The following is a 72,089-nucleotide window of genomic DNA, read 5'->3' on the forward strand; positions in this document are numbered from 1 at the left end:
GTGGCAGTAGTGATGGGCAACAGGTCCCCTATGGGTGGGGGTGGCAGTAGTGATGGGCAACATAAGCCCTATGAGTGGGGGTGGCAGGAGTGATGGGCAACATAGCCCCTATGGGTGCGGGTGACAGTAGTGATGGGCAACATAAGCCCTATGGATGGGGGTGGCAGGAGTGATGGGCAATATAAGCCCTATGAGTGGGGGTGGCAGTAGTGATGGACAACATAAGCCCTATGGGTGGGGGTGGCAGTGGTGCTGGGCAACATAGTCTCTATGGGTGAGGGTGGCAGTAGTGATGGGCAACATAGTTCCTATGAGTGGGGGTGGTAGTAGTGATGGGCAACATAAGCCCTATGGGTGGGGGTGGCAGTACTGATGGGCAACATAGTCCCTATGAGTGGGGGTGGCAGTAGTGATGGGCAACACGTCCCCTATGGGTGGAGGTGGCAGTAGTGATGGGCAACATAGTCCCTATGGGTGGGGGTGGCAGTAGTGATGAGCAACAGGTCCCCTATGGGTGGGGGTGGCAGGAATGATGGCAACAGGTCCCCTATGGGTGGGGGTGGCAGTAGTGATGGGCAACAGGTCCCCTATGAGTGGGGGTGGCAGGAGCGATTGGCAACATAGTCCCTATGGGTGGGGGTGGAAGAAGTGATGGGCAACCGGTCCCCTATGAGTTGGGGTGGCAGGAGTGCTGAGCAACAGGTCCCCTATGGGTGGGGGTGGCAGTAGTGATGGACAAGATAGTCCCTATGGGAGGGGGTGGCAGTAGTGATGGGCAACAGGTCCCCTATGGGTGGGGGTGGCAGTAGTGATGAGCAACATAAGCCCTATGAGTGGGGGTGGCAGGAGTGATGGGCAACATAGTCCCTATGGGTGCGGGTGGCAGAAGTGATGGGCAACATAAGCCCTATGGGTGGGGGTGGCAGTAGTGCTGGGCAACATAAGCCCTATGGGTGGGGGTGGCAGTAGTGCTGGGCAACATAGTCCTTATGGGTGGGGGTGGCAGTAGTGATAGGCAACATAGTCCCTATGAGTGGGGGTGGCAGTAGTGATGGGCAACATAAGCCCTTTGGGTGGGGGTGGCAGTAGTGATGGGCAACATGGTCCTTATGGGTGGGGGTGGCAGTAGTGATGGGCAACATAGTCCCTATGAGTGAGGGTGGCAGTAGTGATGGGCAACATAGTCCCTATGAGTGAGGGTGGCAGTAGTGATGGACAACATAAGCTCTATGGATGGGGTTGGCAGTAGTGATGGGCAACATAGTCCCTATAAGTGGGGGTGGCAGTAGTGATGGGCAACATAAGCCCTATGGGTGGGGATGGCAGTATTGATAGGCAACATAGTCTCTATCAGTGGGGGTGGCAGTAGTGATGGGCAACATAGTCCCTATGAGTGGGGGTGGCAGTTGTGATGGGCAACAGGTCACCTATGGGTTGGGGTTGCAGGAGAGATGGGCCACATAAGCCCTATGAGTGGGGGTGGCAGGAGTGATGGGCAACATAGTCTCTATGGGTGGGGGTGGCAGTAGTGATGGACAACATAAGCCCTATTGGTGGGGTGGCAGTTGTGCTGGGCAACACAGTCTCTATGGGTGGGGGGGAAGTAGTGATGGGCAACATAGTTCCTATGAGTGGGGGTGGCAGTAGTGATGGGCAACAAAAGCCCTATGGGTGGGGGTGGCAGTAGTGATGGGCAACATAGTCCCTATGAGTGGGGGTGGCAGTAGTGATGGGCAACACGTCCCCTATGGGTGGAGGTGGCAGTAGTGATGGGCAACATAGCCCCTATGGGTGGCGGTGGCAGTAGTGATGGGCAACAGGTCCCCTATGAGTGGGGGTGGCAGGAGTGATTGGCAACATAAGCCCTATGAGTGGGGGTGGAAGAAGTGATGGGCAACCGGTCCCCTATGAGTGGGGATGGCAGGAGTGCTGAGCAACAGGTCCCCTATGGGTGGGGGTGGCAGTAGTGATGGGCAACATAGTCCCTATGGGTGGGGGTGGCAGTAGTGATGGCCAACAGGTCCCCTATGGGTGGGGGTGGCAGTAGTGATGGGCAACATAAGCCCTATGAGTGGGGGTGGCAGGAGTGATTGGCAACATAGCCCCTATGGGTGCGGGTGACAGTAGTGATGGGCAACATAAGCCCTATGGGTGGGGGTGGCAGTAGTGCTGGACAACAGTCTCTATGGGTGGGTTGGCAGTAGTGATGGGCAACATTGTCCTTATGAGTGGGGGTGGCAGCAGTGATGGGCAACATAAACCCAATGGGTGGGGGTGGCAGTAGTGATGGGCAACATAGTCCTTATGGGTGGGGTTGGCAGTAGTGATGGGCAACATAAGCCCTATGGGTGGGGGTTTCAGTAGTGATGGGCAACATAGTCCCTATAAGTGGGGGTGGCAGTAGTGATGGGCAACATAAGCCCTATGGGTGGGGGTGGCAGTAGTGTTGGGCAACATAGTCCTTATGAGTGGGGGTGGCAGTAGTGATGGACAACAGGTCCCCTACGGGTGGGGGTGGCAAGAGTGATGGGCAACATAAGCCCTATGAGTGGGGGTGACAGGAGTGATGGGCAACATAGTCCTTTGGGGGGTGGCAGTAGTGATGGGAAACATAGCCTCTATGGGTGGGGGTGGCAGTAGTGATGGACAACATAAGCCCTATGGTTTGGGGTGGCAGTGGTGCTGGGCATCATAGTCTCTATGGGTGGGGGTGGCAGTAGTGATGGAAAACATAGTTCCTATTGGTGGGGGTGGCAGTAGTGATGGGCAACATATTCCCTATGAGTGGGGGTGGCAGTAGTGATGGGCAACACGTCCCTAATGGGTGGAGGGGGCAGTAGTGATGGGCAACATAGTCCCTATGGGTGGGGGTGGCTGTAGTGATGAGCAACAGGTCCCCTATGGGTGGGGGTGGCAGGAGTGATGGGCAACAGGTCCCCTATGGGTGGGGGTGGCAGTAGTGATGGGCAACAGGTCCCCTATGAGTGGGGGTGGCAGCAGCGATTGGCAACAGAAGCCATATGAGTGGGGGTGGAAGAAGTGATAGGCAACCGGTCCCCTATGAGTGGTGGTGGCAGGAGTGCTGAGCAACAGGTCCCCTATGGGTGAGGGTGGCAGTAGTGATGGACAACATAGTCCCTATGGGTGGGGGTCGCAGTAGTGATGGGCAACAGGTCCCCTATGGGTGGGGTATGGCAGTAGTGATGGGCAACATAAGCCCTATGAGTGGGGGTGGCGGGAGTGATGGTCAACATAGTCCCTATGGGTGCGGGTGGCAGTAGTGTTGGGCAACATAAGCCCTATGGGTGGGGTGGCAGTAGTGCTGGGCAACATTGTCCCTATGGGTGGGGTTGGCAGTAGTGATGGGCAACATAGTCCCTATGAGTGGGGGTGGCAGTAGTGATGGGCAACATAAGCCCTATGGGTGGGGGTGGCAGTAGTGATGGGCAACATAGTCCTTATGAGTGGGGGTGGCAGTAGTGATGGGCAACAGGTCCCCTATGGGTGGGGATGGCAGGAGTGATGGGCAACATAAGTCCTATGAGTGGGGGTGGCAGGAGTGATGGGCCACATAGTCCCTTGGGGGGTGGCAGTAGTGATGGGCAACATAGTCTCTATGGGTGGGAGTGGCAGTTGCTGTGTCCTGCCACCACATTCAAGGGCTTCATACTCCCTGTATTATGTCGGGAGCCAGGACGGAAAATGCAGGATGTGTGCAGGATTCAAAGGGAAAACTCTTAAAACATCTCCCTGACTTCAAAGACACAACTGGGAATACACTTTGGACCTTAGCCACCACCACTTGAGTTCACCTCTTGACCTGTGGATACTCTGCCGGGAAGAAGGAATGTAGGGCAGCTGAAGGACTGCCACTCTGCCGCACTGTTGCCTTGCTTGACTATTGCCTTTCTGTGCTGCTGTCTTGTTGTGCTAACCTGCTGCCCTTTTGCCTGGGTGTGAAGGACTGGACCTGCATATCTTGAATACAGAAAACCAGAGTGACTCTAAGGGCTTGTTGACTGCCCTCCTGACCTGAGCCTAAGGCACAGAAGGCTCCAACAACTTTGACCCAGTACCTAGACTTTGCCAGCTGGGAGTTTACCCTGCCAATTGGTGCCACCCCAATACTGGACCCTTGGAAGTGGCCCTAAAGTGCTCTGCCAGTCTCTGTGTATCCAGTGGAACCAATGCATCGCCATTACTGCATGGATCGGAACCGCCAAAAAGACCCTCATTGCATCGCAGCCCATTGCCACTGTGTGAATCATCCTTGGCACAGACCCCACATCTATCGTCAACGTCCGCCGCGGGATGATGATGAAAAACTCCACATTGCAGGTTTGCAAACCTTCAGAACTGCTGCATCACCCGGATGCACGATGCACCCTCAATGCCCGATCTCATATTGCAAGCTCTTGTTTACCGGATCCTCAACGACACATAGGACCCCGCATTGCAACCTCGTTGCCTCTAGGAACTAGTTCATCATTTTGGCTGTGTGAAGTATCTTTGACTCGGTGCTCGCAATGCTCCACAAACCAGGATTTAAGCTACATTGTTCAGCAGGCCTAACTGGGTCTCTGTAGCTGGCCCACGCTCCATCACCATCAGCCTGAACTTGTGACTTTGTCCCACTCTGGTGTAACTAAATATCCACAGTCGGCGCTTTACAGCTTTTGCCCCTACTTTCACTAAACATCTTAAAGATTGAATATCTCTGGTTCTACTAATTAGATTGTTTTTGTTTTGGTCTTATTTTATTCATTAAAAACTACGCTACATTTCTAGATCTGCTGTGGGATTCTTTTATGGTGTGTTTTCATCTTTTACTGTGTTGCTGTTTGAAGTGTTCCACAAATACTTTATGCATTACCTCTGATTTAAGCCTGACTGCTCTGTGACAAGCTACCTGAGCGTTGAGCACAGGCTAATTTGGGGTTAGCTTGTAACTACTCTCTGAGAAGCATTGTGGTTGCTGCTTGAGAAGGGTTTCATCTTCCTCAACCAGTAACACAATTTCTTACACCAACCCAGGGGGATTATCAAGAAAATAACGCTGCCCAGCCCTTTTTTATTTGCTGATCCCATAGTACTCTTGCACGACATGAAGATCTATCCTGTATCCTGGGGTAGTATGGTAGGACCCAAGAAACACTAAAAAAAAAAAAATTATCTCCAGGGGAGTCCATCTGGGAACCACTCACAAGGGCTAGGTGGTCAGGGTATCCCTTTCCTACCCCTTTATATGTTTTTTTACGTTTTACTTTTCAAGATGTGGAAATGGAGTCCCCAATTCCTAAAACAGCCATGCAACATCTCTGTTGATGTTCAAGCCAGTCAATCAGTTTGTAATCCTCTGATCTCCCAGTTTCACTGGGGTCCCAGGATGCTAGATATCTATATTTTTTTACCACACATGTCTCAAAAACAGATTGACATCAAATTACAATAAGTACTCTTTCTGGGTAAAGATATAGCTTTCTGCCAAATTTAGTGTGATTATGTTCAACCATTTTGGCTGTATTGCTGTCTTAAATCTCTTTGGGAAATTGCATGGGGAAATCACATTTTGGGACCCTGTCAGTTGATTACCAAGTGTTCTACTGCAGCCTCAGACATTGTTCTAATGAACAACTAGAGCAATGACATTCTTTATTTATGACAGAAGTGTGGCAGATCGGAAGCCATCTTAATGGATTCAAAGCTGTAAAACGTAAAACATTTCCTTTAGATGTGAACAGAATGTGGAGTTTGTTTGTCATAAAAATTATGATTTGTGCTCTAGCAAGCCAAAATGAGAACTTGTTTTCTATGAGTTCATAAAAATTATTTCAAATCCGCTTTAGTAAAGGATTCTGACATGCAGACTCAAACACGTACTTTGAACACCAGCAGCAGTCTGTTGGTAATCACCTGCAGCTTCCAGCAGTGTTCAATTAAACAACTAGAGTGCTAGCATTCTGTACTTATGACAAAATTGTGGCATACCCAAAGGGATTCAAAAGGGATTCAAAAGATGTAAAACCTAAACCATTTCCTTTATAAATGAATAAAATAGCTTTTTTGTCATAGACATTGTGGTTAGTGTTCTAGAAAGCTAAACTGAGGACATATTGTCTATGAGTTCTCAAATGTGTTTCTCATCCATGCCTGTAAAACATTCTGAGATGAGGACTGTAACATGCACTTTCAACAACTGCAGCAGTGTGTCAATTGGCTCCCAAGTGTGTAACTGCAACTTCTCACAGTTATCCAATAAATAACTAGAGTGATAACATTTGTATTTATAACACAATGTGACACACCTGAAACCATCTTTCTGGAATTAACGCTGTAAAAATAAAGCATTCCCTTTAAATATGTACAAAGATTATGCAAAGTGCTTTAGAGAGTTAAAATGAAGGGTAAGCTGGTAGTAGTGGCAGCAAAATGGATTGCAGAGGGCACGAGAGAAGTAGGAGGGGCATGCATATGGACAATGGACAACTATAAAGTCACTTTAACTGCTGTTTTGTCAGTGAATTTCTGAGGTTTTTTTTAATATACAGATATCATTACCAGGCCTAGTTAAAATGTCACCTTAACCTTTGGTTTTTTCCAGTAAATTTCTGAGGTATTTTTCAACATAAGTAACAATATAAAGATATTTTATTTTAAGTAAGTAAGGTAGTGTAGACTTTGTCAATGTGTCAGAATACGAAAATACAAAAGACTGGCCTATTGGATTTAGCAAGGGGTCTGCAAATCAATCTCTATAAAGTAGACCTATGTGCTTTGTCAAAATGTCACCATAATAATTCATCAATAACCACACTCCAAAGTAATCTTTATTAATACCCATTTAACCAAACACAATAACTGTTGTCACAAAGTTATTTGAAATAAAGCATGTTTTTCAAAATTACCATAGAGAGTGTTTGAGTCTTTCTTTAACACCCTTCCAGCTGTAGAACCATCCACAAGGAGTTCTCACACTCCAGCTGAAGAGCATACAGTTCTAGCTTTGAGTGCTTAAAAAATAATGGTGATCTCTTCTAGTGTCATGCATTGAATGACACAGGCGCCTTACAATGTTTTTTTTAAACTTTCCTGGTGGGCTGCTGTGCTACTTCCATCTCCCCACAAAACTTTTGTAAACTGTTGGTGGTGCTCCTGCCATTCCTTGGGGCACCACAAGAACTAGAATATATAAAAATAAAGACCATTAAGGGCATTATGTGGTGCTCCCAGGGCGGGACAGAGCAGTGAATATACAATGAGTGGCCTCACCCCTTCAAAAGTGAAGGGGTGAGGCCTATGCAATTTTTTTCTTTGTGGCCAACCCCTTGTTTTATTTTTCAGGAGTTTTGCAAATCTGCTGATCCACCTCAATTCTCCAGGGATCACAGTGGGTGTTGCCGCAGATCTACAGAATCAATTTCTTTTTTATTTTGACTCCAAAGGGGTCCCCCTAGGACTACTTCAAAATGGCCCAGGAATTAAGGTACCCCTACCTCTGTCCCCTTCCCCATGATGCAAGTATACATAAACCTTGAACCTTAATTTCTCAAAAACTACTCAGCAGATTTACACCAAATCACAAAAACACGCGTTCAGAATCAAGATCTAGCTTTCTGTCAAATTTGGTGTAATTCCATTCAGCTATTGTTGCGGTATTGAAGTTCAATTTTCCTTTTGTAAACTGTATGGAGAAAACACCTTTATTTCTGTACTCCCTTGATGGATTACCCTGAAATTTTTCTGAAACAATTTGAGGTTGATGAGACTTTAAAAAAAGGTTTTGTGAAGCTTCCTCAAGCAGTGCCAAACCCAAATATCAATTTCTGATGGGAAAGTGGACCTAACTATAACTACCAAGTGGTGACTTCCATTGAGCTATATACATATGATTACAGGGGTGGTCATCACTGTGTACTTATAATTAGGACCGGGCTTGCATAAGAAATCGTTTTTTTGGTTTGTAATAACGTTGGCTCCATTTGTCAAATCTCCGCAATTTTGCCATAAAATAGGGTGAGCCAACTCACCTCTTTTTGAAAAGTATCCGAGTGGTGTGTCCAGCATGTGCCGAGAAAAAGTGAACATTCCAAAACACATTTTTGCTATGCAATTTCCCATAGGATATTGAAATCAGATAGTCGTTATCCACTAACAACCCATTATAAAGAAAAACATCCTGGTAATACCAATTTCTGGTTTCATGGTATTGAACACGTGACTGCAAGAACCAGGGGTGGCAATCACGAGCTTATGGTCAGGCAAAGAGAAGCCAAATGGATTTGCCGTCTTCGAACTACTACAATGGGCCATAATACTGATAATGAATTGCACTATTTTTTAGAGTGATCAATATCCATTTCCTTCTCTTTACTGTGATTGGCTACCTTACATGTATCCGTTACAGGGATGATATCCATATCTTCCCTGTTTACCGTTTTAATTTTCTCAACATGAAGTGATATGCTTCCCCTACCCTCTCCCCAATGGTCGTGAAAATCATCATGACATCGAACTCTTCTTATTTAAATATCCCTTTATACTTGATCATTTATATATGTATCTCATTTTTTATTCCTAGGCATTTTCTATTTTCATTTTTACTATGGTCACAACTACACTTAGCCATTCTAAGATGGCCGTGGCCGCATCATTGTATAAGCTACCTATATTTTGGCAGCATCGTATCTATTGGTCTTTTTATAGACCATGTGACTCATTGACCTTGGCCCGATATTTATGCCAGGTCTTACATTAGAGCGCGTCGCTTTCTTTTTACTATGGTCGGTTATCAGGCTGTCTTAATGAGTAGTTGCTAACGGTAACCTATTCTTGGTTACAGTTATATCTTCGGCAAAATATATATTTACCGACCATCTTAAGATGGCCGCGACGTTATCGGGCTTAGGCTACCTCTATTTTGGCAGCATTTCACTCATTGGTCTGTTTTTACCCACGTGACTCGTTGTTTGTAGTCGAACACGATTCTTGGGTTTAAAAGAAGAGCGCGTTCTTTCACACTCGTTACTGCCGGTTATCATGCCGTTTTGAACTACCAGTTGCCACAGGTAACATGTTATTTCATTATATGTTTAGTTAACGTCTCAGTATTTATTGGCCGCCTTTACGACGACTCGCGTATTTTTACTTTTCTTCTCTTTTGATGGTTTTAAACGTTATGTTTCGTTATTCGCTTTTCAATATTCCCTCCGAATTTTTACTTGATGGATTATTGCTTATTAGTTTGTTATACTTGAGAACATCCATCTGCTTTTTGTTATTTAATGCCTCAGAAACATATCGCTTTATAATTCTAGGAGTATCCAATGTCTCAGGAACATATCGCTTTATATCTTTACGAGTATTTATTGGTCTTTTTCCTTGTTACGAAGTATTATGGCAGATGTAATATGCCCGTTATTCTCGGGCTACTCATGTGAGAATTATTTAGGCTTGCTACTAAGCACTATGGCTGACGTTTTGTGTCCATCAACTTTCAGTTACTCATGTGATAGTTAGGAACTGAATATTAATGTTAATTAATATATTTCTTAGTATTAAGTTTAGAGCTAGGTTAATGATAACCTGGCATTTCTTGATGTACACGCTATGTTCTATTATGCCTCCTGTTTACTATGCTCTTCCTTTTAAGCCATTATATATAGGCCATTGGTTTCTTAATTTAGATGTATCACCTGCATGTTCGTCAACTTTAGAAACTAATGCGTCAGTCGAGGAAATATTATTATTATGAATGATTATCTTAGGGCCTTTGATAAATACTTGTAGTTAGTTTACGCCACTCGTTGTAGACGCTCTTTTCATATACAACTTGTCAGTCTAGTATATAGAATTACTGTCTTGTGTAGACACATTTTTCGATATGTCAGACTTGGGAGTGCCCATTTTGATGAATTTAACTAACTTATGTTATTATGGTTGGCATATTGTGCTTGCCAATAAGTACAGATACATTTCTCTATACGCTCAATGTGGTTGGTGTATATTTTCTTTTCTCTTTTTCTAGATTCGCTTTCTCACCCGATATAAGTGGGTTATTCTTATCTATTTCGACTACATCTTCCCAGACTGAAAATTTACTATATTAATTGCGGACCTAGGACGTAATAGGTGAGAATATGGGCCTCTTATCAGTGATCCTATGTTTTTCTTTTAGAAAATACTACTCTTCACCAAACTATTTAGTGTCTTATAGTTTATATTTGTTTTCTGGTTTTAGATATTTGGCCTCCCACACTATGGAGAATTATTAGGTCAACATATACAACTTGTATGGGATTTGTCTATCTGGAAACAGTTGGCTTATATATTTTTTGCTCTGCATTCGATACCAACCTTGGATTTAAATCCTCCATTGAGGTGAGAACCCTTTGACATAACCTAATGAATCTTGGGCAAATTTAAGAGTTATTTCCTCTCCCCCCCCCCCTCCCCCCTTTTTTTATCTGTTGTCCACTGCTGGTGATATGGAATCTAATAATTGCTTTTAGAATACTTCATGTTGTTTTGAGTTTTGTCCCACATGGTATTTAGAGCATGTTATATTACTTAATATTGTTTGAATCGGTCACATTGCTTACATATGAGCACATATCAACTTTCTTTAATTAATTGTTTATGTCTTTGTTTCTATGCAAATATGATTGTAAATTGGTTTGATTTATTGTTTGCTTGTCGTTTGTTATATGTTTGTCTTATATGCTTTGTTTTAAGAAGTTACACATACTATTCGATTCTACAGATATAAGATACAAAATTGTTTTTTGTGCTGTGTTTTTTGGTTGGGCCATCTATATGTATGATATTTATGTTATTTTTGTGGTATTTATTCATATTTGTATTGTGAATTGTTATGTTACGTTAAATTTATGTCGTCTTTTATGTAATTTTATATTATTGCAGCCCTGACGAAGTTCCCACTGGCAGTTTAATGGGAACGAAACGCGTTGGCTGTGTGCCAGTTTCTGAACAGCATTATTGAATAAAAGGACTTTTACCTAATTGACTCCGAATTGAGTGCACCTTCCAATTTTCCTTTCCTTAATTTCCCATAGGATGTTTGAACAGCGTTACAGCCAGAGGCTCCCGTGAGCCTCGCAAAGTGAAGGATCTGTTTGGCTGGTTGCAACATTGAGATAAATGCTGCCATTACACGACTTTGGGACTCTGAACTCCTGTGTAGCTACAAATACATACATTTTGAACGTTAATTTCTCAAATACTACTAATCGTATTTACATCAAATAAATAAAGCACACTTTCTGAGTAAAGATCTAACTTTCTCCTACATTTGGTGTAATTATATCAGTCATTTTTGCTGTAGCGCTGCTCAAAAATCCCTATAGCAATTGTGCCCTAACACAGTGTTGTTATCAATCATGTCATTTCAGATGTCATTAGGGATTGTATTAATGCAACCATTGAACTTATCATGAGTGATGTGATATGTGCAGAGATAATTGCTGTCATTACAAGTCTTTGGGACTCGGTTCCCATGTCCTGCAATAATAAAAAAAAAGGTAAAAGGGGGCAGGGTAGAGGTGCCCTGATTGCCTGCACTTTGTGGGTGGGTTCCCTGGTCAAATTAAAAAATATTTTTATTGTGGTACCTTGATTCTACAGGAATCCCACAGAGCAAGCATAGGCCTCTACACTCCGACTGAAGTCCCATGGGACTCAGCGCAGCTCCCTTGCTCCCGCAAGAGTCCTACGATATTGGGGAAACAGTTGAAAATAAAAAAGGGGGGATTGGTGTCTTTTTGGGTTGCGGGAGGCTGGCCAGCAGTGGCGGGGTTGGGTGAAGGGCCTGCAGCCCACCTCACACACGGACAGAGGGTGTTAGCATCTCACGGGGTTGGCTGTCCATGCAGGCTTGGGCAGAAAAGGCTCTCTAGCCAACCTGTTACCACACGCGGCTAAAGGCTGTGCACAACAGATGTTTGGCATAGTTACGTATGTTAAGAACATTTTACTTTATATTAAAAAGATCTCTAGACATTCACAGAAAAAAAGGTTAAATTGGTGTTAGGGTTAAGTAAAGTAGTAACATCTTAGAATGTCACTGAAAAAAAAAGATTAAAGGGACGTCATATTTTGGTAAAAATGGTATTTAAACAAAAAAATGCAGGAACTCACCAGTTATAGTTTACCCAAGAAACTATAATTCATGCCATCACCATGCACTGCTTATGGCTTCACCTATTGCAACACTCATGGCATGTTTCTATGACATAATTGATAACATTAGTGATGCAACTGAAATGACATGATTGATGACACTGTGTATGATGGGGGCATGAGTTATAGCTTCTTAAGTTAAATATAAGTGGTGAATTTGATTTTGTTTAAAATTTAAACTGATATTTGCACCTCCCCTTATAGTTACTTTACCATTTTTTTCAATGTTTATATATTTATTTGAATCTATTTTAATGGAACTGATTTCACTATATGGAACATAACTAATAGATTTGTTAGTATCCAAAATTTGGGAGGGCAATTTGATAACCAATGCACACCCAAAGAACCTACATCAAAAGCGTCCTATCTTTGGCTCTCGTCCATCTTCAGGCCAATGGCTCTAGGCTGCCATTGTAGAAAAGAGCTGTAACAAATTCCATTTCAAATTTAATCACCAACTTTCAATAACTTAATGTTCAGTGAGTAATGAGATGTTTTGAATAGTTTTAAAGCTTTATTTCCCATTAAGTGATTAGTATTGTTTTTGTCGTTTTGTTTAATTCAGATTAGTCAGTTTACAGACATATTGGTAAAAAAGTTTAATTAGAATCAACATATTATTGACAGCATGTTCCATAAAGGAAATAGTCCTTATTTTAGTCTAAGAGTCCTAACCTAAATAAAAACCCCAAAAAGTTCTTTAGTTAGCTAAAGAAGGAACTCAAAGTAAAGAGTAGTTCAGGAAATTCAGCTGAGTTCCCTAACAAGTTGCAGCAGTGACTGTTGATTAACCAAGGAGAATTAATCACAGCAGTGGCTATGGTCCACTGTAAGCAAAAGTCTCCCCGCAAAAGATCAGGATACTGGGATATCACTGTTAGCAGTAGCACACAGCAATTTGGGCACGAATTAGGGAAAAATAATGCATAAAACATTGAGGGTAAGGTGAATTGGAAAAGGAAGAATGTCATTAATTCTCTCTAATTAGAAACACATATATATACAAAAACATAAACTTTTGCAACATTTAGCATGGTTTGTACAATGGAAATGGGTCTTCCGATGGTCTGTCGTCTCTTCCCATTTCCCACGGTAAGCATTCAGGCAAGTGAGCAGTTATCTAAAAGTTTCTAATATGTTTTGCACTAGATACATGAGAGAAGTTTCTCATAAAAGTCTTTTCAGGCCTATTCTGTTATCTTTTGTCAGTATCCCCATCTGTGGACAAAGGGCTAGTCCAAGGCAATGAAACATTTCTATCAGTAAGTCTTTATAAGACGAGGCGAATCAATATCTTCAGAAAGTTGAAAATTGCTAATACTCTATTTATGATAACATATATATGAATACTCTATTTAGTAAAATGAGGAAATCATATGATATGAGGAAACAAAGAAATACATTTCTCTTGGAGCAGTACATTTTAAAGTGATGAAAGATTTTACAGTTAAAAGATTAAACCAGCAGTTTCTAATGGGTATTTATTTTTAATGTCAAGCAACAATTTTTTTTAGGCCTAGTCGTAGGAGTACATTAGGCATGAGAGCCTACTACTTATTTCATTTGCACCTTTATTTTTTTTTCACGTTCAAAAACATGTTATCCTGTGGTTAAAGCTACATGATTTATTAATCACATTTTTTAAGAATAATTTTCTCTGTTTCTTGTTTTCTCTTCCACAGATAAATTAAGTCAAACATATTTTCTGATGTCAGGCACATTTTCTTCATTGTTGACCAAGGCACATTTTATGTAAAATTTAGATTTTAACAATCTGGCCCTTCTGCTGATTTTTAAATCATCACTCAATAAGGTTTCCCATGCAAATTTGTTTCAGGATGCCCTTTCATCATCAGTTGAATCCTGTCATTTTCTTTGTATCCTCCTAAATTTTAGAGATTTCATATAGCCGTCATTCATAATACCATGCATCCCCATATATCTTTCATATCATTGATTCTGGAGATTTGTCTGTCTTCTGCGTAAGAAATATTTACAACTTAGGGGCCAATTCCAATTTCGGCCTGAAGGGCTCCGAACGATGGTTGGAGCCCTTCCGACCGAATTGGAACGTGTCGGCCGGATGCCTTTCCGACTGAGCCATTCCAATGGGCTCGGTCGAAAAGGAATCCAACTCGGATTTCCGGATGGCTGATGACAGGCTCGGAGAGCCCGTCCACCATCCGATAATTCCTCAGTACTCCCCTGGCCGCCTCTTTACAACCGAGGGATTACGATGGCAGTTTTTCACTGCCTTTTCGTGCCAGTCTTTCCGGCATGAAAAGGCAGTCGGAAACTGTCTTTGGGGGCCCCCAGTAGGACCCCCATGGGTGCGAGGCTGCTGAATGGCGGCCTGTGGTCACCTATGGTGCCCCTCTGTGGATCCCTGCACCCGGTGGCAGGCACTTTGGGGTGCTAGCCACAGGGTGCAGGGATGAACTGCACCCCTGCTTGTCACAATGCAAGTATGCATTCCGCTTGGAATGCATGCTCCCATTGTGAAGTATACGATTCTGACATCGGAATCGGCCCCTTAGTAATAGAGCATAAAGAAATATTAGACAAAGTCTCACTATTACTTGTGGCATTAATATAGCTTTAAATACACCTTTCTCAGCTGGTGAAAAACTATTTCCAATTGTGCTTAATCCTTTCCTATAGTTTTCATACAAACTTGGTGTTTCCAATCCATGTAATTCGGGTTCTAAACCTGTAATGTTCTTTGAATAACTTTCTATTTCTTTGCTTTCGTCTGGTATGTATGAACAGTAGTGACTCCTCCCATCTCCGCAAGTAGCATGTCTAAAGCAAGATGGCCTTGCTAAACCAAGTACCTTGTAGGAACTAACTCTGTGTTAATCACAAGCAAGGATTCAGATGTGCTGTTCGCCATTTGGCAACTACTGTGGCTAAGTTCCTAATCTTTTCATCATTTACAATGACACCTACAGGTGATATTATTACTCCAAATATATTTCCTAATAATAAAATTCCAGTTTCTACACTACGTTTCTGTCAATGTGCTGGTTTTAAACTTAATACATCTAAGCTTGTAACATAATACATCTTCAGCATTAATATGCCTAAATAGCAAATTCCCTCCCAATCAGCTGGCAACAAGAAGCACACGTTTTGTCCAGAATTGTAGTAAATCCCTGGAATTGCATTTTCATCTCCTTGCATTATCTGCCAAGATACCTCTGCCAATTTGAAAGTGATTTCACAGCTACATACATGTCTTGCCCTTTTGGTGTTCCCTTTTAATATACACAGCCTGTCCCTTTGTGTCTGCTGAGTTTGGGGTAAACAATCTTCTTTCTAAATTAATTTTCTTCTTTCTTCCATGCATCCTCTAAAACATTTCTCTTTTTTCTGTAGTTTATGTCATGTTAATGTACCTTTCTTCTAAAGCCATTATGCATGCCTTTTCTACAGGTCGCATTAGATACTGTAATCTTTTATTTGAGCTTTTACACTATTTATAGGTGTATGTGGAAAGAAATAACACAAAGCTGTGTCCATCTCTTTTGCTTGTGGCTGCAAATTCATGCTTTCTATCAAAGGCAGTCTAGAAAGTACTAAATCATGATCAGAATAAAAGTATTTAAAATGTCCTTGTCTATAAACTAGTGATAGTAAAATACTACAGGAAGCGGCATAATACAAGGTATGTGTTGGTATGTAACCTCGTCAGAAACAGAAGTGGGTAAATGTGCACAGACATAGCAGTCCTGTGCATCCATAGCATTAGTGTATTCTTGAACTTAGATAGAATAAACGTTAGTAGAATATGTTTCCTTTTTATAGCTTGCAAAGGCATAACTAAGAGAATTTTAATCTAAGGTCAGGGGCAGTGTATTAGTAAAGTTCTTTGCTTTAGGGTCTGTCTTGCGTGTTAAACCCTATTAGTTCTATAGTGATCATTATTATTGTTATAACAAAAAACGATCCTATAATACACTTACACTTATTTCTAATACAACACATTTCTTTATGAGTCGTAAACAAAGCTTAATTCAGTGTTTTTAATGAGTGGCTTTTCTGATACTGTTAGTGTGCATATTTTCAGTTCTTTTCTCTTTGCTTTGCAGTTCCGATTTCCATGTTCTTCTAAAATGTTATCTCTAACTCTTCTGTAGATTATTCTCGGGCCTAGGTTAGTTTTCTGTAAACCAAATAACTAAAAAAATAAACCTATCAAATTTCATTCAGATTCTTCTTATTGTTGTTTTTGTAGCTTCTTTTGCTTCAACCTATTCAAATTTGTTTGCAATTTGTTTTGGCTTTCCTGGTGGATCTAATAATTCAGGATTCACGTTGTGCAAGTCCTCAGGGGTAACAATCAGAGTAGTGTTCACATAATAGGATCATTTAGTTGCAGAGAATCTGCAACAAGGTACTAGTGCTCTTTTGTATCTCCTTAATTCTTGTTGATCTGGGCCTATACTACTTTCACTGTCTGTTTGGTTCTTGTTTTCATAACTCGTTGGCCATTCTGCTTGTTGATTGGTTTTCTTTACTCTGGAACTTGCTCCTTCTTCTTGGTCATTTCGGTCTCCTCGTTCTATTCCTTTAATGCTTTCAACTTGGGCTTCAAACTCTGCTTCAATTCAGTTATAGATCTCAATACCACTTTGTGTCACTTCAGGCACTTGGACTTGTCTTCTCACTTGCTGATCGTCGCCCCGTTCTTCTTCTTGCGTCTTGACTGGCACTGTTGCTGCTGGTCTGGGTGGTCTCTCTTCTGGCAGTGCAACCACCAAAGCTCTTCTTTCAGGATTGAAGACCAATGGCACTTCTGGATTGTTCAATCGTTTGGTGTGTGAGGCATGAATCCAGTTTGCAATTCCAGTACATTTAACAGCAGGGTTCACAGTCAAGATCACTTGGAAGGAACCTTTCCATCTGGGTTTAAGACAAGTCTTCCAGACGTGTTTCTTGATGGTGGCCCAATCTCCGGGACTGTAATGGCACTTTTCTTGGTGGAAGTCTGGTGTGGCTGCTAATACCTGATGAGAGACAGAAGAAACCACGTCAGCCAATTCTTTGCAATAATCCAAGAATATGTAATCTGTAATTTTCACAAGAGCATTTGCAGGTATAGCTGGTAATCACATTGCCCTGCCCATCAAAATCTTATGAGGTGATAGTCCTGTCTGGGTTACAACGAATGCTCCTCAACACCAAAGGTAAAGCATCTGGCCACTATAGGGAAGTCGAAGCACACACTTGTGCCAATTTGAACTTGATGACACCATTCATTCAGTCCACAATACCGGATGCTTCTGGTCTGTGAATGCAATGTAATCTTTGCTCAATCCGTAAGGCTGTACAAATCATCTGCATCCCTTCATTGTTGAAATGAGTTCCTCTATTTGAGTCAAGAGAAATCTGCATACCATACCTTGGGATACATTCTCGTAACAACTTGGCTCCAGGCAGACTATCATTTCTTCCCGCTGGGTAGGCTTCCACCCATCTAGAGAAAATACAAACTATTACCAGGATACATCTCACCACGTTTTGTACAGGCATCTCTGTAAAATCTATCTGCATCCTGTTGAAAGGATCACTTGATCCCCCTACGTGTATTCAGATGACATTTGTTGTTTTCCTTGTGTTCAGTTGCTGACATACTACACACCTGTGACAGATCCCTTCTGCAAACATTTTCAACCTGGGGTTGCATCAACTCTGTCTGAATAGTGTCACCATAGCATCTCTTCCCAAATGTGTGTACACGTGATATTATTGTGCCATTGGTAACAACAAGCTATCAGGCAACACTGGCCTATCGTCAGCTGACATCCAAGTGTCATTGGTATCTTTCTCACATCCACCTCTTAACCATCCATTCTGCTCTGCCTCTGACACATTTTTCTGTACTATTTTCAGTTCATCCCAGATGTCAGAGACTTCCATCAACATGGCAAAATAACTCTCTTCCTCAGATTCAAATGTGAAATCTCCATTAAAAGTACAAGCCAACAGTGCGCAATACCTTGCTACTGAGTAAGCATATTGGTTGCCCATGGCAACGTATCGCTTACATTTTGGCGACCTGGACATTGAACTACTGCAATTTCTTCTGGTGCCTGCAATGCCTCCAATAAGTTCTTGACATGGATTCCATTTCGTATTATGATTTGTATCTTTGCATGAAGTCTACAACTGATGGACTATACCCGAGGAAACGGTTTACTCAGGGTGTTACTAAACTTTTGTGGTGTGCCGCATTGCCTTCTTAGTTGATTCAAATCTTTGGAATTTTGTATTCGCAGAGATTATTAATACTCTCAGTGGATGAGTATTTGGCTATATGTCAGCACCCAATACGATTGTTTGGAATAATTAATTTCGTTACTGTTTGGTGGTATTACTATGATGTACTCTACGATGTGCAGGTCCTCATAGCATATCCACTAAGCCTTGTATATGTATGTCCATTTCGTAATATGGTTCCTGAGGAAGTAAGAAAACCACGCTGTGGCCATAGATGCCCAAAATCATGAACCACTCTGAACCCATATTGGCTGTGAGTAAATCTGGTAACTCTCCTTTTCACAGTTAAACTGCAGGCTCTGGTAAGAGCAATTATTTCAGAAACTTGTGCAGAAAATACTGTTTGAAGCCATGATGCTCCTATAACCTCATTTTTGCTGCACACGGCATATGTTTCTCTCAGCGTGCTATCGGTTTCTCTTAGGCATGAACCATTCACAAACAATACAATTCACAAACAATACATGATCAGATTCAATTAGTGGTTCATCCCTGATGTCAGGATCAGGTTTGGTTTATAGTTCTGTGACATTTAGGCAATCATGGTTATATTCATCAAAGGGTTAAAAGTTGTACAACGTTTTAATTTGGTATTTTCTGCAGACAAAATACTCTACTCATAACGGGTCAATCTGTTATGAGTCATGTGATGGGTTTTAGTTTGCATCATCAAAAGCTCCACAGAGTGTGGAACCATAACAGTGAAAGAGTATCCCATAACTATGTACTCTCTCATGTCCAATCTAATACTTACCACGGCTACCGCTTTTAGGCAACTGGGAATTCCTTCTGCTACAGGATCAAATGTAGTAGAAAAATAAGCTATAGGCTTTCAAGCTCTTCCATGCATTGGTGTTAAAACTGAGTGAGCACTCCCATCTCTCTCACTGCAAAATAAAGTGATTTTTTTAATTATAATCAGGCATTCCTAGTGCTGGGGCAGGACACAATTTTTCTTTTCGTTCCAGGAATGCATTAGTACATTTGTTGCCCCATGGAATTGGATCTGACACATCTCTGTGCGACAACTTCAGTAGAGGTTTTGAACATTAAGGAAAAGTTTGGTATCCACTGCCTACAGTAGCCAATCACTCCTAAAAACATTCTGACTTCTTTTTGAGATTAAGGCAGATTTGTTTGTAAGTTGGCTTCCACCTTTCTGGTGACACCTTCCCAGCTCCCTTCACAATAATACGTCCCAGATATTGAAATTCTTTTTGACAATCCTGCAGTTTACCTGGAGACACTTTGGGACTCATTACGACCTTTCAGCAGAGCGGTGGTGTGGTAGTGCAAACCGCCGTGCCACTGCTCTGCCAAATGTCGCTGTCGCCCACCGACCAGATAACTACTTTTCAGTGGTTTGGCAGGCGGGTGGCGTGGCGGTTCCTCCTGTGGTGCCCTTTCAAAGGTGGTGGTGCCTTTTAAAAAGGCACTGCAATGGAAATGCCTCACAAGGTTCCTGCACGCCATGGACTCGAAAGTCCATGCCGTCCAGGCACCTATGTGCATGCACACAGGGGGGCACATGTTATGCCTTCCCTGTGTGCATATATATATGTTTGAGACACAGGGAGACCCTGTAGGGCCCCCTTTGTTTCCTCTCTGCGAACCTTTTCATGGCGGTGGAACCGCCATGAAAAGCCTGGCTGAGAGGAATCTTGTAATAAGCTTGTCGGGGCCGTGGTGGTCCAGTCAAGCAGATTGTGGCTTCTGACTGCCACTCCTACACCAGGGAACATTGGTTTCCTGGCAGTCCTAGGGCGGTCCCACTGCCCGAGTTGTAATCGGGCAGTCGGACCATCAGTGTGGCGGTGGCTGGATATGCCACCATTGCACCACCACAGGTCTAGTGGTCCTCGGTCACCCAGGTGATTCAAGAGTGCAATAGTGTCATGTTTACATGCATCATGTGTCTCTGATGTTACAAGCATGTCATCTATATACAGAACAAGGGTGGAATTACAGGGCATCTGCAGTGTTTCTAGATTCCTCTTCAGGATCTGGTTAAAAATGGACAGACTCTCTGTATACCCTTGTGGGGCATGACACCATGTTAATACCTCTTGCTGGAACACAAAGGAAAGAATGTACTGACTTTCTGTATGCAATGGCACTGAGAAGAAAGCTTGGCATAAATCTATGACAGTAACCCATTCTGCAGTGCATAGTATTTGAAACAATAAAATTGATGGATTCAATACCAGTGGACAGCTTGGCATCACTATCTATTTAACTTTCTCAAATCCTCAATGATCCTGTATTTACCATTGGGCTTCTGTAAATTAGGGAATTGCATGGAATCCCAATTGTTTTGCTCTAAATCCCTTTCTGTAACATAACCTCCTTCACTTGTATTATTCCTGCAATGGTTTCTGGAGTCAAATCATATGGTGGTGTTCTGAGATAGATAGCATTTGATGTCACATTTACTAGGACCAGTTCTACACCTTTGATAAGTCTGATATCTTAACCAGTGAAATCCCATATTTCTACATTCACAGTTTCTTTCAGGTAATGCCTTAGTGGTACATAAGGGGATTATCCCTATTTTGGCTCGGTGTTTAAATAATTTGAAATCAAGATCCTTCTGATTTGTTTAAAATACAACACCATCTGGTGTACAATAAATGGTGCAATTTAACTTGCACATGAGATCTCTTCCTAACAAATTCACAGGGTGTGTGTCTCACACAACAAATTGGTGCTTTTCTCTAAATGTACCTATTTTTACTGAGACAGTCTTTGAAATTGGATAGAGTATCTAGTTATTTGGAATTCCCACCACTTGGATAGTTTTTCCCTCAGAGAGGTAGGTATTGGTCTTCCACTGTTCTCACAGTAGAACTGGTAGCTCCTGTATCAATAAGAAACGATACAGAGTGGCAAAAAACTTCAGCGGCTACAAATGGGACACTCTGGTCCAGCTTTAAGACTGAGCCAAGTACACATTCTTGTCCCTTCTCAGGCACCGTCATTGGGAATTATCAGAACCGGAGAAATTAGTTTCAAATAATGCGAATTGTTGCAATGAGATCTGACTTGGATTTTGAAATTGCTGTACAGTATTCTGAAATTGGGATTTTGAAATTGTGGCATGGCATTTTGAAATGGGTTTGCATTCATTTTTGGTATTTGGCTTAATTTTAATCTGGGATCCCCAGCTGTGTAGGCACAGAAGTTATCATTGGGACTTGTCCCCGCAGTGGCATATGCATCTGTTGCATACGCATTTTTGGAACCTGCACACCTCACAGTGTTTGCATATTTTCTCCAGCATTTTCAGGATTAAATTGACATTCTCACTTCCACTGTCCAATTCTATAGCAGCAAAGCCTGATCCCGATCCTGTACTTACAGGAACACCTCTGCCTCTATCCAGTCACACATTCATTCCTCCTTGTTTTTCCTAAAACCCAGGTGGTGAGATAAAAACTGCTTGCATGTTCCCCGATTTCCTACAAATGGAGGATTCTGAAATCCTTTCTGAACTTGCTTAGTTTGTGCTAACATGAACTCTTCTTTAATTTTTTTCAGCTTTGTGTCCAATTGATCACTACATATTTTGCATATCGCAGGACCCTGTGAAGAGATTTATTTTGCCAGCATATCACACGTTATGTGCACACAGATCTCAAGCTTCAGTCCTAAAACAAACTGGGATACAAACCCCGCATGTCGCTCTTCTGAGGATTTTCATGTCCACGGTGCTGCTGAAACACCTGCAAAAATCTCTGATAATAGACATCAACTGTCATTTTCGGCTCTTGTGTGGTTCTTTACATTTTAAGCCAATCCATATCTTTGGGAGCAGAATAATCCTAGCACTCAAGCAGTAAGAAAAAAATCAATGTTCATCCAAAAATAAATTAATACAAGTCCACTTTAATCCATGTTCGGGCCAAATGAGGTGTAATTCAAAAGTCTTCAAATTGGAAAAATGTTGACTTTCACATAGCCAATGAAAAATTCCAAACATTAATGGAATTGTACATCCACCAAAGAAGAATTCAGACAACACATGTTTTGTCAACAGGTGAGTAATACCTCAACTTCCTCAGGGCTGATGAATAAGTAGCAATTTGATCAAAAACAAGAGTACATTTCAGGATTACCGGCTCAGTAATGGCATAATCATACACCATCTGATAAGTGCATTACAATACAGTAACAGAGTGCCTCATATCTTTGGGAGGTACTCTGCCTTTCAAAAAGGTAACAACCACATCATATTTTTTCTATACTACAGGTGATGGTGCAGTCAACCCTTTTGCTCTAGGTGGCTCCTCTTTCGGTCATTGAACCGCTGTCTTACATTCAGTCCATAAATCAGTAGGCACCGCAATGTCAGAGAACGTATTTAAGTCAGTCTACAATACTTTAGAAATTTTTATGAATATCTCAACTTGTGCACACCATTGTACCGGCTTGTCTTGCAATTCTTAAAATTGTTCATAAATGCTGCCAATCCACCTCTGCTCCATGGGACAGGTACATAAGTTCAGCCTGCTATGTCTCTAAGTGGAGATACTGTTGCTTCATTATCTTGTTGGTCACCCGGTCATTCTCCACTAGCTGCTTCCTTTTTTTCTGTTCATGCTTCTTTGCCCATCTATCTCCAAATTGTTCTCTATCCTTCCACCTGCGAATGCATCTACTCAATTCCACAATATGCAAGCACATCCCTGTAATTGTCATGTTTTCTATGGCTCTTACATCAAGTTCTGTTCTGTTATTTTAGTGTGAATTTAAGTTATTGGTGAGATCTACCTTGTATTTTTGTATTTTCTTGCTAATTCTGTCAATCGATCATGTACCAAAGCTGCTCTTCATGTAACCTCCTCACACAGGTAAATTATTTCCTCTAGTATTTATTTAGGTGTTACAGTTCCAAACATCCCGTTATCCTTCCTTCCAGGCCTACTTTTAATTTTTTTATATCTAAACATCTCTCCTTGGCTGTCTCTGGTTTCTCTGGTGATTCTACAGCTTCAATGTTCTTCTTTACAATAGCTTCTTCAAGCCATGCTGGTATGTACCTTTCACTAGTACCATTTAAATCACTAGCAGCCTTAGGGGTTGATCAGACCAAGACCCCTCCTCCATCTACCAAAGCTTACAATGTTTGTGGGAGGCTTCCATAAAACTATCTGTGAGTTTTGGAAAGTTGGAACAAATCCAGACTTAGCCACTGGCTGTATTTCTGACCTTGCCGATGCTGAGACAGGAACACTCACAGCTACTCTAGATGCAATCAGGGCATTAACGACTGGTACTGGTGCTATGGTAGGCACAACAACTGCAGCTGTCCTATTGGAGACTACAACTGGTGATTGAGACATAACTGGTGGTACAGTCTGCAAGACTTGTAAGGTGTTCGATTGGTGTCAAACGTGGATCCACAGGGACTAGTTTGACTAGTACTGTCACTCAGATATCCTCTCTCAGCAAGGGTAGTATGCAATGGTGGAGACCTAGAATTCAACTTCTGTTCTAATATCACATCCCCTGTATCAGTATCTGACTCATAACATTATTCATGACAGCCTTATTATTTTCCTTGTTAGCAGCTTCTGAATTAAGTACTGAAGATAAGCTAGTTCCCTTATGTTAGACCTGGCATCCTTGGCATGGATTTCCCCTGTATTTATACAACTGCCTCATGTATGTTTGCTGAGTGCTGGTCAAGATGCTTTGGCCACTTTACCACTGCTGATCAGCGCCAAAGTGAAAGTGCTCCCTATGTGAATTGTGACTATGGAGTGGTATTTCCATGATTGGCTTGTTTGACTTTCTACTAAATCCCTAGTACAGTGCACTGTGTGTGCCGGGGGCCTGTAAGTCAAATGCGGCTGGTGGGCCTTGCAAATGGTTCTCAGACCTGCCAGTGCAACTTCCCATTGGGACAAGATAGGAAGGTGAAGTTATTTATGCCTGAATTCAGAATCTGAAGATGCATCTTTCAGTAAGGATGGTTATTTGTTTTGTGTTTGAAAATAACACTTTTAGAAAGTAGGTATTTTCTTGCTTAGCCATCCTTTGTGCCTCTGCTGGTTTGTGTATTGACTGTCTAGCTTTGGAGCGACAGGGGCTGGGGATGTGCAGTTGCTGTAGACAGCCATGGGGGGGGGGGGGGTTGAGCTGTATCCTGCCTTTCCTGGATGAGTCAGGGTTGGGATCAGTAGACCTGGGCTGCATTTAGAGTTTTCCTTTCCCTTTGACTTTCACTTGAATGGACCTGGTCTCCACCTCCTGCCGGGAAGCTGCACCAGAGAGGAAAGAGCTGGTTTGGACTGAGCACAGAGCTTCTCTGACACCAGAGAACGAAGAGAAGTGGACTATAAATGTTGGAGCCCAGACCCCTGAACTTTAAATTACTTCTGGTATTCAGGAGGAGCCACTGCCAATGAGAAGAGCTGGGAAAACTGAAAGAGAAGTACTGCCCATTTGCTGTGTGCTGTCTGCGATTGGCCAGCAGTGGCTGTTTCTGCCAAGGATAGGATAAGGACTTTGCTGTGTGCTGATTCTCCTACTACTGGAAGATCTTCAAGGGCTTGAAGTAGATCTTTCCTCCAATTGTGAAGTCTCATGGATATAAAGACTTCACCATCAGCTTCCCAGAGGTGCCAGTTGCTGAGTTGGGCCTCTGGAGGTTGTTCCGGCTGCTGGTAGCTGGAAAAGAGATGCAACTACGAAAAGCACAACACATCTGTTTCTAACTCATCCTTGAAGAAACCAATACAGCACCTACCTGAGACTGGAGAAATCGCCGCACTTTGAATCCCGTGCGCCGATCTCCGAGATCAGTGCACCAATGCGGATGCAGGCCCTGCTGTGTGACTCCATGATTTTACGCATCGTGGGACCGCTGCTGGAGAGACGAACTGAGCAATGATGCCACTGCTGCATCGAGAACCGACGCATCCCGAAACCTCACGCATCACACCAGGGCGCCAATTCTACAAATAAAGCTGGGGCTGCAGTAAGAAACAGACGCATCACCTCCCCGCACAGTAAGGAACCGACGCATCACCTCCCCTGGAATAAGGAACCAATGCATCATCTTCCCTGGGCATAAGGAACCAACGCATAACCTTCCCTACGGCTGTTTTTATTTGTGACTGTGACGTATCCAAGGTACTTTGTGTTGAAAGTGTTGCATCTATAGTTTGCTATGGACAGAACTGTTTATACATTTTCAAAGTCATATTTTGACTACTGTATTGTGGATTTTTGTCGCTTTGGTCTTGTTTGGTTTAGATAGAGATTACCTATTTTTCTAAGCTGGTGTGGTGTCCATTTGTAGTGTTTTCACTGTATTACTGTATGTGTACACAAATGATTAACACACTGCCTCTGAGATAAGCCTGTCTGCTCATGCCAAGCTACCAAGGGGGTGAGAAGGGATTATTTTAGAAAGGTATCCCCTTACTCTGACTAGTAAGAAGGGTCCCTACTTGGACAAAGGTGCAAACCATTGCCAAGTAGATACCCCCATTTCTAGCACCTCCATATTAGCTTTCCTGAATCTATGCAGATCTGCATACCACCAAGCATTTGCATACTTTTGCAAGTCTCGCCCAATTCTCCTTTGGTATTTTTTTCTCCTTTTCACTCGCAATCTTCTCCCAAACATTAAATGCTTCATATTGGATAGGTCGATGAGGTGGCTTCATTTCATTCAATTTTTCCTTCAAATGCTAAAAGATTTTGGTATTAAAAGTCCCATAGCTAGGAAAACTCAATGAACCCTCATTTTTAGTAATCCTACTCAACTGTTCGAGCCAAAGACATGTGTTTAAACCATGCTCAGTAGACATAGTGTATGCCAGAGTACCTTCGAGTGGTGCCATCTCTCCCTTACGTACTGAAAAAGTAACTTCTCCTCTCACCAATTTCTTAAAATCCTTAAAACACTTCATGTTAACAATTTGGTTTCAACAATTCAATTAAGATTTTGTTCCATATAAGTCAAATGTCAGCAACCCAATTAAATTTCAGCTAGTATTTCTCATGAATTCAATCACCAAATCCAAAGACAGCATACATTTTTTAAATAACCAATCTCAACATTAACACTGTGACATCACCAACCAATCCCAGCATGAAATCACACCAACTGACCAATCTCAGCTCGAAAGACAATGACATACAATCTCACTCCTCACAAAGCTCACCCTCCTTTGCAAATTTTCCTCCGCATTCACACAGCTCTGGTAAGTTACCTTTTTAAATAACTTCTTGTTTTCTCTGCCAGAAGAATTAAAGTATTAGAACCTCTCAAGAAATATTTCACAATAGCAAGTGAGTTCTCGACCAGAGGGAAATCACCCAAAGCAATGCACTTTCCCTAGTTTGCACAATTAAGTTCAACTAACATCAATTATTATTAGTCAATCACAAACAAATCTCAGACAACTATATTACAGATGGTGGTGATGGTACCTCACACTCTACACCTAAATCCTGCAAACATGTTTAAATTGTATATTATCCCTGGGTCGTTTGGCAATGACAAGCCTGAAATCTCCAATCTCTTCTTCTTTTTTAATCCCTTGTCTACACTCTTACCATTTACTCACACACTCCAGAGAAAAACGGAATACAACCCACTCACAACCACACCATTTGCCCAATTGATACTCACACCTTCTAAACTGTAATCGCCTCTGAGTGCCCACGAGTACCGTCTTGTTGAGTCTCCAAGTTCTGGACATTGATATCAGGAATCAGGACTTTCAAGTAAGATTTGGCATTATTTATATAGCTCCATTCAGGGCATAAACCATCACTCTGCTACCAGATTTGTTAGCACACAAAATTTAGGAGGGGAATTTGAAGACCAGTGCAGAATTAAAATCACTTACAACAAAAGTCTGCTGTCTTTGGTGCTTGTCCCTCTTCAGGCCAGCGGATCTTGGCTGCCATTGTAGAATGTAGCTGTAACAAATTTTATTTCAAATGTAATCATCAACTTTCAGTAACATAATGTTCAGTCAATGATGAGAGGTTTTGAATAGTTTTAAAGGTATATTTCTCATTAAGAGATTAGTATGTTTTTTATTATTCAGATTAGTCAATTTACAGAAATATGGAGAAAAAGTTTCATAGGAATCAGCATAACATAGACAGCATGTTCCATAAAGGAAACAGTCCCTATCTTAGTCTAGGAGTCCTAACCTAAAAAAGAACCCATAAAGAGTTCTTGTGGACAAGAGCAAGACTCTGGAGCATTTATTTAGCTGAAGACTGAACTCAAAGTGAAGAATAGTTGAGGAAACTCAGTCGAGTTCCCTAAAAAGTTGCAGTAGCAACCGTTAATTAATCAAAGAGCAGTAGTTATGATTACTGTAAGAGAAAGTATCCCCAAAAAAAAGATCAGGATAATAGGAAATCACTGTTAGCAGTAGCACAAGCAATCTGGGCAAGAACAAGGAAAACATATTGCATAAAGCATCAAGGGTAAGGTGGCATGGAGAAGGAAGAAGGGCATTAATTGTCTCTAACTAGAAACACGTATATATGAAAACATAAAACATGTGCAACATTCAGCACAGATTCGTCCAAAGGAAATGGGTCTTCCGATGGTCTGTTGTCTCTCCTCCAATTTCCCACGGTACTGTGAACATTCACCCCGGTGAGCAGTTATCTAAAAGTTTCTAATATGTCTTACACTACATACATGAGGAAAGGTTCTCAAGATAACCTTTGCAGGACTATTCTGTTAGCTGTTGTATGAATCCTATTGTGTGGACAAAGTGCTAGTCTAAGGCAATGAAACATTTCTATCAGTAATTCTTGATGAGATCATGCAAACCATATCTTCAGAAAGTTGAAAACTGCTAGTACTGTATTCAGTATAAAATATAGCAGAATACATTGTTTAGTGAAATGAGGTAATCATCATATGTAATGTGAAACAAAGAAATACATTTCTCTGAGAGCAGCACATATTAAAGCACTGAGCTATTTTATGGTTAAAGGATTAGATCTGCAGTTTCTGAGAGGCATTTTATTTTAATGTCAAGCAAAAGTTGACAAAATATTAAATATTTTTCAGGCATAGTCGTAAAAGCACATTAGGTATGACAGTCTACTACTTTTTTAATCTGCACCTTAGTTAAAGCTATAGGATTTATTTATCAAAAGTCATTTTCTATGTTTTTTGTTTTCTCTTCTAGAGATATGATAAAGTTAAACACATTTTCTGGTGCCAGGCACATCTTCTTTGCTGTTAATCAAGGCAAATGTAATGAAAATTTCGACTTTAACATATATAAGTAATAATACATGGTGAACTCAATTTCCTTTTGGAATATACTGGCCCTGCATCGCTTGATATTAATAGCTTAAAACAAGACTTCACATTTGTTTTGTAAGTATGACATATGGTCACTGCACATCGCACCTCAAGCACGTTTGTTTTCCTGTACTAGATGACTAAATGTCTTTAGTTTCTTTTAATGTACTTGGAAATATCAGATTCTTAGAAGCATAACGTTTGAGATGTGTGTATCACTGAAGGCAGAATTATACTAGTCTGCGTCTCATGGCGCACAATCAGTTTTTGATCAGGCGATTTTACTTGCAAATATCTTAATTTTCAACCAAAGGTTTGTGCAGGTAGACTATTACAGAACAAATAAACTGTGCTTCAGCTAAGACTCTTTTTTGCCATTAAAATATATTAGCCACATTTAAACTTAACATCACAGAACCAGCGTTCAGAAGTAATTTTGAATAAAGGTTTCCAGATTGTTTGACATTCGTTACACAGTGCTTATGATGCGCGTAACTTATTACATTGTGGCAAATTATCTGTTACACTGTGAGCTACTGATTTTTTTTTATTACATGAATTGTTGGTTGTTAATTTTGGAGACAATCACAGACTAATCGCTGTGCCGGCGTTATGACCTTTACTTTTTTGTGCTTGGCTTACATTGTCTTGATTATCAATAGGTTCAGAAAAATAAATGGTTTGCCGACAAATGCTAGTGCGCATAATGAGAACAATTCTCAAAAGGCATGTAAAAATAGATTACCGGTTCTAGGTCGTCACACTTTTAATCACGGACAAATATGTACTTATTATTTTAGGAAGACAAATAGATCATAATTACGAAGATTTCATGAAGTGTGGGCAAATTCAGTATCTGCATCCTTAGCCCAAATGTGAAAATGACAGTGTTACATTTAACTACCAACTAATATGAATTGATAATATTCTCCTTGCCCTGCTTCAATCACAACTCACAAGAAAATGAAGGTGATATGAATGCGTTCACATGGTACAATTCATAAAACATTATAAACAGAAGAGAACAGATAATGGCACCAAGAGAGGAATTGTGGTGCAGCACAACGCACTTGTGGCAACATGGGAGCAATTCTGGCAAAGTGGCTCCAATGGAGGAATTGTGGCCATACTGTCCTTCTAGAGATACTGCGGGACTCATTTTCAATATGTTACAGTAGGGCAGTGCTACAAACCTTCCTGCTGTGCTGCCCTTCAATCTATCAGATAAGGCGCATTCCTGTCCCCTTTCCCTGTGGTGACGCTCAATTGGCTGTCATGCGCCTAGGCAGGCAACCTGGTGCAAGGGTGTCTGCGTTGTAGGGATGAATGTTTTTGTACTTGCAGGGATACCTACCTGCAAAAAAAACTACATAGAAAGAGGAAAGAACTAGGTGAAATAATATTATTGCTGCTTATTACGCCTCTCCTGGGGAGGTGTAGTTGTTTGATCCATTCTGAAGTTCGCAACTTGTTGTAAATCTGGGAATGTGTCAAATGCTTCGGGTGTTATGTGGAAACACACATTATAATGCCCATGGCACCTCTCCCTATCCTAGTGTGAGGCAGCGCAGTGACTTGTGCTGTGTTGCCTCACTTTATATCTGCATTGCAAGGCCATAAAGAGCCACGCAGGGTCACTTCACGTCGCCTTGTAGATATGGCTAAGCCCTGTGCACCACCGGAACATCACAAAAAGTGAAGTTCCTGCTGCGCACAGAGTTTCTAAATGAAGCATGATTATTTCAAATGTAATCAGACTTATATGTTAGTCCCTAACGTCCATTTCTGAACAGTGAGATATTTACACCTGAAAGGTGATTTATTCAGAGCAATGTAGATAAAATATATTCAGTCAAAAGGGATCTTTCGGAGTAGGCAGTGGCGTTTCAAATGCGTAGCCCCCCCCCCCCCCCTCAGAAAGGTATGCTATTGGGGCTCTTGTCACATTTAGAATTCACAAGCACCCCGCCTAATTGCACATGTCCGTGAAAAGGTGTCAACATTTATCTTTAGGAGGCACAGATATTGACCAGACAACAGAAATTGCAGGTTCAGGCCTCTCAGAAGAGCTGCACCTAAAAAGATACAGAATATTCCGACTTTAGCCTTAGATAGCAGAGCTGTCTTGAAGATTACACTGATCTCATAGGAGTTTTCTGTAGAGAGAAGAGAGTGTTTCAAACAATGTATAGCAGCCTTGGTTTTCAAACAGCAGCACTCTCTCGCACTAATAGGCACGGCTTCAAGTTGCAGATCTTTACCCAGGTAACACAGAACCTACATAGACTGGGTTTGGGATGGCACAGAAACACCATGGCCACATTTACTAAGGCTTTGCACTTTTGCAATTTGACACAAAGTGACATATAGGTATTCCGCTTCTAGTACAAATTATTTTTTTTGCGTTGTAAAGGTGCCCGTTTGTGAGTAAAGACGAGTTTGCACTGCTTTGCATCACTTTCAATGTGCGGGCGGATTAGTGCAAACCCCCATAGGTTTTGGCACACAACTACATCTACTAAGATGCCAGAACTAGCTTTGCATTAAAAAAAAACACCACCTTGAGAGCAGGTGTTAACAAGGGAAAATGTGTCCATGTCTCCAAAACACCCACACATTGCATGTGTGCTTAAGTGCACAGCACACATCCACTGCTTGGTGCACTTTTGAGTTTGTCTAGGGACAGAATGCTGTACTGGAAAGGCATGATTCTGGTGCAAAAGCTATGCTAGACAGTGCACACTCACTTCTTCACCATGGCATATCATGCAAGTCAGTTTTATTAGGGCAACAGTGCGGAGCAACATACCAATCTTAGTAGTTAAGAGTCTCCAAAGCTTTTTCTGCATTGTACAACTCAGCACAGCAAATTTGATTACAATATTTTGTTGCATGAAAAATAGTAAATCTGATCCTGTCTGTGAAGTTACACAGAACTAAGCCTGACTCCTGAAAGCAGAGTTACTACTAAGTGAACAACATACAAATCCTGGCTTTAAACAGCAGACTAACTCTCAGATTACAGATATGGGGCAATTCTGCTAATCCTCTGGGTACGATGCACCCATTGCATGAGTGTGAAACCTGACATTAAGTACATGAATGGCCCAGGATCACAAAGGAAATAAGTGAAGAGCTGTGAATACACATTTTAAAGAGCGTTCTTAGTTGCATGTGTACACTACATCCTCACAGTTTTATTGTCTAAAAAGACACAGGAACACTGGTCATACTTTGTAGATAGGTGTCGGTGCTCTGTGCATTGCTTTTCCTCTCCCTGCCCATTTGACTGCATCCCATTATGTCCCCTGTATCTCATACTCCTGTTTCATGTCTCAAATTCTCTACCACCTACTTGGACCTCACGCTGCCCATCCGATCTTCCTGTCCTATCCAGATTCTAGTAAAGATGTGCAGCAGTAAGGAGTCAGGCACATGCATTGCATGGTGCCGGTCATCAGAAGTTGTGGTTTCCATGTTGTCTTGCTCCCAAAGATGCGTAGTGTCGCTGGTGTGCTCTTTAAATCTCATCCCTTGCTGCCTGTTTCTTTCTCTCCAACCCCACATATGCCACAGTCACTACTACTGCTCCCAAGTTGTATCTGCTCTGCAATAACAAGGAATGTCATGCTGCTTTTACAGCAAGGTGCACACCTGGTCTGTGTGGAATGGACAGTTGCTACGATACTAGTAAGGTCCATCTTAAACCTAGCAGTATCCCACTTACAGTGATACCTCAAGGTGGGATATGGCTTTAGGCCATCACAAGTAGCCCTGTGTTAGGATTCCTACCTTTACTACTCCTAAATGCCTTTTGTGAATAGCGAAAGTCGTAAAGTTAGGATTTTGTCTCAGTTTACGAGTAGTAAAGTTAGGAATTCTAACTTTATCACTCCTAAATGCCTTTTGTGAATACCGAATTTCGGTGTAGTAAAATTAGGTATCCTAACTTAACTACTCCTAAATGCCTTTTGTGAATACCGAAAATTGTATTGTTTCAGATTTCTTTTGTGAATCGGGCCATCCATAATTTTTCCAAGAAAAGAGAGTAGAGACATTGGTACATAGTTTGAAAGCTCCAGAGGTTCTGCCATGGGTTACTTTAAAATTCGTCTAACGTAAGCTGCTTTCCATTTTTTGGTAATCGCTTCTGTGTTCAGAGACTGCTGGTACAGGCCAATGATCATAGGGAGAAATCTTGGGACAATGGCCGTCATGATTGTGGGAGGAGTGGGATCCTCTGGTGAGCCAGATTTAATCCTATTTATCAAGACCAACACTTGCTCAGGGGTGACTTCCTCAAAAGTTTCCAAAAGAGTGAGGTGATTAGTGGCTGAGGGGGCAGGTGAGGCCAGACATTCCTGTGTGAGACCATTTGGAAGAACATGGTAGGTTCTGGAGATTTTTTTCTTCAAAGGGGTTCGCGAGGTCATCGCAGAGAGATTGAGATACTGGAATAAGACAGGCACAAGCCAAGGGTTTATTAAGTTCCTTTAGAATCTTATAGATTTGTTTTATTACAGGCCCTGCTTTAATGATTCTGTCCACTATGGGGGACTTCCTTGCTTCTTTAATGATGGTAGGTGCCTAAACCTGCTTTATAAGTAAGTTTGTTGACAAGAGTTTTAGTGGCTCACCACTTATGTTGCAACTTTCTACAGGCTGCTTTTTCTGCTTTAAGGCACTCTGATTACAAGAGAGAAATAGCCTTCTTTGTATTTAGGTGGCTCAGTTTTGCCGGAGCGATGGTATCAAATGCCTAGAGAAAGGCTTACTCAAAATCTTTGAGAGCACTATTAATATCTGAATGGGTGGTGGGGGAGGGGCGGAAATGTGGTGTACAATATGGAAGTGGCACCCTCCTTCATGGTCTGACCATTCTGGGTGCTGATATCTTGAGGCCCAAGGGTTCTCCCATCTGGATTTGAAAATTAATGGAGGAATGGTCTGTCCAGACCTGTGGCATGGGGTTATCTACCTGTAGATAAGGTGTGTTTGTAAATATAAGGGGCCTTATTAACAAGAAAGTAAAACAGCGCAATGCTGCAAGTCATTTGGCTGCACCATGCAGCGTCATTTTCAAAGCACAGGAATGCGTCATATTTACAACAATATGACGTATCCTTGAGCACTCCCCTGCTGTGGAACACAATCGGCTCCCCGTTGCGGACAGATTTAAATGTAAATCATTGGTTCTAGCCCATCGTGCTCTCCACGGGTGCGGCCCTTTCTATCTGCAGAGACGGTTCTCTTTTTATGTTCCTTTGCGAGCCCTTCGATCCATGTCCCTTCACTTTGCCCAGGTCCTTCGCTTCAAGTATCAGATGTTAGGGGGCAGCTCCTTTGCTGTGAAGACTGTCGCGGCTTGGAGTGCCTTTCCTCTTGTCCTGCGGTTTATTCAGGACCCAGTAGTTTTTAAAAGGAAATTAAAGACACACTTCTTTGCCTGATAGTCTCTCTCCATACCCCTTTAGGCTTTGTGCCGGGACACTCATGAGTATCTGCACATGTTCTAAATATATGTAACATAACATAACAATTGGCTGCCATGCGCCAAGGCAGGCACCCTTGCAGCATGGTGCCATGGTGCACCATGGTGCCTGGGTTGGTGCAAGCAATAAAGTGCTTGTGATAAGTTTTCACATTTCTTTTCTCTAAAAGGATAGGTTGTCCCTAAAATGAATAATAATGAATAATAAGTACAAATGTTAAGATAGAATAATCATCTTGTTCTTGTAAGAACACACCTTGCCTGGGCTTCAAGGGGTTCTTGCGCCACGAAAAGAACTGTATTTTCATCAAGCATTCAAAAAGGTATCGTGAATATAATGTCAATAGCAGTATAAACAGACTCCATTGTAATTGGAAAAATACCCGAATTAAACCTATTGTATGCCGATTACTAAAATAGTACATTTCCAGTTCGGCCTTATTCAGTCTTGCATATGGGTCCAGCTCTACACGTTTTTCCGGTGCTGTACCTGCTACTTCACCAGCAACTCATGGACCGCCACGGACGGCGCTGCAGGTACGCAATAACACAAACACAACACACAACACATAGGCTGACACAGGTTCCAAATGCACATCAGACACCCTGGTGGGGACAGGGACACATCCACAAGGGCACCCACACATCACTCACCTGCCACCAAGTCACCCCTCTGCATCCTGGACACACAGCTACCGCCACCATGCAGCAATGTCCCGGTCACATCACTGCAGCGTTGAACACAAGAAAATACATGCGCACAATGCAGAAGGCAGGGCCAGTGCCAGGCATGGGCAGGGCACAAAGACCACAGGGCCACACCCCCCACCACCACACGCTTGCACACCCCATGAAGGCACATGCCATGTGCCCCTCCTGTGCACCCCATGCACAACAACTAGCCAGGTGAATACACAACCGGCACCACACAATAAACAACCAGGGAGACAGCCACTGCAGGAGTGGCTGCACAGGAACACACAACACACAGCACAGAAGCACAGGGCCAGGGAAACACACACACCACCACATCACCACACTCAGGGGGACCAAAAATGAGGACAAGCACCAAATGAACACATACAAGGAACACACATCCAAATGGACACACAGCCTGCATAATCACACATACATACCACAGACTGACACACAGACACATACACACCCCACATGCCAAGAGCAATGGAGCACAACAAATAGGAAAATCAAAGTGGGCTGCACACAAATGGAAGGCCATGGGGCCACACAACAAGCATGTGCACATCACATGCAAGACAAGCAACAGAGAACAACACCCTCAGGCCATCAAAGCACACATGGCTGGCACAGTCAATTATGTCAAACCACAGACATCATAGTGTAACAACACAGGGAGACAGCAAGGCAAACCATGTTTAGGCACAAGAAAGAAAGGAAGGCCCTGAAGTCAAACTGTGAACAGCCACACATCTATACAACTACTTCACAGGAGTACACCAGCAGCACTACACACAGGGCCCATTGACACACTCCATGACTGACAAACACCAGCAGGAATCTACACACATACCCCCCTCACACCAGCAGCACACAACACCAGTGTCAAACACACTGAAGACTGGCAAAACTTGCCAGTCAATACACACACAAACAATCACACACCCTGGGGGTAGCCACAAACATCACACACACACGGGGATGCCAGAACAAATGTCTGCTCAAAAACAACAGACAAACACATAACCCAGCAGATACACACACACAGAACCACAACAAGAACAGACATGTACTGTGCAGCTAAACTGTGGAAAGGCAATGGGAGCACAGACACAACAGGAGTGCACAACCTCATCACTCAGGAACAATGCACAGACAACATACCACAACACACACTAGAAGTGCACCATCACAGAACAACACAGCCACATCAAACAAACAACAGATGCACAGGCAGAAAAATCACATGTTTAGGCACAAGGACGAAAGGAAAGCCCTGAAGTCAAAGTGTTAACAGCCACACATTTATACAACTACTTCACAGGAGTACACCAGCAGCACTACACACAGGGTCCATTGACACACTCCATGACTGACAAACACCAGTAGGAATCTACACACATACCCCCCTCACACCAGCAGCACACAACACCAGTTTCAAACACACTGAAGGTTGACAATACTTGCCAGTCAATACGCACACAAACAATCACACACCCTGGGGGTAGCCACAAACATCACACACACACACAGGGATGCCAGAACAAATGTCTGCACAAAAACAACAGACAAACACATAACCCAGCAGAAACACACACAGAACCACAACAAGAACAGACATGCCCTGTGCAGCTAAACTGTGGAAAGGCAATGGGAGCACAGACACAACAGGAGTGCACAACCTCATCACTCAGGAACAATGCACAGACAACATACCACAACACACACTAGAAATGCACCATCACAGAACAACACAGCCACATCAAACAAACAACAGATGCACAAGCAGAAAAATCACATAGCAAACACAGCAGGACATCAGGGGATGCACACCAGGGGGACTACACACCAGGCAATGACAAGGCAACATACACACACAGCATTGCATGAACAACAAGCAGTGTGTGCACAACAAGCATAACAGCCAAACACAGACATCAGTGACTGAAGAGCAACCCACACAACACCATACAGCACAGCACAAAGACAACAGCACACCCAGGAAGTGAAGCAATAACACAGCTAACACACATACATCCAACACAACACCAACAGATGCACAAATCCGGGACACAAAGGTGGAAACAACTTGACCAGAGGACTAGGCAGCACACACAGTTGAACTGCATAGGAGCAACCATGACTGACAAACAGCACCAGAACATCACATACAACCCATTGGTGAACTGCCCTGAGTGACACATTGATCCTGGCTAAGAACTGCACCACAAAGCACAGTGTCACAAATGAAGTGATGGGTAGGCACACACACATGTAAACCAAGGGGACAGATGACACCAAAGTGAAGTGTACTGCATGTCAGTAGTGGACATGGCAGGAGTGTACCATACACAAAGAGAGGGAGTGCAGACTCACAATGGGTAGGCATCTGAAGCACAGATAGGGGATGGTATGACAACACACACACAACATGCCAAACTGGAGGCAAGAAGGCACCATGTGACAGCAATGCATAGGAAAACACAACCACAATGGCAGTGTGGAACAGCAGGTCTGCACAGTCTTCACAAACAGCAACAAGACACATGAATGTGCAACAAAACACAACACTGACTTGCCAGTCACACACTCTGCATACTCACAAGTGACAAAAACAACAAGTAGGAGTCAGACAGAACTGCAAGGACACACCAAAACATTGCACAGTGCACAGCATACAACTCACACATGTGCATACAACCACATCCACAGGGCTGAACAATAAAAACAACAGGCTTACAACTCCTGGGTGACACATGTGTGTAGTTGACAATGCAGGGGCATGGCCACATAAACACTCTCGACAAACTCACCCCCTCCACACTGCACACTACCTGACCATCCAAGAGCACACATGGAATGTAAGCCATGGTACTAGGATGACTGGCCATCACAAGATGACCACACACATACACCACTGGGCACACATAAAGGAAGAATACACATACATGATTACCCTTGCCAGCCTGCCTGCAATACTGTGTGCAGAAACCCACTCTGTGCTGGCTGTGCCCCCCAACCTGACATGTGCACAATATAGCTAACATGAACAAATTAAGTAAATGACAACTGATTTCCATTGAAAATTGACACCATTGCCCCCACAAGTACCTGGGTCAGGAAGAACTGAAGACCCTGTCGCTCCTGAAAAAAATAGAGTAAGTGAGACCAAACATTGACTATGTTGAAGTGGCACACAGACCATGAACTTTATTCAGTAAGGACACGGACAAAATAGACAACAGGAGCAACTGTCTTTATTCACATATTGCACAGATAGGCACCATGAGAACAGAAGAGGAAGGTACAAAATGCAAAGCATATCCATGAGAAGCTGCAAGGGCAAAACAGCAGTGAACAACAAGGCCAGTGGCCAGGGCTAATTGCACAGCATCCCCATGAGAAGCTGCACAGGCAAGGGCAAAACAGCAGTGAACAACAAGGCCAGTGGACAGGGCTAAGTGCAGAGTAAGTCCATGAGAAGCTGCACAGGCAAGGGCAAAACAGCAGTGAACAACAAGGCCAGTGGCCAGGGATAAGTGCAGAGCATGTCCACGAAAAGCTGCACAGGCAAGGGGCACACAGCAAGGCCCGTGGCCAGTCCAGGGTGCAGAGTATGTCCATGAGAAGCTGCACAGGCAAGGGCAAAACAGCAGTGAACAACAAGGCCTTTGGCCAGGGCTAAGTGCAGAGTATGTCCATGATAAGCTGCACAGGCAAGGGCAAAACAGCAGTGAACAACAAGGCCAGTGGCCAGGGCTAAGTGCAGAGCATGTCCATGAGAACCTGCACAGGCAAGGGGCACACAGCAAGGCCAGGGGCCAGTCCAGGGTGCAGAGTATGTATATGAGAAGCTGCACAGGGAATGTGTGCGACTGTATCTTTCCATGGTCAGCAACAAAGTCAGTGGGTACCAATGTGCAGTACAGGCCTATGTGTGTGAGAGACAGGTGTGTGAGGGTGACTAACACTCAGACTTGGCTGTCAGGTGGACTGGGAGCTGGCTGTGTTTCAGGGACTGTCGGGGCACTTGACTTGGGAGAGAGCGTACCAGCTGAGGTACAGCTGTCAGTGGTCTGGAAAGCCGGAGGGCTCCGTGAACCAGGTGGTGTAGTGGCACGTGGAGGCGGAGTCATGCAGACGGGAGACACAGTGTGGCTGGGAGATTGTGGAGGGGTGCCTATCCACTTCTTAGGGATCCTAAATGGCTTGACTGACTCTGGATCAATGGGAAGTGGTGTGAAGTACCGGGTTTTTAGAACCCAGCGGTGCAGGGGAACACACCCTAAGACTTCGGATTCTTCCTGTTTCAGACCCACAGAAACACAGAGTCTTCTAGGTAAAATCAAAGATCGTATTTTATTGGCTGCAGACCAATCATAGGTATCCGAGAAGTACACCACGATGTATGTTCTCAGGAGGCTGCTGCCGAACCAAAAACCAGTCTTTACTTATATACACAAAATTACACTTGGGGGCAACACCACCCCTATTTTACAAGTGGTCATTCACATATTTTAGTTTCAAAGAAACAGCAAAGTCATAATGACAATCCCACATTTCAGTGCGTTATGCATACAGTCATTGTACCCAGCAAGGCTCAGAACCCTCATCAGATAACAGCGGACCCCAATAAAACGGGCTTCTCCTGCTCGTAAAACAAACCATAAAGTAGGAAACATAGTCAGGTGTGAAATAGCTTAGTCAGAGATCGTGTGTGAACAAGGACTTTATGATGGGTCGAGCCCTGATGCTAATCACATTAGGCCGTGAGAAAAGGAACCGGCCGGACAGGATTGACCTCGGGCAGCGGAGTCGGTTTGCACAGGTCAGAGAGAAGTCACAGAAGGTGTACGTGTCCTTTTAGGCCTAGGCAGGGCCTTAGTGCGCAGCCTATGTGAGGGCAACCACAAAATGGATACTGTTCTAAAATGGAACCCAAAGGGTTCAATATGTGGTATCGTATGCACGGTGAATTCATTAGTAAAACATGACGAAAACACTTGTACATACCACATTTGACATTTGCGGTTTGCTGATACTAGCATCGGCATGGTAGGACCATGCATCCAGCACGGTTCCGAAATTTACAGTACCACAGATGTGGACACAACAGGAACACTCACCACCAAAGCTGCATCAGGTGCAGAAGCTGGCACCCCCTGTGGTGATGTGCTGGACCCAGTGGAACGCTTTGCCTGGCTTCGCCTCTGCCCCTCCTTCCCCTGTTTACTAGGTGTTACCCCTACAATGTCCTCCTTCCCCTGCTTCACTGGGCTAGGAATGGGAGTCGAGGTGGTGGGTGAATCTGCCTTGGAGCTCTGCCTAGGTGTACCCTTGGCATGCACCACCTCCTTGGTGGGCACAGAAACTATATGCTTCTCTTTGCGAGATGCTTTAGGGGCAGGAGAGTCCTTGGATAGGGATGCCTCTGAGGCATGTGTGCCTGAGGTCTGCTGCTTTGCTTTTTGTCCCCTGGTGTCGCCTGACGGGCTTTCTCTCTGCGCTCTGGGGTGGCTTTGGTCTTCTGTGGGGATGGTGTCTGTGCCCGGGACCGCTTGGGTTGCTGCTGCTGTGTGCTTCGTGTGCCGTATCGTGACTTTGATGTATGTGGACCGTGGTCACTATAGTCAGACGTGGCCACTGCCAGGGGGGTTGGGCAATGGGACCGGAGCTGGACTATGAGTATGTGCCTGTTGAAGGGCAGACGTCACTGTTGAGGACAAAGTCTGGACAATCTGGTGCAGCTCATCCATGTCTGAATGTATGCCCTCCATGAAAGCAACCACCTGGGCCAATTTCTTGCCATGGTCAATGAAGGCATTGAGGAGAGCTGTCTGCCCTACACACAGCTGGTGCAAAAGGTTCACAGAGTCAGCACTGATGGCAGCAGGGGGTACAGGGGCAGGGGCAGCGGTGCCAGGGGTGAAGGACATTCTTTTCCTCTTACTGAGGCGGACACAGGCAGCACCAGAGGAAGTGGCTGGGAGGGTGGGCACTGGCCGCTGTGTGGTGGAAGTCCCCGTTCGCTGTGCCCGCCAACATGGATGCATACCCGCTGGCATCAGATGATGTGGTGCTTTACGTCTCAGGCTGGTATTCCTCCAGCAGACTCCTGTCCCCCTCTGAGGCGATGGTGACATGTGTGTCACTGGGCTCCTGTGAAGCTGTTGTGCTAGTTTCACCCCCACTGGTGTCCGTTTCCTGTCCCCTCCGTGACCACAGGAGATGCTGCATGAGAGAGAGAGATGTAGGGTCAGGTCAGTGGCAGCAACAGAACAAACATATGCAAGCAATGCATAACAAAATATGACCAAATCTACATGTTGCACACCACCCTGTGCAATCACATCATGCCAACTCACTATATAGACTTAAACAGTGTGTGGAAACTGGAAATTCAGGCATGAGTGAGACATGTGATGACCACACAGCACAACACCCTGCTTGGGGCTCTGTTCAATCAGGCACACAACTAGCTCTGAGCACACCTAGGGACATGATGGGGGCACACTACTTGTTGCCACTGACAGATCCGGATGGAACTGGAGAGGACAACACAGACACAGACTACAACATGACAGTCCACAATGGCCATTAGCCCATGCCATCCACAACGTCATACTTTGGGGCCCAAAGACTGGTGCACATTGTTGTCAGATGTCTAGGCCTCCCCAATCTGGGTGGATGCAATGGACGCATTGATGAAGGCACAGTCAGATCGGGCACACTGCCGTTCCCTCCCATGGGATTCCCAAGACTACCCCAATGCAGAAGAAACCTGAAGAGCACAACTCAGAATGCAATGGGAATGCACAGCATCCAAATCACCTTTGTAAGTACAGGTAGGGCAAATGCATGACACCAGCACCCAGCCCAGCAGCCATTTACATGCCACTGCATCAACTACAAACATCACATAGGCCAGCGCTGGCACAGGCTCTGTACACATGCAGCCACTCCCAGCCAAAGACACCCTCCCCAAATGCTCACCCCTGGCTTGCTGCTGATGCTCCTTCAAACCTGCATCCAGTTCAGGCTGTGTCACCGCCAAGATGCACCCCATCAGTGGTGTCATGCTGCGCCGTGCCAAACGTCCAGTGCGAGGAAGCAGCACCAAGGTCATCTCCGCCACGTTCTTTGCCAGCCAACTGATGTCGTCCCACCTCATGTGGCAGTAGGTGCGCTGTCGGTTTGAAACCCCCAGAGCTTGCACCTTCACTGCAATGGCCCTCTACATGGCCTTACGCTGGTGTATCTTGAGCTGCAGGCATGGGAGACAAGAGGGGGAAATGATCAGTGACACAGTGTTATGTACTGACATCTCTCACTATAGCAGCAAGATACAAACTCATCACATATCCAACGATATGTCTATCAGAGACAAGAGTACATCTCACACGGTACATCTGCATGGGAAAAGCTAATGTAAATGCATGCAGGTGTGAGGGGGAACACAGTCCATGCACATCTCACACCCATGCAGGATGCCAGCACTGAAACACCTATGTAGCCTGCCCACATCTCCAGTCCATTGTTGGGTTGAGCAACACACACATCACGTATCAACCTGTGTTTGGGGGTAGACTCACTGTGTCCAAGACTGCGCAGCCCTCAATGTCCCTGCCCTGTGAATAGATAACTGTGTCATGGATGTGACATTGAGGGACATGATCTCACAAATCAAAAATCCTCTTCACAAGGCTGGTCATGTGGAATATACAGTGCTGAGATGGCCCATAGCTGGAGTGCAATGTGAAAAGACTGATGTAATGCTCTGTAAGTGAAGTGATGTGTCCTTGTCATTGTGGGCAGGGACTGTGCTGGCCAGGTGGGCTCACACTGAGTTGGACTACAGGGGCACACACAGCCATTCAGACAGGCAATCACTGTCCTGACTCCTGCATGAACAAACTTCTGCGTCACTGTATGGCTTACAACACAACACAGGTCACTCATACCTACATGTGCAGGCAGGGAAACCTGTGGCATTGGCTACACACACCTCCCCCCTGGAGACAGCATGTCAGGCAGTGCATGACACAACCCCACACTCCCGCCACAAACTGCATCAGTCCAACTACATGTGTGCCCCCCCTGCCCTACCCTCCCACTGTTGAGGACTTACCATGACATTTGGGGCACCATATAGTCTTGGGTACTGTGTGAGCACCTTGTCCACCAGGACCTCCAGCTCCTCGCTCGTGAATGGACTGTCACGGATCTTCCCTATCCTTGCCATCACTGTGGACATGAGACTACAGCGGTGGAATTGGTTGGTGAGGGGTTTTTGGCAGCAGTCCCTGGAGGCAGCAGCATTTGAGGGGTCTCAGGCAGCAGTCCCTGGAGGCAGCAGCAGGTGAGGGGTCTCAGTCAGCAGTCCCTGGAGGGAGCAGCAGGTGAGGGGACTAAGGCAGCAGTCCCAGGAGGCAGCAGCAGGTGAGGGGTCTCAGGCAGCAGTCCCCGGAGGCAGCAGCAAGTGAGGGGTCTCAGGCAGCAGTCCGTGGAGGCAGCAGCAGGTGATGGGTCTCTGGCAGCAGGCTCTGGGAGCAGTGGAAATGTGAGGCTCACTCCCACACATATATAGCCCCCTGGGGTCATTTCAAAGGTGCCAAGCTGCAGCAATTGGTGGTCTAGGTCTGCCTCTTTCAAATGCATCCAATGAGCGCCTCTGCGGTGGAGGAGCACGCCTACCGTGATCTTCAAATTTGCATCATGCCACCGCAATCACGGTTCCCATTGGCTCTAGGGCAAGCTCCATGGCGGCAACACACTGCAGGGGCCCGGTGTGCGCTCCTGCAATTTTGGCGGCAGAGCATGCCAACCGCCATTTCCCCATGTCTCCATGAGTATCACTACCGCACTTGTGTGAATGGGGGGTCCTGTGACACACCACCGGGGCCAGGCGGTGGCTACCGCGATGTGGATGGCGGAGAATGCCAACTGCCATTTCCCCATGTCTCCAGGTCTATCACTACCGCACTTGTGTGGATTTGGGGCGCTGGTGACACACTGCCGGGGCCAGGTGGTAGCTACCGCGATGTGGATGGCGGAGCTTGCCAACTGCCATTTCCCCATGTCTCCATGCCTATCACTTCTGCACTTGTGTGAATGGGGGTGCTGGTGACACATCGGTGGGGCCAGGCGGTAGCTACCGTGATATGGGTGCCATACAATGGCAATGGCCATCTGGCAAACATCAACAGTGCACAGTGCCCACATGGTCAATGGCACATCATTGTGCACACGATGCCAATGTTCCATTTACTCCACTAGTGACTACACATGCCATGTTTGTGTATGTGATTTCGTAGATTGGTCTGTACTTCCTCACATGTCACTTATGGATTTGATGGTCAGGTAGGCAGGACAGTGTTGTCCTGGACTCTGCAATGTGTACACATGTCAATGGGTTGAGGTGCAGTGATAATCACAGCAATGCTCGTCTCAATGAATGATGATCTTTTATGCATGGCCTCTTATGTCTGCTCATGCACACATTTGTCATTTCTGCGCAGACTCTGGTCATTGTGTTGTGGATGTGTGCCAGGTTGAAATGACGCAAGAAGGTGTGACAGGTACAGCAGCTAGGTAGGAGACAGTGGAGTTGATTTGTTACACATATGCTGGATGCTATACTCCCAGGCGTGCCCATGTGAAATGTGGCCATATCACTACGTGCATACACATTGACCAAGGTGGTGTTTGAGGTACTTGTGTTGTGTAAGTTGACAGGTATGCCCTTTGTGTAGCTGAAGGTGTCCCTACATGTAAGCTGATCTGTATCTCAATTTTGATGGCAGTCATTGTTGTCGTTCTGTCATCCAGAACGTGAGATGCTGTGCCCATCTTATGATGTATTGCATGGACATGTGTCCACTTTCATCTCAAGTAGGAGGAGGCCAAATTTGATTTGTCACTTGACGGTGCTGAAGGACATGGAGGATGTGGCGATCATCCGGAAATGCCGTCTGGATAGAGCCACCCTAAAAACCCTTTGTGATCTGTTGGAGCCCCACCTGCAGCCTGCCCAGACATATCCAACAGCTTTCACCCCTACTTATAAGGTGATGGTGGTGCCATTGGATCGTTCCAAGAGACAGTGGCCAGCACTGGTAAGATGTCACAACCAATGTTCAGCATGGTGCTGCATGATGTACTGTCCACCATGATGATATACAAGGACAGATACATCCATTTCCCCAGGGGGGCTGAATTGCCAGCTGTGAAGGGAGACTTTCATCCCCTTGGACACATCCCCCATGTCGTTGGTGCCATTGATTGCACCCATGTCGGACTTGTGCCACCACAGGCAAGAGAGCACATTTACAGGAATCGCAAACATTACCACTCCATAAATGTGCAAGTGGTGTGCCTGGCAGATATGATCATCTCCCACGTGTATGCCAAATTCCCAGGCTCAGCCAATGACTCCTACATCATGCAGCACAGCATTGTGCCCCAGCTGATGGCTAATCTGCTTCCCGAGCGTGCATGGATTGTGGGTGAGTATGCCTAGTCGTATGGCGTGCTGGGTATGCTACCTGCTGCCTTCTGCCGCAGCGACATTGCAATGTCTATTTGTGTTTGTCATACCTAGGTGACTCTGCATATCCCAACTGTCCCTGGTTGCTGAGCCCACTGCAGAATCCCAGGACCCCGGCTGAAGTCCGTTACAATGAGGCACATGGGAGGACATGTTGTGTTGTGGAGCGTACTTTTGGTCTGCTCAAGTCACGTTTCCGCTGCCTGGACAAGACCGAAGGTGCACTGGCATACTCGCCTGGGAAGGTGTGTCAGATTGTAGTGGCATGCTGCATGCTCCACAACCTAGCCATTCGCAAGGAGATTCCCCTGCTCCTGGATGATGGTGAGGACCCAAGGCCCCAGCCTGCAAACCAACCCGTGTCCAGTGATGAGGACATTGGACAGGAGGAAGGTGTTGACATGTGTGAACAGCTCTTCACCCGCTACTTCAATTGAAGGTGGGTGACAATGTACAACATATCCATTGTCTGCTGATATTGCTGTTGTCGTGAAGGGGTATGTGCGAATTATAACAGCAGCCAGTTGTAGACACAGCAGTGGTTGGCAATGTTTCTGGGACAGGTTGTTTGGGAACATTTACAGGACATGTATGTTGACACTTGTTGCCCATTGTGACGTGTGCATGTTGGGTTATCTTCATGGTAGGTGTTGTGTGATGTCTGTGATGCCACACCCAGACCAGTGAATTTTGTTCTGTTGTGTTTCCCTAGGTGCCTTCAACTTCTCTTTGCCTACATACAGCCCATACTCCTGGTACATTGTGATCATGTTGAAGACTGTACATCCTGCAATAAAGACGGAGCAAACACGACAACATGTGTGTAAGGATTTTTTATTTGCAATGGTGACATGTGAGGGGGTTTACATTTCCATTGAGGTGGTGGTGGAGCAGTAAGTTGACAGTTATGGTAAATGAGATAATCGAGTAGTCACCACATTGATGTGGTGACCCAGTCCAACAGACAGATGCCATTCACAAGGCAGTGTGGGGAAGGACAGTCCAAAAAGTCAATGCAGTGGTGAAGAGGGTTGCCATCAGGGCTGGCTCCGTGACTGGCGTTTGGCAGGTGCTATACCTCCAGATACTCTCAGGGTCTTCTTAGGATGGCCCCTTCGTCGTTTGGCAGGGGGGCCCTGCTGCAGGGCCAGTATGGTCTGAGGACTCACCCCTCTCTTTGGGCACAGGGGAGGATGGTAAACTGTCATCCTGCGGCCCACCAGAGGGAGGTGGAGGTGTTGGTTGTGGTGCAGGCCTGTCCCTCAGTACCGCCACTTGCTGGCCCAAGAGGTCCACAATTTGTCCCATGCGGGTGTCGATGGACCTCATCAGCAGGATGAACTTGTGTAACAGTTCGTCTGACCGGCCCGTTCATCCCTGGGCCTGTTCATATGCGCCAAGGACTCTGGTGATGTGTTCCAGGGATTGGGTCCCAGCCTCCTGGTGTCTGTGGGTGACCCTGCCCCTCCCACCTACCCTGCTGCCACGGACCTGTTGCCTCACAACTGTGGCACCCGCATCCTCTCCCTGCCCTCCTCTGTCGGTGGTGTGGGCTGGTCATCCTCTGGGACAGGGAGTGTGTTGCAGGCAGCACTGGTGGTGGTGGTGGTGGCCGCACAGGCCGTAACAGCAGGGGTCTGCAGTGAAGTTGTTATTGCTGTAGATGTGGTGGGGGAACGATGGGGTCCTGGGACCTGTTGCTCCCTGGCACACCAGATGGGCCGGCTTAATGCTCATCATCCAAAGAATCCTGGGAGTCAACATCTGAGAGTCCATGTCCCGGGAGGGGGGAGACTGGCTCGGCAGGTTGTTGGTGTTGTCCTCTGCAGTGAGTTCTTGGTCACCTGTGGATCAGATGGGAAATGGTCATTGTAGTGCACCCCGCAAGCTTTGTGTTAGCTGTGTGTCACTCACTGTTTGCACACTGCACAATTGACTGATCATCACATTGTTTCCTATGCGCACTACTGTGCTTCCTGACATGATGCAGTGGTACATGCATTACCTGTCCATGGTGTGAGGTGTCAAGGCATACCATGTGACCCCTGCTTAATTTATGATTACTGTGACCTGTTGCCATCTAGGGACTGGCACAACATGTTTTTTATTGAGGACTCTTTGTTGACTTGTCTGACCTGGCAGACGTCACATCTGGCCACGGACTGGCCATTGTCATCTCCTGCATACCTTTGTCCTTTTATGTGCATATCTTGATTTTTACCACCACACATGCTTTCTTATTTCTTGAATGGTCCTTGTTGCACGGGCCCCATGGCGATGCACATGTCAATAGGTGCTGTGCATGATTGTGCCCAGACTTTCTTCTACATGTGCATTGGTGTGTCACACTTTGGTAGCTGTGACAGTTTCCTTAGCTTACCTGTGTGCACATTGTGCGTGGCAAGTGGGTCGGCTTGCATATTTGTGCAATGGGAGGACTGGTGTTGTCATATGGCACCATTTCTTTTGTGACAAATGTGTGGGTGCCCGTACTGGCTACTTGCCTGTTACGTGCTCGCATTTGGCTTTGTGATGTGACACATCTGTATGTGCATGGTGGAGGCTTACATCCTGCTCAGTGGTGTCGTAAGACCGAATGATATGTCTACCTCCCTGTGAGTTTGTTAGGTGTACTGCAATGGCTTCCAACTGCTTCTGGGTGGAGGGAGGGCTCCATTCTGCTGAGGTGTGGAACAGGGGGCATGGTGGGAGTGGTAGTGCAGGCCTCCCACCCGAGACACCCTCCCAGGGAAGATGGCTACCTACCTGTAAGTTTGTTTGGTGTACTTTGGCGGATTTTGGCAATCACCGCCCGCTACGGGCAGTTTTTCTTGGCCCCGTTCTGCCATGGTCGGTGTTTTTAGGCAGATGATCCTAATTTGGCCGCCAGTTTTTCCACGGTGCCGGCGGGCGGTTGTTTTCCGCTTCCATGGCAGTCAGGGTGGTTTTCCGACTGCCATCCTAATAGGCCCCTATGTCTTCATCTGCACCTAAAACCACCTGGCACTTTGATCTCTATGCCCCATCAAGATTTCACATTGGAGGTTTTTAGCTACTAATATAGCCACCCACCTAATGGCTGCATTTGAAGAAGCATGCAATAAGAGTCTTTCTTATAGTGTGTCTCTTGGAGAAAAATTATATTAGCTCGTAGGAATTTAAACCAAGCCATTATGGATCGTCTCTTCACTTTATAATTAAAACCATTAACATTGCAGGACACTACCTGCAATGACTTAATATACATATTTAGGGAAGTAGATGTTGCATGATAACAGGAAGAAAGAAGACTTTTGAGCTTCTGCAAGTTTGCTCCATTTTATTTTACCCCTCAACCTGTGGCCCGGCTTCCTCCCCATCCCCCCACTCTCCCGTGATCCCTCTCCAAACCATCCCATTGGCCCCCTTGTCTCCGGAAACTCCACCCGTCTGAGACTCCCTGAGTAGTTTCCATCTTCCTCTGCAGCTGGAAACAATACACCGTCAGCCGCCCAGCCCGCTTTGCCTTCAGTCGCGGTGCATGACGGGAGCTCCCGACTCACCCTATAATTATGCAGATGACACATGAATACTCCTTTAACTGCAATGCCCCAAAGACATTGGAAACTCAACCATTTCAGTTGTCTCAGAGCTGTGGATCAATGGGTGATGTGGAGCCATCTCAAATTGAATGCTTGTGAACGGAAATACTCATGTGTGGCAATTGGAAATATTATGACCCGCTCACCATGTGGCCTTATGATCTGGGAACACCACCTAAAATAGCCAAGGAAGTGGGAAACCTTGGAATTACCATGGACTACAAGCTATCGATGAATGCCCAAGCCAACGAACTAGCAAGATCAAGCTTTGTTACTATAATAACCCTCGGACGAATCTTCCCCCATTTGGGATTTCCACACTAGGTCTAGGCTACCATCTCCCTTGTTTTGTCCAAGCTTGATTACCCCAATAGCCTCTACCATTGATGACCTTTAATGACCATGAAAAGACTACAACGGATTCAGAACTCGGCTGCCAGACTACTCTTACATATAAAACCATGAGACCACATCTCCCCTGCCTTGAAAGCCCTGAATTGGTTACTGGTTGCCAGAAAATCCACGTTCAAGCTGCCTAGTATCACCCACAAAGCGATACATGGAACGGGACTGATCTTCATCAGGAATAAAATCAACAAATATTTTTAGGATCCACCATGAGTTTCTACCACAAACTGGAAGGAGGATGAAAACACCAAAAATAGGAAAAATTGGCTATTTCCCAGTAAATGCCAAAAAGATGTTTAAAAATGTGTTTTTCTGAAGTAAGTCGGCCTGTTCCTGAAAACTGGGAAGACGCTGATTTTAGCACCACAAACCCTTCATTGATGCCAGCTGCAGGAAAAAAAACAGACCTTTCTTCAGCAGCACTTTTTGCCCCAAAAACCCCAAAATGTAGCTATATTTTGGTTAATTTCTCAGTCCCCCGAGAAAATCCACAAACTCTGGACACCTTTAGAATCCCCAGGATGTTTGAAAAAAGCATGCAAATTGTGTGTAAAAACAGTTCTAAAGCACATTTGGAGTTCCTGTCCCATTTGAACATACTTTTGAATGTATATACATTCCTAAAAAGCAGCACCAGTCACAGATCTTGACGTATGACGGGGAAACACATTGTAGAATTGTATGCAAAGTCCAATTCATAGACAAAGATCAGAGGATTCTGATATGACTATCCTCAAAGATGGAAATGTTTTGGAAATTGGTGGAAATAGTGCACCAACAGTGAGGACTCTTAATGAACAGCAGTGGTCCTCCACACAGGGATTGGCATCACTGGGTCATTGGATCCTGGCATCGTCTATGCTCTGAGCCTAGTTCTGCCTAGATATGGGCAGACTATAGGGTAGGTTCATTAAGAGGTTATGCAATGCAGTGCAGACAACATTTCTAAGTTACTTTGCTCTTGAGGGAGAGAGCACTGCAGAACCATTTCTGCTAAGATATGGCAGCAAACGAGCTGCCCGGAGCCATGTACATATTTTTGTACCATAGTACATAGGGGTGTTTTCCAAAATATTGAATCAAAAACATAGTAGGTCACAAATATCATGGCCCAAATATTGTGAGTTTATAAATATTGTGGGACATAGTATTGAAAGTAAGAATATAGGTGTTTAGGAATTTAATATTATTTTATTTAAGTATAATTCAATATAATAATGCTTTAATTAAGATTGCTGTAGAAAAGATCGTTTTTTAAGCATTTCATAAATATTACTCCTTATAGTGTTATTTGTCATTAGTAGTATGACAATATTTGTATGTAATTGGTTTTAGTATAGTTTGTAAGTTTTTATTTGAAAGTAATTTTATTTTTGGAATTGAAGTAGATATTGTTAATTTAGTTGAAAGTTTTGTGTTTGAAGGGATTGGAGAGGGAAGTTTTCTGATGTACATTATTGTTTTCAGTTTCAGTTTAGTCTTTGGTCTTTGGTCTTTAGTCTTTGCAGGGCATACCACCTTAATAATTTTACTTGATCTTACCGCAGCCTTTGATACCTTATCCCCACTTAGACTTATGGAGCGGCTCAGGGAGATAGGTATTGGGGGCTTGGCTTTAGGGCTTCTCGCTTCCTTTCTTAGCAAGCGGACTCAAACTGTGAAATTGGGAAATTTCTATTCGGATCCAACTCCCCTTTCATGCAGAGTGCCTCAGGGATCTTCCTTGAGCCCTACGTTATTTAATATCTATGTTGCCCCGCTGGCAAAGGTGGTAAAATCTTTTGGTTTGGAGGTGCTGTCGTATACGGATGACACGCAGATAATGGTGTCCATCACTCATAACATCAGTGACTCCGCTCGTAATTTTAAAAATTAAATGCAAGCAGTCTCGCTATGGATGGTGCAAAACTATCTGAAATTAAATGGTGAGAAGACGGAGATTCTTTTTTTTGGGGACAAGTTGGACATTTGGTCCGGGGAGTGGTGGCCTGACTCTCTGGGCACGTGCCCAAGTCCTGTCTCCCATGGTAAAAACTTGGGAGTTTTGGTGGACAATTCCCTTTCTTTGAACCTGCAGATTAGCAGGACGGTGGCCACCTGTTTTGGGCTAATCAAGCTTATAAGGAAGATCTCGCTGTTTCTCTCATTTACCTCATGCAAACAAGTTGTCGTTGCGCTAATATTGTCCAAATTGGACTATTGTAATGCCCTTTATTTGGGCATTAACAAGGGACAGTTGCGGCACCTGCAGCTGGTGCAGAATGCAGCTGCCAGGCTGGTGATTGACTTGCCTAAACACCACTCAGTCTCAGCTTCTCTTCTTTCTTTGCACTGACTTCCTATGGATCACAGAATTATGTTAAAAACCATTTGCCTCACTCACAATGCTTACTATGGCCTGGGTCCTGATGGCATTAAAGCTTTATTTCGACAATATGCTCCCATTAGGAATCTCAGGTCAGCAAGCAAACACCTCCTTACCATTCCTAGGTTAAAAAGGGTGAGATGGCTGTTCCATTACATGCTTGTCTGAGTGTGTCTTATCCTGCTTGCTTATTGTTTTGCTGTTAGCACCTTGACGCCCTTGGGCTAAGTTAGCGCTCTATAAATTTTATATTCATTCATTCATTCATATTTCGATATTTTTCATTCATAAAAGACACAGTAACAGTACATGGAAATCATTCAACTTGGAGTTCCTTTGAAAACAAGCATCAAAGATAAAACGTTTGGTTTAGAATATAAGAATAAATATACTAAAAATATTAAAAACATAAAAAATGTAACATTTGATGATAGTACACGAGTAATCCCTACTATTTTCATATCAAAAAATATTTTAAACACCATATAATATGTGGGTTTTTAATACAGGATTGGTGCACACTGAACTCCATGTAGTATGTATAAAACACTAGCAAATTACTGCAGAACAGGGACAGCTATGGCCATCAAAATGTTTCTTCGAATGTTCCACATCCAACTCAAGAACTTCGCCATTGCTTTTGCTATGTCTTCGCTAGTATCTGTTTTCAAAATACGAAGCGCTGTTTTACATGATCTTGTGCCCAGATTTAAACAAATCGGCTTAAGCAGGACATGTAAACAGTATATGCATAATGGACTCATCCATCATTAGGCACGAGGAGCATTTAGTATCTATTGCATTCCGCCATTTAGACGTAAACATTTTTATGGGGAGAGAGCCAACTATAAATTGATGATACGATTTCTGGTCACATGGTCTGGTAATGAAGTCCTAATATGTTTCAAACCTAAATTCATACTTATGCTCCAGAAAACTGCCTGTCAAAGAGGTATTGTTCACCAGTGACATAGACTTGAGGGTAACCATATTCCAATATATTGCCTTATAATCATTTAATGATGGAAACAAATTGCCTACTGGATCCTCCCACAAATGGCTGAGCCTAATATCATCCAGTGTACACTTAATCTTTTGTAGTCACTTAATTTTACGTGACATATCTACTTCTCTTATGTGTTTGAGCGCATTTGCATATGGTAATAGCTCCGGCGTAGTCCAAAGCCTTCTCCAATATGCTAGGGGTCTAAAGCGGGCAATCTCCTCAAGGGCATTGCATCCCAAATCTAGGAGTAGGGGTTTAAGGGGAGTTGATTGAGGAAGACCAGTTAAAGATCTCAGAAGCTTGTTTTGGGCTGAAACTAGTGGAGTTAAATTTTCGAAGTTTTGTATAAGAAAGTCGATGCTCTTTCAGTAGGGCACCTGCAAGTTGGTTGTGCCTAAGGGCCAATAAATCTATTTGGCGTTTCCAATTTAACCTCTTACCCAAAGTGACACCCAAATATGTAAAAGTGTCAGCTTGTTCCAGTGGGGCCTTGTTCATTACCACTCTCTCTTTCACTATTTTATGTTTATGTAGGACCATGAACTTTGTTTTATCTACATTTGCTACTAGCTCGTGGTCGTTGCAGAAGACCGTAAATCTGCCCAGGGCTCGTTGTAGTCCTGATTGAGTCTTGGACAGAATTAGAGTATTGTCCGCAAACATCATTAATGGTACCTTCGAGCCAGCAAGTGTGGGTGCATCAGTAGGGTATGTAGAAAAATATGTAACAACCCTATTAATGGACAAGGAGAAAAGTGTGGGAGCCAGGACGCACCCTTGTCGGACCCCCGTACTTACTGGGAAATGATCTGTTAGTTCGCCCTGTTGGCCCCAGCGTACCTGGGCATAATTTGACTCATGCAGTTTTACAATAATAAGCAGAAGTTCCAGAGGCATCCCTAATTCCTTTAGTGTATCCCATAATTTGTTTCAGGGGACTAAATCAAATGCTGCGTATAAAGTCCCCCCAGCTATAAGTACAGTACTACAGTATATCATCATAAACCTGACGACTTGATCAATAGTACTAACATGGGGGCGAAAACCTGCTTGTAGGGTAGATAGGATGTCGTGATCTATCTATCCAAGCCTAGCCATGATTTTTTGTATCGTATCTATTAAACTTATTGGGCTATAGTTACTTGGGCTGGCACGGTCCCCTTTTTTAGATATAGGTATAATTTCTGTGTTTCTTTCGGGAACAGGCCCCCTCTGGCTATGGTGTTAGATAATATGTTATTGTTTTCAATTGATAATTAATGTTTCAATGAAATTTAATTTTTAAATGATAACTAATTATGTGAACTAGTTCACAGTTTTGTTTTTATTTTCATTATTTGTTCATTTTTAGTTATTTTATTAACTGGTTGATTGGTTTCTTTAATTCATAATTTGTGTGAATTAATTTCACTTTATCAATTGTTTTAATTTTAATTGCTTTATTTAATAATTAATTTGATATTAATACGTTTTAATTTTTATCTCATCTGTATTAAAATTGATTGGTGGTATTTGTCTTGTAAGGCAGAAGGCGGGGAAGTATTTTTTGGAAGTATTTTGATTTAAAGTATTTCTATTTTTTTATAAATTTGTAATTCTTGTTACTTGTCATAGAAAATTGGTAATATTTTAAATATGCTTAAATCTTTTTAGTTTATTTTTTAGGTGTGGAGGTTGTAAATCTGACCCCTTCAAAGTCCAATACTATCCCTACTTTTGCTTTGATTGGAATTTGAATAGTAAATCTAACCATGCCATAATCAATACTTTCCCTATTTTTTCTTATTCTTGAGCTGAAATGGAAAGTCTGCCCCATCCAAAGTCTGGCACTTTACGTACTTTTGCTTAGAATGGTGCTGGAACAGTAAATCTAGCCCCCTTCAACACCCAGCCCGACGGAACGGCACACCCTTTTACTCAATAGATGGAGGAAATCACATATTTTTAATTAAATTTAATTCATCACACCATATAGTTGTCTCAGCCATTCTATCTTTATAATCTTCATATAAACATTGGCATCTACTGAAGATGAAAAGTACCCTTTCAGGTATTGTACACCAAACCCCAGTGGTGACACATTGCAGGGGCAAAACTTTACGTAACATCTTGTGTCAAAGCTTCATGAATCCCCAGTTGAGCCCTACTGGTCGCACATATCTGCCTAAGCCACCTAAGGATTCTACAAGTGTGGACACTGCAACATATGCCAGTTTGCACAGGATAAAACAACAAGTTTCCAATAAAATACAAACTGTGCACATAAGGTGAAACAAAAACTTTGTAGTGTATTGCATAAATTGTTAATGCCACCAGATCTACAAACACCGCACTATTCGACCATTGAAAGACAGCTTGCAAGAGCATATTTGAGCAATTAGAAATACAAAAGACAATTACCCTTCACCGGGGCATTATAGTACCATACATGCCTTAATGGAAACATTAAATTTGAAATTCCATGCTAACCCAACTCTGAAATCTAACCCAAGAGAATTGTAGCTTTAAGACAATTGGAAACATGTCGGGTTATCAAGCTTAGAGCTTTTAACAGAGGTCTTATCCAGGTCAGAGAGTTGCATGTTCTCCTTACAGACTAAAAGATGCACAATTTCTGCAATTTGTTTGAAGTGCATAAGTTGATTCCAGCGATGTGTCATTTTTTGCCATATATGTAGATTGTTACAATGTTTGTAGTCACCAAGATGATTATCAATAGTTTTTTTAATGACTTTTGTACAGTGTACATCACAATAACCTTTGACATATAACTATGAGCTGGTTTATCATCACCAGCTCTTCTTATGTGTTGTATACAACTTAATGTCAAACAAATATTTACATTTATATATAGACTTACATTTGTTCATTTTTCCTCCATATCAAAATTGTTACATTAGTGTGGTACCTGGACCAATTATAGTACGGTATTATGTTTAATGTGATTTATGGACTCCTCAACATGCAAATTATACGTCTTTTTCTATGTTAACTTTATCACTTACGATATGGTGGGTATATTCATGGGTTAACTTCTATTGTTTCTTTTATGTCTTCTTCCCCCTGTTTTTTTATAATACATCTGTGTGGTTTTATATACATCAACTGTTTTTTTCCACAGATTTTACCCCAAAAGCAATTTTTACGCATAAACCAATCTGTGGGGTTACAATGTATTCACCTTGTTTCACAGTATTCCTTTTCAACATAGTTGCATGGAACACGCATGTTGGTTCAACTGTCATCATGTGAGAGTTTTCCAAGTACCCTGTTTGGGCACCCTGTCACAGGTTCGTACTATATGAATCCGTTTGAAGTATCTGTGAAACCACAGACCAATTTACTCAAGTCTAAAAAAATATTTTTCTGCATTCTAGTGAAAGGCTTTATCAGTGCCCTTTTCTTTGGATTACTGCTTGACACATACGTTATTGAGACTAGTTGTTTTTCTACTAACAGTCCAGTCCACCAGTATTTGCATGCCTTGTGGTGTTCATATACTACAGCACTACTGACCAGTAAGTCCTGATACTTTGCATTGTTTCCTCTTCTAATTTTGTACTATACTTTACTCTTCTAAATGGTTCTACTTTACCTAATAGGTCATTTTACCATTTGTCCTTCAACATATTCCTTTTGTTATTTTGTTACTGGGCACATACATTACATTCATTCAACTTGACTTGTGCTGAGGTATTCAGTTCATTCTATGCTATTTGCTTCTATGACCAATTTTGGTGATATATGTTTCATGGGTTTTACAATGAGATTTCTCCACTACGGTTCTTTAATCACTTAAATGAGTCTCACAGGTTAAAAAGCATGGCTGGTTTACCATCTAGCTTGTCTTCATTGTTATCACAATTGCTGAGTTTACTATCTTTGTTTTTTTCATTTACTTGGTTTAGTGTGCATGCACACTAGACATCGACATCTATGATTTATAATCTCTACACTAACTTATTGGATGGCACACAGAAACTTGTTTTCTATATAAAGTTAGTTGCATCTTTTTGGTGTCCCTTTCCTTTTAATATATTTTCAAACATCATTTTGATCAATTCTTCTTTATTTTCATTACTACACATGAGATAATGGTTCCCAAGGGAATGCTCATATCTCATCTGAAATTACTGCAGCCTTGAAAGAGTCACTTTAAGAAAAATCACTTGTAGGCTGGCAGTCGTTGTACATAAAGACACAATCAAGATCCATGTGAAGAAATAACTTGAGCAACGTCTGTTATGGAATAAAACTTCTGGAACCGAAGAAATTAAAATGTATGATTCTTTATACTTTGGACATTATGCTATGTATGCTTCAATATCAGCTTTTCTTCATTTTGTGGACAGAAAAGTTAGCTGCCTCCATATTCAAATCTAAGATGGTAGGTTTTCATAGTCTGACTCTGATTTACGTAATGAGGAGTAAGTGGATTAAGTGTTTCGAGAGATACAATAGAAATGATTCAAATGCTTTGTCCACAATGATGCAATGGTATGCAACATTACAGTGTAACTTTGTGAGAGACTCTCAGGTTTGGGTTGAGAATCAATACAGACCTGGGAAAACTGATTAAACCGATTAAAAATAAACAAGCCTCACTTCCTTCCTACATCTTCATTTTTCTCTCCCATTTCTCTCTCCTCTCTCCTTTCTGTCTCTATCATCTAAAGCACCCTTCTGTGATGAAAGGCCTGAAAGAGGCATAGAAGCCATCCAGTCTCCTAGGTCCTCCTAGGTTCTTCAGCCCTTAAGACCATTAGGCCTACTTAGAACTACTCACCTCTTGAAAACAACTTTTAGCACAATTGCACTCATAATTTTGGGCCCACAACTTAAATTCAAACAAGAAAGCCCGAAACCGATTACTGATCTGGCTCCCAACATCAGGTTCCACAAGACCCAAAGTACTCAATCTAAATACCAGAGCCAACTATGTCCCCAACATGGCTGACTCCAGACGCAAAGACAAAGATTAGAACTATGTTAGAGAGCACAAACCAGGTCAAAGACGAACAAAATTTGATCCACCAACCATGGATTCACCAATAAAAGGATGATCCAATGCCGGAGCAAACATGGACATCATCCTGAAGAAAGTAAATGCCCTTTATGAGCTTACAAATTCGACCAAGATCACTATGGACAACCTACAAACAGATATGCATGAACTCAGGAAAGAACTTCAAAATATAACACTAAGGGCCCGATTGCGATGGTGGTCGGATGAGCATCTGACCACTATCGCCACGAGCAGGTGACCTCCTGACAATGATTTGGCGGTTCTGCCCACCCTATTACGAGACAACCGCTGTGCAGGCAGTCATAAATTGCCTTTTTCTACTGCAGCTTCTGCAGTGGCTCAGAAAAGGGCCGCAGCAAAAGCCACAGTAGAAAAAAGACAGTTTTCAAATATCCATGCACCTTGTGCCAGGTACCATATGGTGCCTAGCACACGGTGCATAGATGTTTGCTGGGCACAACATGTGTACCACATGTGCCCCCCTAGCCACTTAGAGGTGTTCACAGGGGCCTTGCTTGGGGCCCCAAAGTCCGTTCCGTGTCTGTCAGCCTTTCCATGGCAGTGGAAAGGGACATCCTAATCCCTAGAGCGGTGCCTGCACACGTACTGCCTCCATTGTAGGGATAAGAAGATCACTGCCCTATAGGTCTTCCCCCCAACATAATCACTCTGACTGCTGGTATTGTAATTCGGCGGATAGACCGATGCTCTGGATGTTGGGCAGACCACCACCAATGGCCTGTCAATTGCGGTGCGCCTGACATCAAAATGAGGGCCTAAGGGTTAACGAGGCCGAGAATAGAGTCAGTAGGGTCGAAGACCAGTCTAGTTCCCTACAGCGAAAATTTCAAGTCAACAAAAAAAAAAGATAATAATCCTTGAAAATTAAATCACAAACCTAGAAAACAGAAACCTTAGGATCCTGACTCAAAGAAGCATTTTGAAATCAATGAACTTCTTCTCATTTGCGGGACCTGAAAATCTAAGAATATCTAAAGACAGGAAACCTTACTGTTTTGTGGAACCAAAAGAGCCAGAAATGTTCCTGGATGTCTGCATGCAACAAAAGATGGACATATAAAGTCATATAATGTGTATCCATTCATAGTTCCAGATATGACAATTTCATCTGTCCGTCTGGGTCTCTAGTTGGCAAAGGTAAGTACCTTTGTCCAAGTAGGGACCCTTCTTCCTAGTCAGTGTAAGTGGGATACATTACTAAAATAACCCCTGCTCACCCCTTTGGTAGCTTGGCACGAGCAGACAGGCTTATCTCAGAGGCAGTGTCTAAAGCATTTGTGCATGCATACAGTAACACAGCAAAAACACTACAAATAGACACCACACCAGTTTAGAAAAATAAGTATAACTTTATCTAAACAAACAAGACCAAAAATGACAAAAATCCAAAATGCAATATTGTAAAAATAGTCACTTTGCAAGATAACCTTTGAATTGCGGAAATAGCTGTTAAACACAGCTCTTCAGAGTCTGTAGCTCCGTACGGGGCTATCATGATGCTGAAAATGACTGAGTCTAACCATTCCTGCTGACTGCATTGGTGCGGGGCCAGCTAAAGCGAAGACAGACTCGAAAACAGTACCTTTCTTGTTGCGGCCGACAAGTTGGTACAAGCCGGGCAGGACAACCGTCGTGGTTGCGTTGCAAAAAGGATGCGGTGCAGAGTGCAGTGCCCTCTCGATGTGGTTCAGGCAGAGGCTTGGTGATGATCCTACAGTCGGGGGCGGCGCAAGGTGAGGCGGTGCTTGATGCGGTGCTGGCAGTCTCTGATGTAGACGACCGAGCCAGTCAATATACCGATCGGTGCAGTGACAGAGTCGGTGACATCTGTGCAGCGTATAGCGAAGCAGTGCAGAGTGTGGTGCCCACAGGAAGCCGTGCAAACAGCGGCTCGTTGACGAATTAGGTAAGACCAGGGTTGTATTGCGAAGCAAGGCGGTGCTCTCTGCGGTACCTTAAGGACACCAAATCCTGCGACGGACTCGGTGACAGAGTCGGTTGTCCTTGTCTTCTGCTGCAACTGAAACCAGCGGTTCCAAAGACGGTGCCAAGAAGGACGGTGAGGTCTTTGCTATTCCTGAGATCTCTTGAACAGGGGGCAAGCTCCACTTCAAGCCCTTGGAGAAACTTTGTGAGCAGGATAAACAAAAGTTCCTCTCCTTAACAGAAACAGCCACTGCATGCTAACCCCAGACAGCACACAGCAAAGAGGCAGTCCTCCTCCTCCAGTTTCTCCCAGCTCTTCTCCTTGGCAGAGGTTCCTCTTGAGTTCCAGAAGTAGTCTAAAAGTCTGGGGTCTGGGCCCCTCTTTTTATACAGCAAAATGATTTGTTTTCTGTGGCAGAGAAGCTCTTTGTCCAGCCAAAAACAGTTCTGTCCTTCCTGGTGCAGCTTCCAGGCAGAAGGGGGCAACAGCATTGTCCTTGGCAGACCAGGCCCAATCAGGTGTGACAGGAATCTCCTCCCCCTACTCTAAATGCAGCCCAGGTCTATTCAGCCCAGCACCGACTCACCCTGGAAAGGCAGGACACTCCTTAACCCCCAAGTGGCTGTCTGAACAGAATGCACTTCCCCAGCCCCAGTCACTTCAAAACCAGACATTGGCTAGCTAAGCAAGAAAACACCTACTTTCTAAAAGTGGTATTTTCAAACCCAGAATATAAAAATCACCCTCACCAAAAGATGCATCTTAACATTCTGAGTTCAGGCATACCAAACTTTATTTTTCCATCTTGTTCCAATGAGCAGTTATGCTTACAAGATGCTATGAGCAAACTCCCCATTCCATCCAATGGGGACAAATAGCCTTACACTAGTGAAAAATGAATTTGGCAGTATTTCACTATCAGGGCTTGCCCTACCTTTCAAATAAACTATACCCTGCCGACAGGGGGACCTTGGGCCTACCTTAGGAGTGTCTGACGTGTAAGAAAAGGGAAGGTTATGGCCTGGCAAGTGGGTGCACTTGCCAAGTCGACTTGGCAGTACCAGACTGCACACAGTCTCTGCAATGGCAGGCCAGAGTTATATTCACAGACTGCTTAGGTAAGTGACACAATCAGTGCTGCGGACCCACTAGCAGCATTTGATTTACAGGCCCTGCCACACACAGTTCACTATACTAAGGACTGACTAGTTAATCAAATAAGACAATTATGGAAACACCAATCCATACGAATAATTTATAAAGGGAGCACTTGCACTTTCGCACTGAACAGCAGTGGCAAAGTGCCCAAAGCATCTAGACCAGCAAAATGAATTCCAACACAGAGCAAAAACACAGGAGGAAAAGGAAAAAATACAGGGGAATCCCACACCAAGGATGCCAGGTTTAACATGTTTCCCCTCCGGCTGAAATGTGGGGAGAACTGCCCACCCTCTTGGGAGTTCTCTTCAATAAGGCGGAAAAATCTGGACAGACCATCAGCATTGGCGTGCTTTGTTCCAGGGCGGTATTTCTATCCCCTGTAGGGAAATGGACCACCTCAACAACTTTGGATTTTCACCCCTCATCTGCATCAACCATCTGAGGGGTCTGTGGTTGGTTTGAACCCAGAATTAAGTTTCAAACCCGTAGGGCCTCAGCTTCATTAGTGCTCAGGCCACAGCAAATCCCTCACGCTCAATCGCACTCCACACCATGCTCTGACGCATCTGTCTGCACCACGAATTCCTGTGAAATGTTGGGTGCCTTGAGCACAGGCTGATTTCAGAGCATCAAAATCTTTTTGGCAGGCGTCAGTCCAGTACACCTTCCTGGGCTGATTCCTGGAAGTCAGCTCTGACAAGGGGGCAGCAATGGTGCCATACCCCTTGAAAAATCTCCTGTAATATCCAGTGAGGCCTAAAAAGCCTCTCACCTCTGTCTGGTTCTTGGGGGGTTCCCAAACCAGAATGGGGTTAATCTCAGGCTGTAGTGGCACCACCTGGCTGCTTCCTACCTGGTGTCCTGAGTACATCACTGAAACCTGCCCAATCTGGCATTTGCTTGCCTTGATCATGAGGCCTGCCCTCTGCAGAGCCTTCAACACTTCCCAGAGGTGGTGGAGATGTTCCTCCCAAGTGGCACTGAACAATGCAATGTCTTCAAGGTAGGCGGCACTGAAATCTTCCAGTCCAGCCAACACCTGGTTGACCAACCTCTGAAAGGTGGGATGGGCATTCTTCAAACCAAAGGACATCACCCTGAATTGGTAGTGCCCCTCTGGGGTTTTGTAGACCTCTCCTTGCCCCATCAGTTAAGGCACTCTGCCAGTACCCAGATGTTAAGTCAAACATACCGAGGTTATGGGCAGCTTCCAACCGATCTATGAGCTCATCAGTTCTGGGGATGGGATGTGCGTCAGTTATTGTGCCTGAATTGAGCCCTTGGTAATTCACAAAGAACCGGAGTTCTGGTGGGGCACCTGGTGCGGCAGCCTTTTGGACCAAAACCACTGTGCTGGCCCAAAGGCTGTTAGAGGGCTCAATCACTCCTATCTCTAACATCTTGGAGTCTTACTCCTTGATGCAAGCTTTGACCCTGTCAGCCACTCTGTACGTTTTGTGCGTCACAGGAGGACTGTCCCAAGTGTCCACTTCATTGACACACCAGTTGGTGACACCAGGGGGCAGGGAGAACAGAGCAGCAAACTGTCTCAACAGTTGGCGGTAGTCCCTCTGCTGTTTGGGAGTCAGGGCGGGGGAGAGGGTTATACATTCCACTGAAACATTGTACTCCTTGGCAGACAGGAGATCAGGAAGAGGCTCAGTCTCCTTCTCCATTCCAGCATCTGTCTCTAGGAGCATGCCCACTTAGGACCTCTCCGAGTGGGACTTAATGCGGTTCATATGCGGGACCCACAAAGGGTTCCTTGGAGACTGCATGTCGACCAGGTAGGTGACTTTACTCTTGCGCTCCACTACCTCAAATGGCCCAGTCCACTTATCTTGGAGCACACAAGGCTCCACTGGAGCCATGACCCACACTTTTTGACCAGGCTGAAACTCGATCAGAGTAGCATACTGATAATACCACCGTTTCATCTCTTCCTGGTTGACTTCCAGATTCGCCTGAGCGAGTTGCATGAAACGCTTAGTCTGGTTCTTGAAGGTCAGCATGCAGCTATATACATCCTGGTGAGGTTTACTGGGAGCTATCTCCCAGCCTTCTTTGACCAGACTCAGAGGTCCTCTTACAGGATGCCCATACAGGAGCTCAAAGGGACTGGACCTTAAGGACTTCTACGGTACCTCCCTGTAGGCAAACAACAGGCATGGCAAGAGGATGTCCTACCTATGCCTTATGGGTTCACCTAGAGCCATAATCATGCCATTCAGGGTCCGGTTGAATCTCTCAACCAGCCCATTACCTTGGGGGTGGTATGAAGTGGTGAGCTTGTAGGTGACACCGGACTCCTGCCACAGGGACTTCATATACTTGGATATGAAGTTGGTACCCCGGTCAGACACCACCTCCTTGGGGAGCCCCACATGGGAGAAAATCCCCATCAACACTTGACCCACCATGGGGGCTGTCACAGTCCGGAGAGGGATGGCTTCCGGTTACGGGGTTGCATGGTCCACCATGACCAGGATGAACCTATTGCCCATGGCTGTGTTGGGATCCAAAAGCCCTACAATGTCAATACCCACCCTCTCAGTAGGTGCTGATGACAGGGAAAGGTTGGAGAGAAGCCTTGCACTTCCTCACACTTTTACCACTTGTCTGGCATGTATGGCAAGACCAACAATGGTTGTCTGAGTTCTTACGCATTTGGGGCCAGTAAAAGTGGGTGACAAGCCTTTCAAAGGTCTTGTCTTGCCCCAAATGCCCTGCTAAAGGCACATCATGAGCCAGCCCCAGTAGGAAGGCTCTGCAGCACTGGGGTACCACCAACACACGGGCTGATCCAGGCTCAGCAACCTTAGGCTCACTATACAGGATACCATTCTCCCAGTAAATCCAATGTGATCCAGACTGATCTCCTGCTGCCTGGTTTGCAGCCTACTGTCGCAAACCAAAAAGAGAAGGGCATTTCTGCTGCTCCTTGCAGAATTCCTTCCTGGAGGGGCCCCCTTCCTGCTGCCAATGGGTCAGCTCAGGCAGGTCCCCCAGTTCAGCCACTTGCTTCCCTGTAGGTTCCAGGGCATCCCCCTCAAGGTTTGCGTCCTCCTGGACCATGGGAACTTTGGGGGCCGGTTTCCCATGCCCCCTGCCTCTCCTCTTTCTGGCAGGCACCTGGGCCACTTTTTCAGGATCCAGGTCCTCCTGAATGCTCTTACCAGCTGCCATAGATCGAGTGGTCACACACACCCATTCAGGCAGACCCAACATCTCCAAATGGGACTTACGTTCCACCTTTTCCCTAGGGCAACTCTCCAAATCGTTGCCTAGCAGACACGCAACAGGCATGGCTGGCTTCGCAGCTACTCTCAAGGTACATGAGACCTCCCCCACTCAAAGGGAAGCTGAGCCACTTTGCAGAGGCACTCTCAGTTGTCAGCTGCAACTACTTGGTAGAATTTGTTGACTAGTGCAGAGTATAATGGTAACTCCGTGTTCTCCATGGAATGCAGAGTTGCCGAATTCGGCAAACTCCACGAACAGAGCAGAGTTTTATGCTTAGTTGTCACTTTTCCATAAGTAAGTTTCCACTTTGCAGACGTATTGCACATATGACACATTATCAGTGTATATAGTTGGTTAAATCAGAAGAGTTTTTGAAATGTCATTCACTAGTTCAGTTACATACAATCCAATGAAACAACACATACAATGGTATGTTGCATGTCATCCCTGTTACTGTGCCACCTATGGTAAAAGGTGTGTTGTGTGATAGAAGTACATACCACACAAACTCAATCTGACGTAGTCCACATGTCCACTCATCCCAATGAGGCAGCTCTCAGTGACACACATGCCAGCCCCTACTTTGTGACCTTAGTCTCAGGATGTAGTCTATACTATGGTACTAGGCTCTATGGACCATATGCATCAAGTCACTGGGCCTGGCTGTGAAGGTGTCTGAACAGTCATGCACAAGTAGTTCACCCTTCAGAAGGCCTCAATGGTGTGTTGTTTGTCATAGTACCTCACATAGCAAACACAAGGAGATGATGGACGAAGCGCTGAATCTTTTCAGACACTCACCCCCAATCACAGATCTGGGTTGAATCCATCATTGTTCTTTAGCTCACTTCGCCACCCTAGTTCAGGCACAGCTATATGCAAATCAGTCTTGACCCTGTGCCTCATGGGAACAGTCCAGCCCAAACTGCCAAGCCATGTCTTCCCTGGACCGGAAACAAGCATCCTGGGACCGGTTTCGGGCTAACAGCCCTCTTCAGCCAGGCTAGCTTGAATCCAGTGGCAAAGTGAGCAAGGGACCAACGTCTGGGCATACCCTGCCAACTTATGTTTTGCCAATGTGCAACATTCCGTCCATCATCTTGTGTGTTTTGCTGGCCACTCTGAACATCATTTAGGTTGCACTTCTCCCTATGATGCAGGTTGGATATGTGTTTGGTGTGTTCAAGTTAGATATGTGTTTGTCCACACATGGAGGGAGTTAAATTGACATACCTTTGGTGACATTCATATGGACATGCATCCATTTTCCTGTGACTACCTTACACCTATTTTATCTAGATGTGTGACAAATGCTGTTAGTGCTGTGTTTGCTTTTATTACTTGCACTTACACATTAGACACACAAGCATGGCACCTGGTTATGCTATTGGTTGTCCCTGATAGACTTCAATCCACTGATCCTGTGCACATAGAGGTTTTAAGGCATGTGCTAAATGGAGTGTGCCCCAGGTCCCCAGCATGTCAGAGTTCCCGCCTGGTAGAGGCATACCTATTCTGCAGTGAGTGTTTACGTTGTGCCCTTTGAATGCTTCTCACATTGATTATTTGTAATCTCATTTACTGACATCACCTTTTAATATGGGTGATGGGTGAGAGTCCAATGCAGAATGTGTGTTTCAGTTTAATGACACATCCATACAGATATTAATTTGATATCACAACAGGACCCTGGGATGTGTTCAATTTGGGGGGTGTCAAGGTGATTTATAGGCTTGATATTGAGGAGGACACTTTAATGCACACATCACTATCACTGATTGTGAGATGTAAATACATGTCCATTTGTGTACAGTGTGCCTGTGCAGTGTTAGTGCTTTGGCTAAGGATGGCATCATACAGATGTATTTGGGTTATACATCTCAAACATTCCCAAACAGGGTCCCACAAAATATGTTTGACCAAGGGACCCCAACCCCTTTGCCAGGTCCATGAAGAGGCATCGATTTGCTGAAAAGTCTATGGAGCCAGGTAGGTGTATTACATACTGATGGTTGCATCCAGTGTTGGTTTTGAACATGATCAAGCAGCTACAGCAGCGGCAGTACATGTACAATAGGCTCCATGGCAGCACAGGACTTGTATCGATGAGTAGAGGTGACTTTCGGCCTAATATCTCTTGCTTTCTGCCAGCTCAGATGTGGTGGTTGGATCTCCACTTTCACGTTGGCTGTAAGGCAACTCATAATTGGACCGACGGTTACACTGGCGGTCCGCCCTCCGACAGGCTCATTGGCCAACTCTGACATTGTTCAAGTCTGTATTTCCTGGCAGTGGCAGTTGGACCGAGGGGGTCTTTCATCTATGTAACCGCATGTCTCGTAATATGGTGGTCAGTCTGCCAGCGGTGCAGTGGTCGATCTGATGATACACCCATCCCAAGACCTCTAAACTCGTAATCGGGACCTTAATGTTGATTTTTGAAGGTGCCGCCATATACTTTGATTAAAGTGATAGTAACAGTCATGCATGGCTTTGTAGGGGCATATTTTTAGCCATGTTTAAAACGTGACTTGTTCAAAGTCTATGATTATTTTCTTGGGGTAGTAGTAGTTAATTGTTTGTTGTTTTATGTAGTTTAGGAGTTCATAGTAGGTACTGCTTGGTTCATTTGGGAGTAGATATGAAAAGGATATTGGTGTTTTGATATTTACCATGTATTGGATATATCTGAATGAGTGGTTTGGGACATATTTTGACGGCCTCCATCCATCATCCATGTTTGGCATTTGGTAAGTATCATTAAGTTGTTTCAAGTAAAGAACATTAGGATTAGTTTTTCATTATTTTGACTGTCACGTAAAAAGGACGGGTTCCTAATTATATGTAATTGTTAAATAGTCTGGTATATATGTGTCTTGCCATCTTCTAGGAGCAGGTGGAGGATCACTGGAAGCTTTTTTAGAGCATGTATTTACACGTTTTTAAGTGGGGATAGATGGTAGTTGGCCTCTTATGGGTTTGGGTACTTTAGGTAGTATGTCTTAAAGGATTTTGCTTGTGGATTCCTGAGAACTACTGCTTGAATCTCTTATATCTTGTAAAATTTCTCTAACTCCTATATTTGTTACATTTGGGGGGTGGTTATGCTCTTTTACATTAATTACAACAGTCTCTTTTGTAGTTGCCATTCCACAGCATGCATTAGAATATTATTTAGTACATTTCCAGTTTATTGTTTCTGTCAATGTGCTTTTTTGCTACAGGTGTAGCCCATGTGACTTTATATTTGCTTTCCTTTTTGGGAAGCGATCAATTTGGCATCTTCTGTCATTATATCTGTAAGTAGTTTAATAATATAAATGTATATATTATAGTTTAACTTTGGTATGTTAGTTATTAATATATTGAAAGATGCTTACTGGAATGTTTTGTTGAGATGTTTTGCATGGTTTTGCGGCTTTCCCTTTCAGCTCGTTTTCTGATGAAAGGGAAAAAAAATGCCGATTAATTAAAAAATTATTTTTTTGCTAGTTTATGGAAGTTCAGGGAGTGAGGTTAATTTTTGGTGCCTGTTTGGGTGAGTGCATCCCTTACTATTTATTTATACTTGCTTTATTATATATTTTGGGTGCTTTGTTATAGTTGACAATTTGTAGCAGATTGTAGGTTTGAAAGTTATATTTTTTTCTTTTAGGTAGTCTGTGTAAAAAGATCAAAGCAACAGTGTGTCTAACTATTTACGTGTTAATTAATAATTTTTCAGTTTAGTAACATTTAATTTTTAGTATAATTATATGTATTATTTTCTTGAATATGTAGTTATAGAGGTGTATTTTTTTATTATAAAATCATTCGTAGCGAGAATCCTACAGAGTTTCCTTCTCTTGCAGTGTTTGTCATTTTTGGAAAAGTGTTTTGTTTTAATTAGTGTGTCTTTAACATTGCTTGTTTAATTGCTTCAGGTATTTAATTAGTTAAAGTTGTTTATGGTGTTATTTTATTGGTTGGTTAAGTATTATTTGAATTTATTTTATCAGTTAAATCCTTGTCTGGCAAAAGTAAATTTATGTTTTCTTTTTCTAGGATTATATATGAATGTTTATATTTAAATATTAATGTATTTTTTTATATAACATTTTATATTATTTGCATTTAAATGTTTATAGTTAATGTTTTTGGTGTATTTGGTGTAGTCTTTTGTAGGTAGATGTTTCAGTTTTGGGTGACATGATACATTTTCATTTAATAACAGATCGTTATAATACGTTTTTGGTTTATTTGAAGTAATTGTTTTATGTAAAAATTGGGTTTTTGGTGTATTTTTTTATGGATGTATTGGTTATTTTCTATTTTGCAGATAATTTTGAAGGCAAAATTGTGGTAATAGATATTGTTGCCATGGTATATGCTTCCAATATTTTTGTTATTGATTTATGTAAAAATCTGTATTTTTGTTAATGATATTTGTGTGCTCAGTATTAGTGCTTTTTTGGTTATTTTTGCCGAATCGATATTTTTATTCTCAATATTTAATTTCCGATATTTGTCTTCCCCAATATTTGTTGAATTGACATTATGTCACTGATCCCACACTCGATGGTCAAAAATTCCCTTTTTCAGTGCACTACAGTACACAAATTTCCTATCCAGCAATTTTAGCTCTTGTTTTCAAGTATTATTTGATGGTAAATAATGTCAATGCTACAGTGTGCATGTGAATATTAGCTTGTAATGCTGTCAAGATCTAGAGGGTATTTGCGTTCCAGGATAAATTCTAAAAAACGGCCTGCCTTTAATCTGTTTTTGACCTTTTGTTGACATAGTGACTTATTTAGCTCTTGGCAGTCCATCATCCCACCAGGTCAGTGCCAGGACGTCCTCCATTCACCCGGCACTGGACTGCTCACTGCATCAGGGGATCCTTACCTCCCTGAGCTAAATTTGAGGATTGTAGGGGATTCAGGGTGGGAAAACCTTGGGAGATAGATGCAAACCACACCTTCCTGGACTCTCCCGGGTGTTTAGGTTTTCAGAAATGTCTGGGTTTGGTAGGGTTCCCTAGATGACTGCCAAGTCCAGGACCTAAAATATAGCTGACCCCCTTTAAAAACCAGGTCATTTTGTGCTCCCACAAACACTTTTATGTGTTATATAATCTAAAAATTGTGGGCACACACAACCCAGGCTTAGAAGGACAATTAGAGCAGAGCATATGACTCTCCTTCGGCATGCCTCTCCGCATACAGACTCTACATCACTTAAAGGTTTTTTTTTTGGGTGTGGGAGTAATGTAATCTGGAAAGTGGCAACCTTTCAATCTAGCCACATCCACCACCACTTCAAGTCTAGAAACACTTGCCTGTTCCTCTACAACAGGGCTATCTATCACAGATTCCGGAAACTGAACAAAAGTCATCCTTGACTGTGGAAAAAAATCCTTGACCACAACAAAAGCAATAAAAATTGCTAAATTGAAGAGATGGATAGCCAACTTCTTATATCAAATGTAACCCTCACGAACAGCAGTGCTAGGTTCCAACCTCTGATCTATCTAAACCACTCTTGTGCTTTTTATAGTCTAAGTTGCACACAGGTTTGTACATTTCAGCAACCTGATCCCAAACAGCCACAGGTGAAGTACTTTCATTATGGATGGTAGTCAGCATGTAGACATCCCTCCTATCTACAAATTTCACAGCTAGCAGTTTATCACTATACAAGGCACTGCACTGTCCCCTCTCATGTTTTTACAAACAAGCTACTTGGCATCACCTTTACGGTTAGAGCAGATTGTGCCACAAGTAACAGTGTCCACTTTGAACAATTCCCTAAAGAATTGTACCCCAGCGTAGAAGTTATCAAGGTATAAATGATGACCTTTTAAAAAAAGTCCTCCACCAAGTTCCCACACAATTTTCTTACTAACTCCGAAAGTGGACGGACAACCAGGGGGGTCAGTAGTGAAATTCCCTACAAGTGTACACCAGGAAATTATACACATATCCTGTACTACTCTCAGTCAACATGTACTTCTTAAGTCAACAACGCTCTTGCTAGGAATGTACTGCCTTAAAACAAAACAGCCCTTGACAGAACCAAAGACTCATCAACTGCTATTTTGTTCCCTGGAGCATAGATCTCTGAGAATTGATCTACAAAGTGATCAAGAGCAGGCCAAATCTTAAAAAGATGGTCACAATCGGGGTGATCTCGTGGCAGCATTAAAGCATTATCAACAAAATGCAGCATCTAAAGCAAAAGCAAATATAGATCATGGCTCATGATTGCAGGAATATAGCTGTTACCATCAAGGGACTAGTAGACCAATATGAAGACAGGGACAGCTTCCTTATCAAGCCCATCAATAAAGTTAAACCCAAAAAATCTTCATCTCATCCAGATTTGTGGGAGTGCACCGGGTAGCTCTAGAGGGGAGCCTATGTCTGGTACTGTTGTCCCTCATATGCTATTCAGCATGCAAATTAGTCTGCTCAACAATCTCACCCAAAAATAAATTGTCCGTAAACAACTGAAAAAGATTTATAGGCAAAAATAAATCACAATCACTCTGTACCTTGCAACACCACTAAATACAGGCAACACCGGCTGCACCATGTTTGGGTCAAACAAGAGTTCAGCACTTCCAATGGGAAGCCTTGAAGCCCCAGGCTGCAATCCAGATGATTCTTGCTGCACCATTGGCACATCACTGTTCTCCTCTAAAACAGGCACTTCATCCACACTTAGAGTAGCTTCATCATCAGATGATTCCTCCTAGACAGAAAATACACTGCTAGAATCTTGCACTTCTTCCTCTGTCTCAGATGCAGTCAGTCTTATAGTCATGGGCAGAGAAAGATTCAAAAAGCATACCAACGACCTGCTGAGCGGTAATCCTGCTGCTACCCATAATCCTGAATAATAAAGGTAACTAGACAAAACAAGTCAACAACAACAAACATTTTGTAAAATAAGTAATAAACACAATGTGGCTTTATCACAAGTACCTATATTCTCAAAAATGATACCACTCACTTTTCAGAGACACCTAGACTCACCACCACCTACTCTGCACAGACACATCAAGGACCAATGATATCCCACAAAAAAACTAAAAATAAAATAAAATTATGTATAAAACAACACAATACACATTGTGAACAAATCCGAGGAGAATTTCACACACAATAAAACATAAGCTAAATATGCTGCTATTATGACACCATTTACCACTCATTCATGCATGACAATGATACTCATTTGGAGGACAAAAAGGTTTTTCTTACCAAACACATGCAACTACACAAACTGCAGATAAACCACTGCTGAAACCGCAAACAGGAAACACATCAATGGAATCAAAAGTTTGGTACTAAAATGAAAAGGAGAAATAAAACATTACAATCACATATGCAAATAATACGCCAGTCCACACACAATCCACCAGCCAATCTGGACGGCAGATGGCCCTAAAATTAGGACCAACATGTTAAATACCAAAAGGGGAGCGACCCTTGCCCAAGGGGAGCAAAAACAGCCAAAAGAATCACTCCCTAAAGGGGTGCGACCCTTGCCCAAAGGGCTGCTCCCCACAACAAAAATATTGCCCAAAAATAAAATCCTTGGTGTCCAGGGGCATCTCCCCCCTTGGGAGCAGATGGGCCTACAAGCATAAGGCTGATCTGTCACCTCCAAAGGGGGGCAGAAATAGCCAAAATAATCACCCTCTAAAGGGGAGCAACACTTGCCCAAGGGGAAGCCCCACAACAGCAACTTATTGAGAGTAACATCTATGGTGTCTAGTGGCTTCTGTCCCCACGCTGGGTGTAGGTGGGCCTAAAAGCATAAGGCCGATCTTCCCTAGGGGGCAAAAATAG

Source organism: Triturus cristatus, chromosome 2_2, assembly GCF_964204655.1.
Source record: "Triturus cristatus chromosome 2_2, aTriCri1.1, whole genome shotgun sequence".
NCBI lineage: Eukaryota > Metazoa > Chordata > Amphibia > Caudata > Salamandridae > Triturus > Triturus cristatus.